At 40.1% G+C, this 72,089-nt stretch overlaps 3 protein-coding genes and 1 long non-coding RNA gene across 4 annotated transcripts; 3 read left to right on the top strand and 1 right to left on the bottom strand.

The window, feature by feature from the left end:
- Positions 1-302: 302 nt before the first annotated feature.
- On the bottom strand, positions 303-13,952 carry LOC145877097 (uncharacterized). Its single transcript, XM_082972394.1, has 2 exons — positions 13,817-13,952; positions 303-3,044 (listed from the first exon to the last, which is right to left on the bottom strand). The coding sequence occupies exons 1-2, from the start codon at positions 13,950-13,952 to the stop codon at positions 2,053-2,055; spliced, it is 1,128 nt and encodes a 375-aa protein (XP_082828520.1). The 3' UTR covers positions 303-2,052.
- Positions 13,953-18,894: 4,942 nt separating this feature from the next.
- Positions 18,895-22,268, top strand: LOC145877083 (uncharacterized; the record flags this gene model as incomplete). Its single annotated transcript, XM_082972379.1, has 1 exon — positions 18,895-22,268. A coding segment is annotated over one exon (975 nt), but the record flags the coding sequence as incomplete, so codon positions are not given.
- Positions 22,269-52,926: 30,658 nt separating this feature from the next.
- On the top strand, positions 52,927-58,670 carry LOC145877082 (uncharacterized). Its single transcript, XM_082972378.1, has 2 exons — positions 52,927-53,519; positions 57,718-58,670. Exons 1-2 carry the CDS (start codon positions 53,159-53,161, stop codon positions 58,296-58,298), a joined length of 942 nt encoding a protein of 313 aa, XP_082828504.1. The 5' UTR covers positions 52,927-53,158; the 3' UTR covers positions 58,299-58,670.
- A 3,591-nt stretch (positions 58,671-62,261) lies between these two features.
- LOC145877102 (uncharacterized) lies at positions 62,262-65,552 on the top strand. Its single transcript, XR_014391572.1, has 3 exons — positions 62,262-62,983; positions 63,436-64,720; positions 65,208-65,552. It is a non-coding gene; the product is annotated as an uncharacterized LOC145877102 (long non-coding RNA).
- The last annotated feature ends 6,537 nt before the right edge of the window (positions 65,553-72,089 follow it).

Consider the following 72,089-nt stretch of genomic DNA (forward strand, 5'->3'; position numbering starts at 1 on the left):
GTCTTCCTAAAACCCACTAGCTTCTAGAACTCTCGTCTTCCTAAAACTCACTAGCTTCTAGAACTCTCGTCTTCCTTGGAACGAGCCCAAACAAAACTCATCTCCAATACGGAAAAACGTGCAGTCAAAATAAATTGGGATCCATGGCAACGCAATGGCTAAACACAAAACATTTTTGACTGCCCACCCTTGAGACAATCAGCAACCAAGTTGTCCTCACCACTGACATGTCTGATTTCAAGAGGAAACTCCTGCAATATCCATAGTAACTTTCCACACCTCACTGCGGAGCTTCTCTCTCTTTTCAGGGTTCACTAGATAGGCATGTTGTTGGATCGGGGCCCAGTCCCCAATGTCATGCTCTAGTACATTTGGGTTGGCACATCTGAGAATGATCCCTGATATTATAAAATTACATTATAAAATTATCCCTGATATTACGTCAATATAATTGTACCCAAAAATTGTCAGTTGGTTGCATAAATCATTGATTACTAAATGTTACATTAATTGTAAATATGAAATATCAAACCAAATGTACACCCCTTTGTTAATATGTATTGGCAATAATTAACTTAATGGTGAGGCATGGAATAATAAAACACGTATCTTTTGTCAGGCTGAATGTTTGAAATATGAGGTGATTTGAGTCATGCTTCTTCAGTAGTGGAATAAAGACAATTAGAATTTGAATGTTGTCAATAAATGCTGGAGTGATGTAGGATTGTTAATACAATTGATTATAGACCAATTTATTATACTGAGTCAATGTGTATAGGCTGCAAGGACGTTGAATTTAAGTTGTTTTCAAGTCAATGAAAAAAACTACATCTTCTCAACTTTCACTTTCAACTAAAACTGAATGTGTATTGGATGTTGGGCATAGTCTTATTTTCAACATCTTTTCAATTACATTTTGCTGGGTGGGATATTTTCCATGCATGGAAAGGGGTTGGAGGCAAAGGACAAATAAATAAGTGCTACCAAACATAACAAGCATTTCACAAACACTACAGTGTATAAATAAGACGCATTAAATAAAACCACAATGAGGACAAGTTTTCATTAATCATTGGGTACATCGTACGAAAAGCATCAGAATTATCTTAAATAGGGAAATATTTCAAGTTCAGAATCACAACATAAAATACATAGGCATTTCATCATTAAGTCCTTTAGGAAATAATGTCTGGTGGGCGTGTCCAAATCAAAAACCAAAATGCAGAAACAGTTTGGGATGAATTGAAAATCTAAACATAACATGTGCATAACATACACAAACATCTGCCACAATAATCATATTACTTGTATTTTTATTAAACAAGCTTCTTATAAACTGCACAAGCACCAGAAACACTGTTGTTATGACAAGTAGCAATAAATCACTGATATCGATTAGGGGGGAAATCAGGTTGTACGTGCTGTTGAAACTAACACAACTAAAAAAACACATGGAAATGGGAGATATATTTTACCTCACTGGTTAGAGGACAACCTGCAGAAGACAGTCAGCTACATTTTGGAGTGATGCATTTAAATTTAGGGGTCGCTAAACAAAGGAACACAACACTTATTCATCGATATCATGCTAAAATCATTTGTGTGACAGGAGGGAGATGAAGTTGCACGTCCTGTTAAAACTAACAGCTCAAAAACCACACAGAATCTGGGAATAATGTGTACATCCCTGGTTAGAGGACAACTGGTAGAAAACAGCTGGCTACATTTTGAAGTGTTGCATTTTGATTCCAGTGGGTCACCAACATGGTAAGTGTAACACAACTCTTTTTTTGTTAGTCACTTTTTGTTATATCACGTAAATAGTACTCTTCCATTTCAGAGCCTGGATTTTCCCTCTGAGGCTAATATCCATATCATGTTGAAATCAATAGAACAGGGGACAAACGTTTAGGGTTCTACATTGTGACATCATTAAAATACTCCTTCTACAATGTTAAAACATTCTACATTGTGACATTAATTCATTGATATCATGAAACAACTCCTTCATGTATGTACTTTCTGATATTTGATCAGAGATCTTTTATCAGATTATCTCTGGTCACAGCTATGAGGTTTCTCTCCTGTATGTGTTCTCTGGTGTTGAGTCAGAGAGCCAGAATCAGCAAAACTCTTCCCACATTGATCACAGCTATAAGATTTCTCTCCTGTGTGTATTCTCTGGTGCACTGTCAGCTGGCCAGATCTACCAAAACTCTTCCCACATTGATCACAGCTATAGGATTTCTCTCCTGTGTGTATTCTCTGGTGCACTGTCAGATTGCTAGATTGACCAAAACTCTTCCCACATTGATCACAGCTATAAGGTTTCTCTCCTGTGTGTCTTCTCTGGTGTAATATCAGACCCCCAGACTCAGTAAAACTCTTCCCACACTGATCACAGCTATATGATTTCTCTCCTGTGTGTGTTCTCTGGTGTGATGTCAGATTGCTAGATTTACCAAAACTCTTCCCACATTGATCACAGCTATATGGTTTCTCTCCTGTGTGTGTTCTCTGGTGCACTGTCAGATTGCTAGATTGACCAAAACTCTTCCCACATTGATCACAGCTATAAGGTTTCTCTCCTGTGTGTCTTCTCTGGTGTAATATCAGACCCCCAGACTCAGTAAAACTCTTCCCACATTGATCACAGCTATATGGTTTCTCTCCTGTGTGTGTTCTCTGGTGCACTGTCAGATTGCTAGATTGACCAAAACTCTTCCCACATTGATCACAGCTATAAGGTTTCTCTCCTGTGTGTCTTCTCTGGTGTAATATCAGACCCCCAGACTCAGTAAAACTCTTCCCACATTGATCACAGCTATATGGTTTCTCTCCTGTGTGTGTTCTCTGATGAATTTTAATGCCTGTTGATGAGGTGAATCTCTTCCCACAGTCAGAGCAGCAGTGAGTTCTCTTCCCTGTGGATCTCTGCGGGTGTTTCTTGAGGTGTTCTGATCTGGAGAGACTCTTCTCTGCCTTGTCAGCATCATGATGTTGTTGAGGCTCCTCAGAGGACCCACGATAGTCACGTCTCTCTCCTGTGTGAACAACAAAGTCAGACAGATGATTAAAGGCCCACAACAGCAGAAATCCACTGTAAAAGGTGATGCCAACAGCGTAGCCATGATGTTATACAACAATTGACATCTGTAATGAATGTAAAAATGATTTGACAATTGTCTTAAAATGAGCAAGAATAGTCATATTTTGTCTTGTTTTCACATAAGTAGTAACATCGATGATTGTAGGCTAGAAATAAGTTATTCATGTTGTTGAACCTCTAAGCAGTGTGCCAGACGACTTTTGGTCTCCAATATTCTGCCCCTTTCTGTGTTTGGACTATAAGGGCGACACAATTTGGTTGCAGAAACTCCTCCCTGCTAATGAGGAAACCGCTAGTTATGGATGTAGTATATCTGGTAATGAGGAAACCACTAGTTATGGATGTAGTATATCTGGTAATGAGGAAACCACTAGTTATGGATGTAGTATATCTGGTAATGAGGAAACCACTAGTTATGGATGTAGTATATCTGGTAATGAGGAAACCACTAGTTATGGATGTAGTATATCTGGTAATGAGGAAACCACTAGTTATGGATGTAGTATATCTGGTAATGAAGAAACCACTAGTTATGGATGTAGTATATCTGGTCATGAGGAAACCACTAGTTATGGATGTAGTATATCTGGTAATGAGGAAACCACTAGTTATGGATGTAGTATATCTGGTAATGAGGAACCCACTAGTTATGGATGTAGTATATCTGGTAATGAGGAAACCACTAGTTATGGATGTAGTATATCTGGTAATGAGGAAACCACTAGTTATGGATGTAGTATATCTGGTAATGAGGAAACCACTAGTTATGGATGTAGTATATCTGGTAATGAGGAAACCACTAGTTATGGATGTAGTATATCTGGTAATGAGGAAACCACTAGTTATGGATGTAGTATATCTGGTAATGAGGAAACCACTAGTTATGGATGTAGTATATCTGGTAATGAAGAAACCACTAGTTATGGATGTAGTATATCTGGTCATGAGGAAACCACTAGTTATGGATGTAGTATATCTGGTAATGAGGAAACCACTAGTTATGGATGTAGTATATCTGGTAATGAGGAAACCACTAGTTATGGATGTAGTATATCTGGTAATGAGGAAACCACTAGTTATGGATGTAGTATATCTGGTAATGAGGAAACCACTAGTTATGGATGTAGTTGTCACGTCCTGACCCTTGTAAGATGTCATTTTCTATAGTAGTGTGGGCAGAGCGTGACAGGGGGTGTTTTTGGGTGGTTTTCTATGTCTATGTTTAAGTTCTAGTTTTTCTATTTCTATGTTGTTGTTTTTGGGGTTGATCTCCAATTGGAGGCAGCTGGTCCTCGTCCTTGTATTCTGAATATTACAGCACACTATCAGGACAAGATCAGGAGTGCTACTCAAGGAAACTCACATTAAGCTCTGTGTCTATTCACTAATTCACCACCGTGGGGGAAAACACAGGGGAGTTCTCATAGGTTGACAGCAAAAATAGCCTCCATTTGCAGGTTGCTTATAAGTGCATTTCACATTACTTTTGGATTATAATTGTAAGGCTCGCTTGAATCTCCTGCTTAATATGTTTGTGTTATTGTCGCAAATCAACTACTTTATACTTAAAAAACACTTCAACCAGTAAAATGCTCTTTGGCTAGCTTTTCCATCAGCCTGACAATGAGGGTTTGTACACCAAGTGTTTAACAAATTGGCTCATAACTTCACCTAACAATAACATAGACCTACTGTAGGACCCATAACTTCACCTAACAATAACATAGACCTACTGTAGGACCCATAACTTCACCTAACAACAACATAGACCTACTGTAGGACCCATAACTTCACCTAACAATAACATAGACCTACTGTAGGACCCATAACTTCACCTAACAACATAGACCTACTGTAGGACCCATAACTTCACCTAACAATAACATAGACCTACTGTAGGACCCATAACTTCACCTAACAACAACACAGACCTACTGTAGGACCCATAACTTCACCTAACAATAACATAGACCTACTGTAGGACCCATAACTTAACCTAACAATAACATAGACCTACTGTAGGACCCATAGCTTCCCCTAACAACAACACAGACCTACTGTAGAACCCATAACTTCACCTAACAACAACACAGACCTACTGTAGGACCCATAACTTCACCTAACAACAACACAGACCTACTGTAGGACCCATAACTTCACCTAACAACAACATAGACCTACTGTAGGACCCATAACTTCACCTAACAATAACATAGACCTACTGTAGGACCCATAACTTCACCTAACAATAACATAGACCTACTGTAGGACCCATAACTTCACCTCACAATAACATAGACCTACTGTAGGACCCATAACTTCACCTAACAATAACATAGACCTACTGTAGGACCCATAACTTCACCTAACAATAACATAGACCTACTGTAGGACCCATAACTTCACCTCACAATAACATAGACCTACTGTAGGACCCATAACTTCACCTAACAATAACATAGACCTACTGTAGGACCCATAGCTTCCCCTAACAACAACATAGACCTACTGTAGGACCCATAACTTCACCTAACAACAACATAGACCTACTGTAGGACCCAAAACTTCACCTAACAATAACATAGACCTACTGTAGGACCCATAACTTCACCTCACAATAACATAGACCTACTGTAGGACCCATAACTTCACCTAACAATAACGTAGACCTACTGTAGGACCCATAACTTCACCTAACAATAACATAGACCTAGGACTATAAATCATTTAATATTTCAGGTGAAACATGGAAACTAAAATGTCTGTCATGACATTTCATAACCTGATCACCAGATAATTTTGTGAATAATCCCACTAGGCTACTCTGTAATGTGTTGTCATTCTAAATGTCCTGAATATAGGAAAATAGCTCTGTGTGTTGTACAATAGCCTATCCATCAAGGAACAGTTCTCTACACTTTATGAGCGAAGTATCTCTGTGTCCAGACAGACTAACGAGACCCTACAGTACATCAACCAGACAATAGCACATTATAAACATGAATTTGTTAGGGATGTTGGATCCAATGTGCAGCACAGCATAACTGTCTTTACCAGAGTAATGAATGAAGAAGCACTTTGGTTGTTGTTGCATGTCGTGATGTTTGTCATGTGACTGTCATTCAGAAAATGATTTCCTGGATCAGCTGATGATAGTTGAACATGTGACTGTAACTAAACAGCTACAGTATTAAGTATTATGTGTAATTATTGAAGAACCGCATTAATGACAGTATCCATTTGGGTGTTGTCAATAAAGTTAAGGTGACTCTCGGTTTTTACCATTGGATTTAGCAAACTCTGAAATTATTTAGTATTTCTGTGCCCATGCAAACTGTTTCCCCAGCGTAACATAAGGAGACACTAAATGTTACATAGGTAGAGAGCATTTCAGAGATCTGAATACAAAAAACTGTCCTAACAGGACAATAACCTAAACCACAAGGCCAAATCTACACTGGAGGAGCTTACCAAGATGACATTGAATGTTCCTGAGTGGCCTAGTTACAGTTTGGACTTAAATCGTCTTGAAAGTCTATGGCAAGACTTGAAAATGGCTTTCTAGCAATGATCAACAACATACTCGACAGAACAGGAAGGATTTTAAAAAGAATAATGAATATTCACATGAAGATCAGCCTCCTATTGGATGACATCACGACTTCCCATCAAGCCAACTCCTTGGAGGCCTTACTATGACATCACTCACTCCTTCTAGTTTGCAGTTGTTAAAAAAACACTATTTTGCCCAAAACATTTATTTGTTTCCCTTTAGTGTGTTTATACTTTACTGTATTTATATCACTTTTCAACAGGAAAAGTGAACAATTCATACAGTACAAAAACATATTTGAGTGTAGAATGCCCTTTTAAAAATCACACATTAGTTCAACATCTGCAGAGTTTGTGTCCCTGTTTTATTAGATAGTACTCACTGTATTTACTGGTGTTAATCAGATCAAGGTCCCTGTTTTATTAGATAGTACTCACTGTATTTACTGGTGTTAATCAGATCAATGTCCCTGTTTTATAAGATAGTACTCACTGTATTTACTGGTGTTAATCAGATCAAGGTCCCTGTTTTATTAGATAGTACTCACTGTATTTACTGGTGTTAACCAGATCAATGTCCCTGTTTTATTAGATAGTACTCACTGTATTTACTGGTGTTAACCAGATCAATGTCCCTGTTTTATAAGATAGTACTCACTGTATTTACTGGTGTTAATCAGATCAATGTCCCTGTTTTATAAGATAGTACTCACTGTATTTACTGGTGTTAATCAGATCAATGTCCCTGTTTTATTAGATAGTACTCACTGTATTTACTGGTGTTAATCAGATCAATGTCCCTGTTTTATAAGATAGTACTCACTGTATTTACTGGTGTTAATCAGATCAATGTCCCTGTTTTATTAGATAGTACTCACTGTATTTACTGGTGTTAATCAGTTCTCCAGTCTTCTCTTCTTCGTCCTCCTCTAATGTGACAGTAATCTCCCCCTCTTCATCCTTTATTCCAAAAACGTCTTCATCTTTCACTTCATCCTCCACTCCAAAAACTGCATCTTCCTCCTCTTTCACTCTGAACGCGTCTTCCTCTTCTTTAACTGTAACGTCTTTCTCTTCTTCTTTCACTGTAACAGCCTCACCTTCTACTTGTCTTTGTAATGTGACATCCTCCTCTTCCTTCTCCTCTTTCACGACAACGTTCTGCCACACTCCCTCTTTCTCCGTCCAGCAGACCTCTTCTTTAGCAGGAGGAGAGTAGCTTAGTGAGCGCATGGTCGGAGATGTTAGCTAGCTAGGCTAATGCTAATTTAACCAGCCAGATAGTTGACTTACAACGTAAATATGAAATTAAATGGGGTAGCTAGTTGTTTCCATATAAGTATGTTTAAATCATAGTGGCAATTAAACCACGAAATTGTGTAAAGAACTTGAATGTTCAGACTTTGTCGGCTAGCGAGCTACCGAGGTGGCTGCAGTTGTTGAAGAAGCGTTCCGTCCACTAGATTATACGTCACACTAGAAACATCGCCTGAAAGACACATATCGCCATCTGCTGTCTGGAGGGAGGAAACGCAGTTGAGGAGGGAAAACTTTTTTTATTCTTCATTGAATTATAATACACTGCTCAAAAAAATAAAGGGAACACTTAAACAACACAATGCAAGTCAATCACACTTCTGTGAAATCAAACTGTCCACTTAGGAAGCAACACTGATTGATAATAAATTTCACATGCTGTTGTGCAAATGGAATAGACAACAGGTGGAAATTATAGGCAATTAGCAAGACACCCCCAATAAAGAAGTGGTTCTGCAGGTGGGAACAACAGACCACTTCTCAGTTCCTATGCTTCCTGGCTGATGTTTTGGTCACTTCTGAATGCTGGCGGTGCTTTCACTCTAGTGGTAGCATGAGACGGAGTCTACAACCCACACAAGTGGCTCAGGTAGTGCAGCTCATCCAGGATGGCACCTCAATGCGAGCTGTGGCAAGAAGGTTTGCTGTTTCTGTCAGCGTAGTGTCCAGAGCATGGAGACGCTACCAGGAGACAGGCCAGTACATCAGGAGACGTGGAGGAGGCCGTAGGAGGGCAACAACCCAACCATTTGCCAGAGAACACCAAGATTGGCAAATTCGCCACTGGTGCCTTGTGCTCTTCACAGATGAAAGCAGGTTCACACTGAGCACGTGACAGACGTGACAGAGTCTGGAGACGCCGTGGAGAACGTTCTGCTGCCTGCAACATCCTCCAGCATGACCGGTTTGGCGGTGGGTCAGTCATGGTGTGGGGTGGTATTTCTTTGGGGGGCCGCACAGCCCTCCATGTGCTCGCCAGAGGTAGCCTGACTGCCATTAGGTACCGAGATGAGATCCTCAGACCCCTTGTGAGACCATATGCTGGTGCGGTTGGCCCTGGGTTCCTCCTAATGCAAGACAATGCTAGACCTCATGTGGCTGGAGTGTGTCAGCAGTTCCTGCAAGAGGAAGGCATTGATGCTATGGACTGGCCCGCCCGTTCCCCAGACCTGAATCCAATTGAGCACATCTGGGACATCATGTATCGCTCCATCCACCAACGCCACATTGCACCACAGACTGTCCAGGAGTTGGCGGATGCTTTAGTCCAGGTCTGGGAGGAGATCCCTCAGGAGACCATCCGCCACCTCATCAAGAGCATGCCCAGGCGTTGTAGGGAGGTCATACAGGCACGTGGAGGCCACACACACTACTGAGCCTCATTTTGACTTGTTTTAAGGACATTACATCAAAGTTGGATCAGCCTGTAGTGTGGTTTTCCACTTTAATTTTGAGTGTGACTCCAAATCCAGACCTCCATGTGTTGATAAATTGGATTTCCATTGATTATTTTTGTGTGATTTTGTTGTCAGCACATTCAACTATGTAAAGAAAAAAGTATTTAATAAGATTATTTCTTTCATTCAGATCTAGGATGTGTTGTTTAAGTGTTCCCTTTATTTTTTTGAGCAGTATATATCAAATTAACCTGAAATATTACTCAACATCCCCCGCTGGTGGTGAAGAAGTATAATCCACCTAAACTAACAGTACGGGGCTGATAAACTGGCTGGTGTTCATGAGTTTATAAAACACATACTTTATACATGTCATAAATTACCTGCATTGATGAGACACACAGTGTGGATGAATGATCAGTAGGCGACAGGATATAAATAGTACTCCTAAAGAAGATGCAGTGTGGATGAATGATCAGGATATAAATAGCACTCCTATAGAAGATGCAGTGTGGATGAATGATCAGGATATAAATAGCACTCCTATAGAAGATGCAGTGTGGATGAATGATCAGGATATAAATAGCACTCCTATAGAAGATGCAGTGTGGATGAATGATCAGGATATAAATAGTACTCCTAAAGAAGATGCAGTGTGGATGAATGATCAGGATATAAATAGCACTCCTAAAGAAGATGCAGTGAGGATGAATGATCAGGATATAAATAGCACTCCTAAAGAAGATGCGGTGTGGATGAATGATCAGGATATAAATAGCACTCCTAAAGAAGATGCAGTGTGGATGAATGATCAGGATATAAATAGCACTCCTAAAGAAGATGCAGTGAGGATGAATGATCAGTAGTGACAGGATATAAATAGCACTCCTATAGAAGATGCAGTGTGGATGAATGATCAGGATATAAATAGCACTCCTATAGAAGATGCAGTGTGGATGAATGATCAGGATATAAATAGCACTCCTAAAGAAGATGCAGTGTGGATGAATGATCAGGATATAAATAGCACTCCTAAAGAAGATGCAGTGTGGATGAATGATCAGAATATAAATAGCACTCCTAAAGAAGATGCAGTGTGGATGAATGATCAGTAGTCGACAGGATATAAATAGCTCTCCTAAAGAAGATGCCGTGTGGATGAATGATCAGGATATAAATAGCACTCCTAAAGAAGATGCAGTGTGGATGAATGATCAGGATATAAATAGCACTCCTAAGATGAGGCATTTTCCAGTTTGCTACCAACTTGAAAGAGGGAACTTTAGCATAAAACCCACATGGAAAACTGAGATTCATCAAATTACATATAAAGAGAGGCCAACAGAAGTTACTAAAACATAAATTGCTAATTTATGATGTAAAAGTTGGATTTTATGATGTAATGTCAACTTCATACATTTCTATCCCAGGACCACTCAATTTCCAATTTCTCCAAAAAATCTGCTGTGGGTTACCCAGAATCACATTGGGTTACCCAGAATCACATCCTTTATCACTGACTGTAATGTAAACACACGAGCAGCGATCTAAGGTACTGCATCTCAGTGCTAGAGGTGTCACTACAGACCCTGGTTCAAAACTAGGCTGTATCATAACAGGCCGGATTGGGAGTCCCATAGGGCAGCGCACAGTGGCCCAGCATCGCCTGGGTTAGGGTTTGGCCGTCATTGTAAATAAGAATGTGTCCTTAGCTGGCTTGCCTGTTTAAATTAAGGTTAAATAAAAAAAAAAAAATGTAACTTCATTACACCGTTACACTGGCATACAAACTCGGTAGTATAGAGTTGATAATACATATGACGTTGGGAAATAGTGAATTGTGGGTAGTTTAGAAGATTTACCAAAATAAGTTAATACATTTGTAATAATGCAAAAACATAACTGTTTGTACTTATAGGTAACCATATCGTGACTACAACTAGCTTACTAAGTCTTTAACCATACTGTGTTGTTACGCTGGTGAGTAAAAACTCATGCTTCCTACACTTTAACTTGTCTGACATCAGTCAGGAGGTTAAAGCTTGGTCGCAAATGGGTCTTCCAAATGGACAATGACCCCAAGCATACTTCCAAAGTTGTGGCAAAATGGCTTAAGGACAACAAAGTCAAAGTCTTGGAGTGGCCATCACAAAGCCCTGACCTCAATCCCATAGAAAATGTGTGGGCAGAACTGAAAAGCGTGTGTTAGCAAGGAGGCCTGCAAAACTGTCTCCGTTACACCAGCTCTGTCAGGAGGAATGGGCCAAAATTCACCCAACTTATTGTGGGAAGCTTGTGGAAGGCTACCAGAAACGTTTGACCCAAGTTAAACAATTTAAAGGCAATGTTACCAAATACTAATTGAGTGTATGTAAACTTCTGACCCACTGGGAATGTGATGAAAGAAATAAAAGCTGAAATAAATCATTCTCTCTACTATTATTCTGACATTTCACATTCTTAAAATAAAGTGGTGATCCTAACTGACCTAAGACATGGAATTTTTACTAGGATTAAATGTCAGGAATTGTGAAAAACTGAGTTTAAATGTATTTGGCTAAAGTGTATGTAAACTTCCGACTTCAACTGTAGCTACCTAACGTTAGTTGGCTACTTATACATCAAACTTACCAGTATATTAACTATATTCTAACTAACTACCCAACGTTTATTGACTTGATTATTCACATCATTCTTAGCCAAGGGGTCGTGTGCTTTCTCAGTGGACATTGTTAATTCGGGTGCGTTCCTAAATTCGCTCTGGCTCTCTACTCCGATTTCAGAGCACTCTCGTCTGAGTGTACCGGAGCTTAGAATAACTGAACAATTTACTAGCGCTCAACACCCGTTGAATATGTCCAGGTGTCAGTAAACGTTAAAAAAAGCTCAAATTAAATTGTTGCGAGCAGCACAGTTAGTCACCAACGCTCTGGATAACATGAAAACAGCCTAACCAGCTCTGCTAGGGCAAGTAAAATGGTAAGAGTGAGGTTTTTTCTCATTTGTGTCTAGCAAGCTATCCAACGGTAGCCAGTTCGCTTAGTCTTTGCTTTACTGTCTTTGTGAGGTCAGAACGCTTAGATCGACCCTACTCCTCAGCCATATAGTATTGGTTTACAAACAGTGGCCTTATACGAGCTCATGTTTTGGTTTCTGATGGGGTAATACAGTTGAATCATTTGAGGCATTTATAAGTTATATTCTTCAAGAATCAATGGCTAGATGGTAAATGGGTCTTTCTGTAACTGCCAGTGAAGATTTCCTGTGGGGGTCAAATTGTTAGAGCTGTTGATAAGTCATTGTATAATATTCTGGCAATTATTTTCATGCCATTACATTGAAGGCGAAACATTTGTCTTTTCTTAGCAAGGTGTTGCTAAAATAATGTTAGCCGCTAATGCTAATCGCTAGCTAGCTTGCTAAATGTATTAAGAGTCAAACGTAGCTGGCTAATACTGCCTGGTGCTGGTGTAGGCATAGATAAGATACCGCTGCACAAACATGCTTATCAGAGAGGAATAAGAAGTTTGAATATGTTGGCTAGCTAGCCAGCTACATGAAGTAAGAAAACATGTAATGTAACATCTAATTAGGGTCATCTGGAAACACTGACCAACACTTTGGTTCTTACCATGTCTTCTTCTTCGCTGAGGTTTATTGTCAGTCTACACTCATCAGGTGTATTTCTGCCACCTACTGTATGGGGTTGTATCATTCTAATTAAAATGATAGAATACAAAATAAACAGTTTGACTAGTGCAATTTCTCACTTGCGCTATAAACACAACTCAGTCCACCTTCTACACTATTGGTGTGTTGGGATCCTTCTCCTGCATGGCTTCACTGCAGACTGTGGGACATCCACTACCTTCTCTCTACTCACTCCTTCAGCTATTTTCACTGCCTGCACATAGGACACCTGCTGGATGGGCCTGATCCTAGCTACTGTGACATCCTTCATCCGTACAGGGCACTCCAGGATCTTGGGAACGTGATTCCCATCACAATTACAACAACATGCTTCATCTGACTCTTCAACTACGACATATTTATTCCTTGGACAAACACTTGACGCGTGTCCAAACTTTTACAATTGTAACACCGCAGCGGCTTCTGTACATAGGGTCTCACCGCATATCTCACATACCCAGGTTTTACATAAGATGGGAGAATCAGTTCACCAAACGACAGTAAAACCTTCCTGCTATCATTCATTTTATTGACGTGCGTATACCTGGAATGTTTTCCCTAAACCACCCAGCCTCTATGTCCAACGCAACACCAGAGATGACACTTTTAACCGGTGCCCTACTCTGAAAGTCATAGCCTTCCACATCGTACGTCCACATCTTGTTGAGTCACAGAGCTTCTCCTTTTGTGCTGTTGACACACGAAATGAGCATCATACCGCTCCTGGTCACTCGAACCGATTCCACTTTACCCAATTCATCCTTCACCATCTTTGAGACCTCTAACGGGTCACCCAAAAAAACATCCTTGCTGATGATTCCCACTCCAACCATAAACTGCTGTTCATTACCAACTTTAGCCCCTTTCACTCCACTGTTCTTCACCATCGTCCACTCAGTCTCACCAACTGTACAGAGTCACTGTTCTTCACCATTGTCCACTCAGTCTCAACAACTGTACAGAGTCACTGTTCTTCACCATCGTCCACTCAGTCTCACCAACTGTACAGAGTCACTGTTCTTCACCATCGTCCACTCAGTCTCACCAACTGTACAGAGTCACTGTTCTTCACCATCGTCCACGCAGTCTCACCAACTGTACAGAGTCACTGTTCTTCACCATCATCCACTCAGTCTCACCAACTGTACAGAGTCACTGTTCTTCACCATCGTCCACTCAGTCTCAACAACTGTACAGAGTCACTGTTCTTCACCATCGTCCTCAGTCTGCACAACTGTACAGAGTCACTGTTCTTCACCATCATCCACTCAGTCTCACCAACTGTACTCACACCAAGAGAATCCCACAATGCTTCCTCCATTTCTCCTCCAGTGATCCCCTGGACTCCCTGCTCTTTGCTGTGAAAGATAAGAGTTTGTGTTCTCGAAGTAGCATCTATATTGTTCTCATTCCAGTACAGTTGCTGCTTCACCAACTTTTTGAATAAAAAAATAGTGAAAATGTTGTCCATATCGCCCAGCCCTACCTAGCCTAGCTAGACTAAAGAGCCTCCTGACTAACGTTGGCTAGCATGCATAACTTCTGGTGAATGAAGCTTACTTGTGTTCCCCCGGGCTTTTAAAAGAGATTTTGTGACAATTAGCTTAGGAACTGTGTGTCACAGCATCACAATGTGAAATGCGATTGGTCGACAGTCTCTTGGACGGGCATTACATGTTTTGACATTTTCTGGAAAAGTTTTTCTTTGGAAACTTTTGTTTACTAGCCTGCCTATTGAATTTGGAATGCGCTGTAGTGCTCATCTCTGAAACTCACTTAGATAATTCCTTTGATACAGCAGTAGCAATACAGGAATATAACAACTACAGAAAAGACAGGAATGCCTATGGGGGAGGTGTTGCTGTATACAGTGCATTCGGAAAGTATTCAGACCCCTCTGTCAGGTTGGATGGGGAACGTCACTGCACAGCTATTTTCAGGTTTCTCCAGAGATGTTAGATCAGGTTCCAGTCCGGGCTCTGGCTGGGCCACTCAAGGACATAGAGACTTATCCCGAAGCCACTCCTGCGTTGTCTTTGCTGTGTGCTTAAGGTCATTGTCCTGTTGGACGGTGAACCTTCACCCCAGTCTGAGGTCCTGAGCACTCTGGAGCAGGTCTTTCATCAAGGATCTCTCTGCACTTTGCTCTGTTAATATTTCCCTGGATCCTGACTAGTCTCCCAGTCCCTGCTGCTGAAAAACATCCTCACAGCATGATGCTGCCACCACCATGCTTCACTGTAGGGATGGTGCCAGGTTTCCTCCAGGTGTGATGCTTGGCATTCAGGCCAAAGAGTTCAATCTTTGTTTCATCAAGACAGAGAATCTTGTTTCTCATGGTCTTAGAGTCTTAAGGTGCCTTTTGTCAAACTCCAAGCAGGCTATCATGTGCCTTTTACTGAGGAGTGGCTTCTGTCTGGCCACTACCATAAAGGTCTGATTGGTGGAGTGCTGCAGAGATGGTTGTCCTTCTGGAAGGTTCTCCCATCTCCTCAGAGGAACAAAGCCTCCTTCACTCATGCCGCCAAACATACCCTCCTAAAACTGACAATCCTACTGATCCTCGACTTCGGCGATGTCATTTACAAAATAGCTTCCAACACTACTCAGCAAACTGGATGCAGTCTATCACAGTGCCATCCGTTTTGTCACCAAAGCCCCATATACCACCCACCACTGCGACCTGTATGCTCTCGTCGGCTGACCCTCGCTACATATTCGTCGCGAGACCCATTTGCTCCAGGTCATCTATATGTCTTTGCTAGTAAACCTCCACCTTATCTCAGCTCACTGGTCACCATAGCAACACCCACCCATAGCACGCACTCCAGGAGGTATATCTCACTGGTCGTCCCCAAAGCCAACACATACATTGGCCGCCTTTCCTTCCAGTTCTCTGCTGCCAGTGACTGGAACGAATTGCAAAAATTGCTGAAGCTGGAGACTTATATTTCCCTCACTAACTTTAAACATCAGCTATCTGAGCAGCTTACCGATCACTGCAGCTGTACACAGCCCATCTGTAAATAGCCCATCCAACTACCTACCATATCCCCATATTGTTTTTATTTATATTTTTGCTCTTTTGCACACCAGTATTTCTACTTGAACATCTATCACTCCAGTGTTAAATTGTAATTACTTCACTACTATGGCCTATTTATTGCCTTACCTCCGTACTCCATTTGCACACACTGTATATAGATTTTTCTATTGTGTTATTGACTGCTTTTGTTTATCCCATGTGTTGTTGTGTTTTTGTCGCACTGCCTTGCTTTATCTTGGCCAGGTCGCAGTTGTAAATGAGAACTTGTTCTCAACTAGCCTACCTGGTTAAATAAAGGTGAAATAAAAAAATTAACCAAAGTGCTTCTTCATTCATTACTCTGGTAAAGACAGTTATGCCATGCTCCATGTTGGATCCAACATCCCTAACAAATTGATGTTTATAATGTGTTATTGTCTGGTTGATTTACAGTAGGGTCTCGTTAGTCTGTTTGGAGACAGAGATACTTTGCTCATAATGTGTAGAGAACTGTTCCTTGATGGATAGGCTATTGTACAACACACAGAGCTATTTTCCTTTATTCAGGACATTTAGAATGACAACAGATTACAGAGTAGCCTAGTGGGATTATTCACAAAATTATCTGGTGATCAGGTTATGAAATGTCATTACAAAGACATTTTAGTTTCCATGTTTCACCTGAAATATTAAATGATTTATAGTCCTAGGTCTATATTGTTAGGGGAAGTTATGGGTCCTACAGTAGGTCTATGTTATTGTTATGGGTCCTACAGTAGGTCTATGTTGTTATTAGGTGAAGTTATGGGTCCTACAGTAGGTCTATGTTATTGTTAGGTGAAGTTATGGGTCCTACAGTAGGACTATGTTGTTGTTAGGTGAAGTTATGGGTCCTACAGTAGGTCTATGTTGTTGTTAGGTGAAGTTATGGGTCCTACAGTAGGTCTATGTTGTTGTTAGGTGAAGTTATGGGTCCTACAGTAGGTCTATGTTATTGTTATGGGTCCTACAGTAGGTCTATGTTGTTGTTATGGGTCCTACAGTAGGTCTATGTTGTTGTTATGGGTCCTACAGTAGGTCTATGTTATTGTTATGGGTCCTACAGTAGGTCTATGTTATTGTTATGGGTCCTACAGTAGGTCTATGTTATTGTTATGGGTCCTAGAGGACACTATGTATGTCATGCAACAACATCCAAAGTGCTTCTTCGTTCATTACATAGGTATGATTGTTGTTAGGTGAAGTTATGGGCCAATTTGGCAAACAGTGTACAAACCCTCATTGTCAGGCTGATGGAAAAGCCAAAGAGCATTTTACTGGTTGAAGTGTTTTCTAAGTACAAAGTGGTTGATTTGCGATGACGACACAAACATTATATTAAGCAGGAAATTCAAACAAGCCTTACAATTATAATCCAAGGTAGTGTGAAATGAACTCATAATCTAATATCTTCCTGGAAATGGAGGTTACTCCCCTGAGTTTTCCCCCATTCACATTCAGAATACATTGTGAAAAACTAAAATCTTTTCTCACCATTTTTGCTCCAGGCAGATATACTACATCCATAATTAGTAGTTTCCTCATTACCAGATATACTACATCCATAACTAGTGGTTTCCTCATTATCAGATATACTACATCCATAACTAGTGGTTTCCTCATTACCAACCAGATATACTACATCCATAACTAGTGGTTTCCTCATTACCAGATATACTACATCCATAACTAGTGGTTTCCTCATTAGCAGCTATACTACATCCATAACTAGTGGTTTCCTCATTACCAGATATACTACATCCATAACTAGTGGTTTCCTCATTACCAGATATAGTACATCCATAACTAGTGGTTTCCTCATTACCAGATATACTACATCCATAACTAGTGGTTTCCTCATTAGCAGATATACTACATCCATAACTAGTGGTTTCCTCATTAGCAGATATACTACATCCATAACTAGTGGTTTCCTCATTACCAGATATACTACATCCATAACTAGTGGTTTCCTCATTACCAGATATACTACGTCCATAACTAGCGGTTTCCTCATTACCAGATATACTACATCCATAACTAGCGGTTTCCTCATTACCAGATATACTACGTCCATAACTAGCGGTTTCCTCATTACCAGATATACTACATCCATAACTAGCGGTTTCCTCATTACCAGATATACTACATCCATAACTAGTGGTTTCCTCATTACCAGATATACTACATCCATAACTAGTGGTTTCCTCATTACCAGATATACTACATCCATAACTAATGGTTTCTTCATTACCAGATATACTACATCCATAACTAGTGGTTTCCTCATTACTAGATATACTACATCCATAACTAGTGGGTTCCTCATTACCAGATATACTACATCCATAACAAGTGGTTTCCTCATTACCAGATATACTACATCCGTAACTAGTGGTTTCCTCATTACCAGATATACTACATCCATAACTAGTGGTTTCCTCATTACCAGATATAGTACATCCATAACTAGTGGTTTCCTCATTACCAGATATACTACATCCATAACTAGCCATTTCCTCATTAGCAGGGATGAGTTTCTGCAACCAAATTGTGTGCTTTGCCCTCGTGCCGCAATTCTAGCAAACACAGAAAGGGGCCTATATTGGAGACCAAAGTCGTCTGGCACATTGCTTAGGGTTTCAACAACTTTAATAATTTCTTTCTAGCCTACAATCATTGGTTTTACTACTAATGTGAAAACAAGACTAAATATGACTATTCTTGCTCTTTTTAAGACAATTGTTAAATCATTTTAACATTGATTACAGACGTCAGTTGTTGTACATCACCTTATACAGTGGATTACGCTGTTTTGGGCCTTTAATCATCTGTCTAACTTTGTTGTTCACACAGGAGAGAGACGTGACTATTGTGGATCCTCTGGGGAGCCTCAACAACCTCATGATGCTGACGAGGCAGAGAAGAGTCTCTCCAGATCAGAACACCTCAATAAACACCAGCAGAGACCCACAGGGAAGAGAACTCACTGCTGCTCTGACTGTGGGAAGAGATTCACCTCATCAGGCATTAAAATTCATCAGAGAATACACACAGGAGAGAAATCTTATAGCTGTGGTCAATGTGGGAAGAGTTTTGTTCAATCTGGAGAACTGACTGTACACCAGAGAACACACACTGGAGAGAAACCTTTTAGCTGTGATCAATGTGGGAAGAGTTTTACTACATCTGATCATCTGACAGTACACCAGAGAATACACACAGGAGAGAAACCTTATAGCTGTGATCAATGTGGGAAGAGTTTCACTACATCAAGCATTCTGACTGTACACCAGAGAAGACACACAGGAGAGAAACCTTATAGCTGTGGTCAATGTGGGAAGAGTTTTGGTCAATCTGGAGAACTGACTTTACACCAGAGAATACACACAGGAGAGAAACCTTTTAGCTGTGATCAATGTGGGAAGAGTTTTACTACATCTGATAATCTGACAGTACACCAGAGAATACACACAGTAGAGAAATGTTATAGCTGTGGTAAATGTTGGAAGAGTTTTGGTCAATCTGGACATCTGACAGTGCACCAGAGAACACACACAGGAGAGAAACCTTATAGCTGTGGTAAATGTGGGAAGAGTTTTGGTCAATCTGGACATCTGACTCAACACAAGAGAACACACACAGGAGAGAAACCTTATAGCTGTGGTCAATGTGACAAGAGATACTCTGATAAAAGATCTCTGATCAAACATCAGAAAATACATGGAGTTGTTTCATGATATCAATGAAATAATGTCACAATGTAGAATGTTTTAACATTGTAGTAGGAGTATTTTAATGATGTCACAATGTAGAATGTTTAAACATTGTAGTAGGAGTATTTTAATGATGTCACAATGTAGAATGTTTTAACATTGTAGAAGGAGTATTTTAATGATGTCACAATGTAGAATGTTTTAACATTGTAGAAGGAGTATTTTAATGATGTCACAATGTAGAATGTTTTAACATTGTAGAAGGAGTATTTTAATGATGTCACAATGTAGAACCCTAAACGTTTGTCCCCTGTTCTATTGATTTCAGCATGATATGGATATTAGCCTCAGGGGGAAAATCCAGGCTCTGAAATGGAAGAGTTACTATTTATGTGATTTAACAAAAAGTGACTAACAAAAAAAGAGCTGTGTTACACTTACCACATTGGTGACCCACTGGAATCAAAATGCAACACTTCAAAATGTAGCTAGCTGTTTTCTACAAATTGTCTTCTAACCACTGATGTACACATTATTCCCAGATTCCGTGTGGTTTTTGAGGTGTTAGTTTTAACAGAATGTGCAACCTCCTCTCTCCCTCCTCTCACACAAATGATTTTAGCATGATACCGATGAGTTATGAAAAATAAGTGTTGTGTTCCTTTGTTCAGCGACCCCTAAATTTAAATTAATCACTCCAAAATGTAGCTGACTGTCTTCTGCAGGTTGTCCTTTAACCAGTGAGGTAAAAGATATTTCCCATTTCCATGTGTTTGTATTTTGTTGTCAAGTTTCAACAGCACGTACAACCTGATTTCCCCCCTAATCAATATCAGTAGTTTATTGCTACTTGTCAAAACAATAGTGTTTTTGGTGCTTGTGTCCATGGCGAGGACAACTTGGTTTCTGATTGTCTCAAGGTGGGCAGTCAAAGAAAATTGTGTTTTGCATTTAGCAAGTGAGTTGCTATGGATCTTATTTTGACTGCATGTTTTTCCGATTTGGAGATGAGTTTTGTTTGGGCTCCAAGTGGACGAGAGTTCTAGAAGCTAGTGAGTTTTAGAAAGACTAGAGTTCTAGAAGCTAGTGAGTTTTAGGACGACAGTCAGAAGCTAATTTTATACATTTATATTTTTTTCTATTTTTTAATTGTTGACAGCCAGTAGACCCCATGTTTATATTGGTGAAGGTGGAGCATTGTAGTTGATTATAATGTGAAATGGAAGTTGTTTTCTGTTGGTGGTAAGCATTCTATTAAGGTGTTAGTCTTTGGTTTTTCCATTTATGTTTTAAGGTTGGACTTTAGCCCGTCTAGCTCGTTAGCACGTCTAGCTCGTTAGCACGTAGGACGCACTGATTGGTGTCACCTCGTTAGTCAGTATGTGTTACACCTGTGCTGGCTTGTCCATCTCGTTAGTGGGAAGGTGTTTCACCTGAGCTGGTCCAGGTTCTATTTAAGAGTGTCTGGCCCAGTGCTCCAGTTGTCTTGATACATGTGGAGAGTCAACACCTTTAGTTGCTCCACCTTTTTGGTTTACTTCCTGTCTTTAAGTTTGGTGTGGGATTTTCTTTTGTTTTCCTCTTCTTGGGCAGATTTAGTGGGTCTCATGGTGGGTGTCTTTTAGGTCCCAGTTGTTGTTACTAGTCAACTTCCAGTGGACACTGTGAGCAAAACTGCAAGATTATGTTATAATACTTTTATTGCATCAAATGGTTGTTTTATGCAACAGAATAGAGGGTTCTTATTGTGTCTGTGTGTTCTACTGAGGATGGGTCTCTGGGAGAAAACACTGACAGGAGATTTACAATGTCTTTTGGGTGATAAAACCTAAAGAGACTGCATTCCAGAACATGAGTTAATGTTTCTGTTCTATATGGTACCAGGGAGAGATGACCCCAGGGCCAGACCCTGGTCTCTACACAAAGAGTACTGTTTTTACAGCAGATACTGTCTGCTGAGAATTATAAGTATCTTTCATACAAATCTTAACCTTGTGACCCGTTCTATACATCTGTTGTTGGTCATGTAGGTTGAAAGGGGTGTGTCTTGGCTGTAAAAGACCTTTGTACTTTTGTCTCGGGGCTCTCAACGAATCTGGGGGTGATTCATCTCTCAATGAATCATCTGGGGGTGATTCATCTCTCAACGAATCATCTGGGGGTGATTCATCTCTCAACGAATCATCTGGGGGTGATTCATCTCTCAACGAATCATCTGGGGGTGATTCATCTCTCAACGAATCATCTGGGGGTGATTCATCTCTCAACGAATCATCTGCGGGTGATTTATCTCTCAATGAATCATCTGGGGGTGATTGTTCGACCAGCCATCATTATCATAGGGCACCCAATTGATTGACTTTATATGTGTGTTGTATTGACCTGCTCCCTTATAAGTGAATAAAGATTTAGTTTAAGAATAACTCTGACTTGTGTGATAAGTTTGTCTCAATTGATATTAAAGAAATTAACCACCACATTTGGCGACGGGGATGTGAATCTTCACTTGGTGACCGCTCCTGCCGACCTGGGTAAATGGTGCGCCAGGGATCCCTCAAACTTGGGATCTCAGGGAAACCACACTGCGGGAACGGAGCAGATGAACCCACCTTTGATCTGAGAGGCAGCGAGCCGAGTGGATACCATCAGTATAGTATATATAGTGGATACCATCAGTATAGTGTATATAGTGGATACCATCAGTATAGTGTATATAGTGGATACCATCAGTATAGTGTATATAGTGGATACCATCAGTATAGTATATATAGTGGATACCATCAGTATAGTATATATAGTGGATACCATCAGTATAGTATATATAGTGGATACCATCAGTATAGTATATATAGTGGATACCACATCTCCAACGTAGTTTAAAAAGGAAGAGGTGAGCGAAAGACGCAAAGTGGAGTTTTTAGAAAATCCTTGTAGGCTCTGAGTGTGTATTCCTGTGTGGAGGTGTAAACAGGGCCCAGTCAGTAGAATCTGAGGCTGAGTCAGCTATCTGTGCAAACTGGATGAAAACTAGAATCTGTGTTTACTAGTTAAGACCATTTATGATATAGTATAAGATAGTAAGGTGCACCTGTAATTGTTTTAAACCTGGACCCCATTTTAGAAGTATTGAAAGATGTAAATGTATTTGATTCATTATCCTAGGAACTAACTATGAGATACAAATTAGAAAATATTCCTGCAGGTTAAAATATTGTTGAAAAACAACTCATTGATTAGGTATGTTTGTGAATAGCAATGTGTGACTGTGATATGAGAGTTGTGTGACTGTGATATGAGAGTTGTGTGACTGTGATATGAGAGTTGTGTGACTGAGTCTTAATCTGATGTTTGGATAATAACATAGAGATCTATAGTTCCTCCTAGAGATCTATAGTTCCTCCTAGAGATCTATAGTTCCTCCTAGAGGTCTATAGTTCCTCCTAGAGATCTATAGTTCCTCCTAGAGGTCTATAGTTCCTCCTAGAGATCTATAGTTCCTCCTAGAGATCTATAGTTCCTCACAGTGATCTATAGTTCCTCCTAGAGATCTATAGTTCCTCCTAGAGATCTATAGTTCCTCCTAGAGATCTATAGTTCCTCCTAGAGATCTATAGTTCCTCCTAGAGATCTATAGTTCCTCCTAGAGATCTATAGTTCCTCACAGTGATCTATAGTTCCTCCTAGAGATCTATAGTTCCTCCTAGAGATCTATAGTTCCTCCTAGAGATCTATAGTTCCTCCTAGAGATCTATTGTTCCTCACAGAGATCTATAGTTCCTCCTAGAGATCTATAGTTCCTCTCAGAGATCTGGACTGCCAAAATAGCAGGATGATGTCCTCACCCCTGCCTCGCCTCTCCACCTCTGCTAGTCCTTATTCTCTTGTTGTCTATATCCATTCCATGGACTTGATTCATTTCTGAGAAGATAATTTGCACACATTTGTATGCTAATAGATTTCAGTTTGTATTGACTGCTATGTAGGTTAAATGTACACTTCAAATGCAGCTGTCCTACAACATATCTGTACCTTCTTGATCCCAATTGCATTGTGTCCATCTTCTGTCCTATAAGAATTTCAAAGGAAGAGAAAATGTGTCAAAGAATAGTCTTACAAGCATTAATGTATATATATATATCTATATATATATACTTTGTAATTTGTAAGTCGCTCTGGATAAGATCGTCTGCTAAATTACGTAATTGTAAATGTACTACATCAATATTTAAAGATAAATGGCATCGACATACAATTGAATGTAAAATAGAAGAACATATTGGAGAAAGCACTAGCCAATACAGTACTGCCATACAGTAACAGTACTGTCATACAGGCATAATATCACATTTCAAGATATCTTTGTACACAAATTGTTCAATATTTTATCAGGCTGACTTGAAAGATTATACGCAACATTTTGCTGCGTGGCAATACTGTGTTTGGATTCTGAAGGGCATTCATACAAAAGAGGTAGTCTAGACACTGTATTAATACCATTATGCATTTGAATCCCATCTACAGCTACCATCTAAGATATTAATTTCCCTCCACAAGGGGGCGGACATGTAACGTTTCCAAAATGGGATAGTATTGTACATGTAACGTTTCCAAAATGGGATAGTATTGTCCATGTAACGTTTCCAAAATGGTATAGTATTGTACATGTAACGTTTCCAAAATGGGATAGTATTGTACATGTAACGTTTCCAAAATGGGATAGTATTGTACATGTAACGTTTCCAAAATGGGATAGTATTGTACATGTAACGTTTCCAAAATGGGATAGTGTTGTACATGTAACGTTTCCAAAATGGGATAGTATTGTACATGTAATGTTTCCAAAATGGGATAGTATTGTACATGTAACGTTTCCAAAATGGGATAGTATTGTACATGTAATGTTTCCAAAATGGGATAGTATTGTACATGTAACGTTTCCAAAATGGGATAGTATTGTCCATGTAACGTTTCCAAAATGGGATAGTATTGTACATGTAATGTTTCCAAAATGGGATAGTATTGTACATGTAACGTTTCCAAAATGGGATAGTATTATCCATGTAACGTTTCCAAAATGGGATAGTATTGTACATGTAACGTTATGCCCCCTTGTGAGTTAATAGTATTGCATGCTGTAGCAGGCTATATAAAGAGGAAGACCTCCATTGACGATTCAGTTCGTTGTAACATCTCGTCTGGACAGGTCACCGTCCTTAGTTAGTTAGTTAGTTAGTTAATGAACTAGCTAACGTTAGTAGAAGCTGCTGCAGCTCCAATACAGTATGAGTTGAGACGGTGAACTGATGTTGAATTACACCTCTGTTGCTAGGCAGAACTTTAGTCACATGAGTTCTTCCTCACTTGACCTGACCTGACCTCAGCCTAAATTCCTCACTCCTCCCCACCTCACGGCTGTCCTGTTGACTTGTTCCAGACTGTGGTCCTTCTCCTCCCCACCTCACGGCTGTCCTGTTGACTTGTTCCAGACTGTGGCCCTTCTCCTCCCCACCTCACGGCTGTCCTGTTGACTTGTTCCAGACTGTGGTCCTTCTCCTCCCCACCTCACGGCTGTCCTGTTGACTTGTTCCAGACTGTGGTCCTTCTCCTCCCCACCTCACGGCTGTCCTGTTGACTTGTTCCAGACTGTGGCCCTTCTCCTCCCCACCTCACGGCTGTCCTGTTGACTTGTTCCAGACTGTGGCCCTTCTCCTCCCCACCTCACGGCTGTCCTGTTGACTTGTTCCAGACTGTGGTCCTTCTCCTCCCCACCTCACGGCTGTCCTGTTGACTTGTTCCAGACTGTGGCCCTTCTCCTCCCCACCTCACGGCTGTCCTGTTGACTTGTTCCAGACTGTGGTCCTTCTCCTCCCCACCTCACGGCTGTCCTGTTGACTTGTTCCAGACTGTGGTCCTTCTCCTCCCCACCTCACGGCTGTCCTGTTGACTTGTTCCAGACTGTGGCCCTTCTCCTTCCATAGGATCCCTGACGTCTAACAATAACACATTCTGACAGAATGTAAACGTTCTACATCCCCTTCTCTCAAACAGTGACATGAATAAGGATATTTCATATTTTCAAGTTCAGAACCCATCACCTGCTATGTAAAAGAGAGAAGAATGCACAATGGTCAATGCTATCTGGGATCCTTGGGACATCCCTACCCTAAACCCTAACCTTAACCCCTACCTTAACCATTTTAAATGTCAACTTCAACGGGCTAGGGACGTCCCAAGGATGCATCTCTACCTGAAAATACATGATCTAAGTGATTGATAGTTGGTATTCAGCAGTCATAAAGCCTTATTTACTTTAATGAACTACTAAAAATTGTGATTTTGTCAGACAGCAGCTCTACACTTTATTGACTGACTGATCCTTCCATCCCTCCTCAGCCTTCCTCTCCTCTGAAGACCCAGTGAGGGTGAAGCTCAGTCAGAGAGCTGTTGAGGGACTGGTTAGGAAGAACACTTCTACAGCCAGAGAGGTGAGAGGTCACACATGGTTTAGATGGTAAATATTTATGTCCCCTTAGTGGTTCATCATGTCAGCTAAAGGGAATATGTTCCATCATCTATGTTTATTAACATTAGTGCAAATTGTCCACTGATATTGGTGTAATTTCTCAACCTTTTGGCTGTATGAAAGTTAATTTCCCCTCAGACACACACATTTGTTCTTTGTTATTATGAAGGTCATTTGTGTCAAATATACTTTTCCCCTCATTCACCCCATCTTTTTACATTGCTTATGCATATTCAGTGGCCTGACTATGTCCAGACTTTGTCAAAGGCCCATCCTGATAGATCTGAACCTAATGCAGCTTGGAGTGATCGGATGACAGAAGTCACATTTAGGTGCCAGGTGTAACTGAGGCCATAGATGCTCCATATCCATTACATTGAGTGTTTTATATAATATGACTAAATGTGTTTCTGTGTTGCAGGGACAGTCAATAAATGGAACAGCAAGGCCACAGAACATGACATAAGCAGAGCTGTGGGAGACCACCTCAAGCCCCTGGTAGAGCCGGGGGGTGGTGTTTACCACTCCACCACGCCTTCAGCAGGCTGGAAAAGTGGGATTGATAGTTTTTCATACTAAGGTGGACCAAGAGTTTGTTGATTGGTCAGTCATTGGGTTAATTTGTTTTACAATATGTTCAAATCAAAACAAGCTTTATTTATACAGCACATGTCAGACATGGATGCAACACAATGGCTTCACAGGAAAAAACTATGAAAATAATCAGAAATATTTAGTACACAAATATGAGGATAAAAAACAATAATAACAACTGAAAGACTAATGAGCATTGTAAGGAAATGCCATTGATTAAAATATCAACAATATGATGCAATATCCAACCCAAAATATAACTTGTTTTTTTAGGAGGGGCTCTGAAAGACACTATGGGGGTGTCCACTGGAAGTTGACTAGTAACAACAACTGGGACCTAAAAGACACCCACCATGAGACCCACTAAATCTGCCCAAGAAGAGGAAAACAAAAGAAAATCCCACACCAAACTTAAAGACAGGAAGCAAACCAAAAAGGTGGAGCAACTAAAGGTGTTGACTCTCCACATGTATCAAGACAACTGGAGCACTGGGCCAGACACTCTTAAATAGAACCTGGACCAGCTCAGGTGAAACACCTTCCCACTAACGAGATGGACAAGCCAGCACAGGTGTAACACATACTGACTAACGAGGTGACACCAATCAGTGCACCCAAGACACATTTCAGTTGAATGCATTCAGTTGTACAACTGACTTGGTATCCCCCTTTCCCACGTGCTAAAGTCCAACCTCAAAACATAAATGGAAAAACCAAAGCCTGTAACACCTTCCCCCTTAAGACAACAAATATATCCTATATTTTGTTGGACAAGTTTGCTCACCATCAACAGAAAACAACTTCCATTTCACATTATAATCAACTACAATGATTCACCTTCTACAATATAATCATGGTGTCTACTGGCTGTCAACAATTAAAAACAAGAAAAAACACGTATTTCTAAATAATAATATACAATAGGATTATTTGTTTCTCCTTTTTCTGTCTATAGAATCCTAAAACTCACTAGCTTCTAGAACTCTCGTCTTCCTAAAACTCACTAGCTTCTAGAACTCTCGTCTTCCTAAAACTCACTAGCTTCTAGAACTCTCGTCTTCCTAAAACTCACTAGCTTCTAGAACTCTCGTCTTCCTAAAACTCACTAGCTTCTAGAACTCTCGTCTTCCTAAAACTCACTAGCTTCTAGAACTCTCGTCCCCTTGGAACGAGCCCAAACAAAAATCATCTCAAATACGGAAAAACATGCCGTATAACAAAACTCAAATCAAATTGTACTGCGCCGAATACAACAGACCTAACAGTGAAATGCTGACTTACGAGCCCCTAACCAACAGTGCAGTTTCAAAAAACATACAGAAAAGAATAAGAGATAAAACTCATCTCCAACACGGAAAAACGTGTCAAAATAATATGTGATCCATGGTAACACACTGGTTAAACGCAAAACACAAATCTTTTTAACTGCCAACCCCAGAGACAATCAGCAACCAAGTTGTCCTTACCACGGACATGTCTGATTTCAAGAGGAAACTCCTTAATATCCATAGTAACTTTCCACCTCACTGCGGAGCTTCTCTCTCTTTTCAGGGTTCACTAGATAGGCATGTTGTTGGAACGGGGCCCAGTCCCCAATGTCATGCTCTAGTACATTTGGGTTAGCACATCTGAGAATGATCCCTGATATTATAAAATTACATTATAAAATTATCCCTGATATTACGTCAATATAATTGTACCCAAAAATTGTCAGTTGGTTGCATAAATCATTGATTACTAAATGTTACATTAATTGTAAATATGAAATATCAAACCAAATGTACACCCCTTTGTTAATATGTATCTGGCAATAATTAACTTAATGGTGAGGCATGGAATAATAAAACACGTATCTTTTGTCAGGCTGAATGTTTGAAATATGAGGTGATTTGAGTCATGCTTCTTCAGTAGTGGAATAAAGACAATTAGAATTTGAATGTTGTCAATAAATGCTGGAGTGATGTAGGATTGTTAATACAATTGATTATAGACCAATTTATTATACTGAGTCAATGTGTATAGGCTGCAAGGACGTTGAATTTAAGTTGTTTTCAAGTCAATGAAAAAAACTACATCTTCTCAACTTTCACTTTCAACTAAAACTGAATGTGTATTGGATGTTGGGCATAGTCTTATTTTCAACATCTTTTCAATTACATTTTGCTAGGTGGGATATTTTCCATGCATGGAAAGGGGTTGGAGGCAAAGGACAAATAAATAAGTGCTACCAAACATAACAAGCATTTCACAAACACTACAGTGTATAAATAAGACGCATTAAATAAAACCACAATGAGGACAAGTTTTCATTAATCATTGGGTATTATCTGTGTGAGATTGAGGGCATCTAGCTTGGATTGTAGGATGGCCAGGGGTGTTAAGGATATGCCAGTTTAGGTCACCTAACAGAACGAATGCTGAAGATAGATGGGGGGCAATCAATTCACATATGGTGTCCAGGGTACAGCTGGGTACAGCTGGGAGCTAATTTTTTTAATTAGAAGCTCGAACTGTTTGGGCATAGACCTGGAAAGTATGATAGAACTCTGCAGGCCATCTCTGCAGTAGATTGCAACTCCTCCCCCTTTGGCAGTTCTATCTTGACGGGAAATGTTGTAGCTGGGGATGGAAATTTCAGAATTTTTGGTGGCCTTCCAAAGCCAGGATTCAGACACGGCAAAGACATCAAGGTTGGTGGAGTGTGCTAAAGCAGTGAGTAAAACAAACTTAGGGAGGAGGCTTCTGATGTTAACATGCATGAAAACAAGGCTTCTACGGTTACAGAAGTCAACAAATGAGAGCGCCTGGGGACACACAGGGCCTGGGTTAACCTCTACATCACCCGAGGAACAGAGGAGTAGGATGAGGGTACGGCTAAAGGCTATCTGAACTGGTCGTCTAATGCGTTGTGAACAGAGAATAAAAGGAGATGTCCTAGGAGTGTCATCTGATGAAGATTGTCAAAGGTTAGTGCTTAATTTTAGCTGTATATCTGGTTTTGTGATGGCTATCCGTGCTTGGAAAATGGCTTTTTTTGTTGCTAAGGTGCTATCCTACAATAATCTAATGTTTTGCTTTCACCGTAAAGCCTTTTTGAAATCGGACAATGTGGATGGATTAACGAGTAGAGTATCTTTAAAATGCCGTATAATACTTGAATTTAAATTTTGAGAATTTTTGGGGGGGAATTTCGCGCCGTGCTATCTCACTGGTTGTTGTCCAACCAATCCCGTTAACCTCTCTAGGGTATGTGGGACGAAATCGTCCCACCTACTCAACAGCCAGTGGAATCCCGTGGCGCGTTATTCAAATACCTTAGAAATGCTATTACTTCAATTTCTCAAACATATGACTATTTTACACCAATTTAAAGACAAGACTCTCGTTAATCTAACCACACTGTCCGATTTCAAAAAGGCTTTACAAAGAAAGCAAAACATTAGATTATGTCAGCAGAGTACCCAGCCAGAAATAATTAGACACCCATTTTTCAAGCTAGCATATAATGTCACATGAACCCAAACCACAGCTAAATGCAGCACTAACCTTTGATGATCTTCATCAGGTGACACTCCTAGGACATTATGTTATACAATACATGCATGTTTTGTTCAATCAAGTTCATATTTATATCAAAAACCAGCTTTTTATATTAGCACGTGACGTTCAGAACTAGCATACCCACCGCAAACTTCCGGTGAATTTACTAAATTACTCACGATAAACGTTCACAAAAAACATAATAATTATTTTAAGAATTATAGATACAAAACTCCTTTATGCAATCGCTATGTCCGATTTTAAAATAGCTTTTCGGCAAAAGCACATTTTGCAATATTCTGAGTAGATAGCTCGCCGTCACGGGCTAGCTATTTTGACACCCACCAAGTTTGGCCCTCACCAAACTCAGATTTACTATTAGAAAAATGTGATTACCTTTGCTGTTCTTCGTCAGAATGCACTCCCAGGACTTCTACTTCAATAACAAACGTTGGTTTGGTTCAAAATAATCCATAGTTATATCCAAATAGCGGCGTTTTGTTCGTGCGTTCAAGACACTATCCAAGGGTGACGAAGGGTTACACGCCCGACGCGTTTCGTGACAAAAAAATTGTAAATATTCCATTACCGTACTTCGAAGCATGTCAACCGCTGTTTAAAATCAATTTTTATGCTATTTTTCTCGTAAAAAAGCAATAATATTCCGACCGGGAGTCGTTGTTTTCGTTCAAAGACGAAATAATAAAAACATGGGGTCGCCTCGTGCACGCGCCTCCAGTCTCTGTTCTCTGATCGACCACTATCAAAATGCGCTAATGTTTTTCAGCCAGGGCCTGCAAAGCCACCATTCAGCTTTTTGCCGCCTTCTGAGTGCCTATGGGAGCCGTAGGAAGTGTCACGTAACAGCAGAGATCCCCTGTTTTGGATAGAGATGATCAAGAAGGCCAAGAAATGATCAGACAGGGTACTTCCTGTACAGAATCTTCTCAGGTTTTGGCCTGCCAAATGAGTTCTGTTATACTCACAGACACCATTCAAACAGTTTTAGAAACTTTAGGGTGTTTTCTATCCAAATCAAACAATTATATGCATATTCTAGTTACTAGGCAGGAGTAGTAACCAGATTAAATCGGGTACGTTTTTTATCCGGCCGTGCAAATACTGCCCCCTATCCCCAACAGGTTAATTAAGCACCAGCTATTAGAGCAGCTCACAGATCACTGCACCTGTACATAGCCCATCTATAATTTAGCCCAAACAACTACCGCTTCCCCTACTGTATTAATTTATTTATTTTGCTCCTTTGCACCCCATTATTTCTATTTCTACTTTGCACTTTCTTCCACTACAAATCTACCATTCCAGTGTTTTACTTGCTATATTGTATTTACTTCACCACCATGGCATTTTTTGCCTTTACCTCCCTTATCTCACCTCATTTGCTCACATTGTATATAGACTTATTTTTCTACTGTATGTTTGTTTTACTCCATGTGTAACTCTGTGTTGTTGTATGTTGTCGAACTGCTTTGCTTTATCTTGGCCAGGTCGCAATTGTAAATGAGAACTTGTTCTCAACTTGTCTACCTGGTTAAATAAATGACTTGTTCTCAACTAGCCTACCTGGTTAATTAAAGGACTTGTTTTCAACTAGCCTACCTGGCTAATTAAAGGACTTGTTCTCAACTAGCCAACCTGGTTAATTAAAGGACTTGTTCTCAACTAGCCTACCTGGTTTAATAAAGGACTTGTTCTCAACTAGCCTACCTGGTTAAATAAAGGTGAAATAAATATGTCTCATCAGAGTAGGAGCTCTGACCTAGGAACAGATCCCACCTGTCCATCTAAAACTGATCTGAGACCAGCCGTCCTACTGAGACGGTTGATAAGAGTAGGAGCTCTGACCTAGGAACAGATCCCACCTGTCCATCTAAAACTGATCTGAGACCAGCCTTCCTACTGAGACGCTTGATAAATACAGCCTTCGGATGGGATTCCTTCTTCTACAAGTCAAGTGTTCTACAACGATAGATTTATGTCTGGATGAATGGCCGTGTTTGAGAGCATCAAAACTGATGTATCATGGGTAAATTGCGATTGACTGATGTACAAATAATATCGAGCAGTTATACACACGATGCAAGGTGATCAGTCAGTTGACTCAACTTTAAAAAATAAAAAAGTCGGCCGCCATGTCGAACGAACCCAACGTTAATCAACACAGTATGGACCCAACAGACCCATCAGAACAGGGTTTCCTGACCCTCTACTCAGGGACCAGAACCCAACGTTAATCAACACAGTATGGACCCAACAGACCCATCAGAACAGGGTTTCCTGACCCTCTACTCAGGGACCAGAACCCAACGTTAATCAACACAGTATGGACCCAACAGACCCATCAGAACAGGGTTTCCTGACCCTCTACTCAGGGACCAGAACCCAACGTTAATCAACACAGTATGGACCCAACAGACCCATCAGAACAGGGTTTCCTGACCCTCTACTCAGGGACCAGAACCCAACGTTAATCAACACAGTATGGACCCAACAGACCCATCAGAACAGGGTTTCCTGACCCTCTACTCAGGGACCAGAACCCAACGTTAATCAACACAGTATGGACCCAACAGACCCATCAGAACAGGGTTTCCTGACCCTCTACTCAGGGACCAGAACCAAATGTTAATCAACACAGTATGGACCCAACAGACTGGTTAAATAAAGGTGAAATAAAAAATAAATAAAATAAAAGATCAATGTCCCTGTTTTATAAGATAGTACTCACTGTATTTACTTGTGTTAATCAGATCAATGTCCCTGTTTTATAAGATAGTACTCACTGTATTTACTGGTGTTAATCAGATCAATGTCCCTGTTTTATTAGATAGTACTCACTGTATTTACTGGTGTTAATCAGATCAATGTCCCTGTTTTATTAGATAGTACTCACTGTTTTTACTGGTGTTAATCAGATCAATGTCCCTGTTTTATTAGATAGTACTCACTGTATTTACTAGTGTTAATCAGATCAATGTCCCTGTTTTATTAGATAGTACTCACTGTATTTACTGGTGTTAATCAGATCAATGTCCCTGTTTTATTAGATAGTACTCACTGTATTTACTGGTGTTAATCAGATCAATGTCCCTGTTTTATAAGATAGTACTCAATGTATTTACTGGTGTTAATCAGATCAATGTCCCTGTTTTATTAGATAGTACTCACTGTATTTACTGGTGTTAATCAGATCAATGTCCCTGTTTTATTAGATAGTACTCACTGTATTTACTGGTGTTAATCAGATCAATGTCCCTGTTTTATAAGATAGTACTCACTGTATTCACGGGTGTTAATCAGATCAATGTCCCTGTTTTATAAGATAGTACTCACTGTATTTACTGGTGTTAATCAGTTCTCCAGTCTTCTCTTCATCATTGACAGTAATTGACCCCTCTTCATCCTCCACTCCAAAAACTGCATCTTCCTCCTCTTCTTTTACTGTAACATCCTCCTCCTCTTTCACTCTGAAGGCGTCTTCCTCTTCTTTCTCTGTAACGTCTTTCTCTTCTTCTTTCACTGTAACAGCCTCACCCTCTACTTGTTGTTGTATTGTAACAGCCTCCTCTTCCTCCTCTTTCAACAGAGCTTCTTTCTCCGTCCAGCAGACCTCTTCTTTAACAGGAGGAGAGTAGCTTAGTGAACTCATGGTCGGAGATAATAGCTAGTTAGCATTAGCATAGTGCTAATTTAACCAGCCAGATAGTTGACTTACAACGTAAATATTACATTTAATGGGGTAGCTAGTTGTTTCCACATAAGCATGTTTAAATCACAGTGGCAATTAAACCACGAAATTGTCCAAAGAACTTTAATGTTCCGACTTTGTCGGCTAGCAAGCTACCGAGGTGGCTGCAGTTGTTGAAGAAGCGTTCCGTCCACTAGATTATACGTCACACTAGAAACATCGCCTGAAAGACACATATCGCCATCTGCTGTCTGGAGGGAGGAAACGCAGTTGAGGAGGGAAAACTATTTTTTATTCTTCATTGAATTATAATATTATAAAGCAGTTTAGGGAAACGTTTTTTTCTCTCCATTAAATATGAATATTATATCAACACGTACAAAGAGCAACAAGTGTTGTTTGATTAGTTCAGATTTTTTTATGAGAATTTAAAACAAACTCTACATCTACTCCACTGTCACGGGCTGGCTCGAAAAAACAACAGGAGAGGTAGAGTCAGGCGCAGGAGACAGAGAGTTCTTGACCACACTTCTTTATTTAAGAAAACTGGATGTGGTCGCCAAAAATATAGGGGCGCAGCCCTTAAATTATTCTGCGGTGGTGTACACAATAAAACAAACCACAGGCAGAGGAAAAAACCAGTGCACGTTCCTATTGCACGAAAACCGGACAAGAAACACAATCACGCACAAACACAGACATCCTACGCTAAACTAAATAACCCCCCCCCCCCCCTACTAATGACTAACCCAAAACAGGTGCGTGCCTACCTAGACCTAACCAACAGAAAGTGAAACAAAAAGGGATCGATGGCAGCTAGTAGGCCGGCGACGACGACCGCCGAGCTCCGCCCGGCCGAGGAGGGGCGCCACCATCCGTCACTGTCGTGACATCCACATCTGTATTTCTGATTCAGTCAAATAACTAGATATCAAAATAAGCACCTAGTTATTTATACCCTTGATAAAGATGAGCTAAAATTACTGTATAAAATAAATAAACTTTACCCACTACCAGGATATTTTAGCCCAAAACCTGGTTACCTCTCTGCTAGGAGGCTGAGACTTGGCCATGAGAGGATCTTCCAGCAAGACACATCAACATCCACGAAGAAATTGGGCACAAACTCAACAATTTTCTATGGCCATCTCAGTCTTCGGACTTGAACTCCATTGAAAACCTGTGGTTTGAATTGAACAGGGCAGTCCACAAGCGCAGACAAAGTCAATCAAGGTTCTGGAGAGATTCTGTTTGGAGGAATGGTCTAAGATCCCACCCAATGTGTTCTATAATCTCATAAAACATTTCAGTGTCGTTATCCTCCCAAAGGGAGAGTGCCGGAGAATTGAAAACATGGGTGGCAATAATTCAGACGCCTACCTTTTGAGATTTACATGTTAAACTAAATCTCTTTCTCTGAGCAATTGTATTAGTATAAAATAATATAATCTCCCTTTTTTTTGTTGGTGTAACAATACATCATGTAGATGTATATAATGAACAGACTAGGTCTATACCGCTCCTACATGGTGTAACAAAATTTTGGGGTCACTTAGAAATGTCCTTGTTTTTGAAAGCAAATCACATTTTTTGTCCATTAAAATAACATCAAATTGATCAGAAACAGTGTCGACATTGTTAATGTTGTAAATGACTATTGTAGCTGGAAACGGCTGATCTTTAATGGAATATCTACATAGGCGAACAGAGGCCCATTATCAGCAACCATCACTCCTGTGTTCCAATGGCACGTTGTGTCAGCTAATCCAAGTTTATCATTTTAAAAGGCTAATTGATCATTAGAAAACCCTTTTGGAATGATGTTAGCACAGCTGAAAACTGTTGTGCTGATTTAACAAAGCTTTTGTAAACAGTGTTGTTGCATAACAATCAGGCAGTAGAACAACAATAATCATCACCCTCTTGACCAATCTTCCCTCCCCTTAACATTGGGTTGATTCAGACCCTGCCAGTGTACCAGGTGGACATTGGGTTGATTCAGACCCTGCCAGTGTACCAGGTGGACATTGGGTTGATTCAGACCCTGTCAGTGTACCAGGTGGACATTGGGTTGATTCAGACCCTGTCAGTGTACCAGGTGGACATTGGGTTGATTCAGACCCTGTCAGTGTACCAGGTGGACATTGGGTTGATTCAGACCCTGTCAGTGTACCAGGTGGACATTGGGTTGATTCAGACCCTGTCAGTGTACCAGGTGGACATTGGGTTGATTCAGACCCTGTCAGTGTACCAGGTGGACATTGGGTTGATTCAGACCCTGTCAGTGTACCAGGTGGACATTGGGTTTGATTCAGACCCTGTCAGTGTACCAGGTGGACATTGGGTTTGATTCAGACCCTGCCAGTGTACCAGGTAGACATTGGGTTGATTCAGACCCTGTCAGTGTACCAGGTGGACATTGGGTTTGATTCAGACCCTGTCAGTGTACCAGGTGGACATTAGGTTGATTCAGACCCTGTCAGTGTACCAGGTGGACATTGGGTTTGATTCAGACCCTGCCAGTGTACCAGGTGGACATTGGGTTTGATTCAGACCCTGTCAGTGTACCAGGTGGACATTGGGATTGATTCAGACCCTGTCAGTGTACCAGGTGGACATTGGGTTTGATTCAGACCCTGTCTGTGTACCAGGTGGACATTGGGTTGATTCAGACCCTGCCAGTGTACCAGGTGGACATTGGGTTGATTCAGACCCTGCCAGTGTACCAGGTGGACATTGGGTTTGATTCAGACCCTGTCAGTGTACCAGGTGGACATTGGGTTGATTCAGACCCTGCCAGTGTACCAGGTGGACATTGGGTTGATTCAGACCCTGTCAGTGTACCAGGTGGACATTGGGTTGATTCAGACCCTGCCAGTGTACCAGGTGGACATTGGGTTGATTCAGACCCTGCCAGTGTACCAGGTGGACATTGGGTTTGATTCAGACCCTGTCAGTGTACCAGGTGGACATTGGGTTTGATTCAGACCCTGCCAGTGTACCAGGTGGACATTGGGTTTGATTCAGACCCTGTCAGTGTACCAGGTGGACATTGGGATTGATTCAGACCCTGTCAGTGTACCAGGTGGACATTGGGTTTGATTCAGGCCCTGCCAGTGTACCAGGTGGACATTGGGTTTGATTCAGACCCTGCCAGTGTACCAGGTGGACATTGGGTTGATTCAGACCCTGTCAGTGTACCAGGTGGACATTGGGTTGATTCAGACCCTGTCAGTGTACCAGGTGGACATTGGGTTTGATTCAGACCCTGCCAGTGTACCAGGTGGACATTGGGTTTGATTCAGACCCTGTCAGTGTACCAGGTGGACATTGGGTTTGATTCAGGCCCTGCCAGTGTACCAGGTGGACATTGGGTTTGATTCAGACCCTGTCAGTGTACCAGGTGGACATTGGGTTTGATTCAGACCCTGTCAGTGTACCAGGTGGACATTGGGTTTGATTCAGACCCTGCCAGCATGGCCAGAAATGTATTCCAAGGTCAGTAACTTATAACCACAGAACCACCACAGACCTTTCATGCATGACTAAAAACACCTAAGTATTAGATTTACTGCCATGGTCTAGTATGTCACTGCATCAGACACCATTCACAATGCTGGCTGAGGTACGAGTAAAACATGACATATTATTTCTTAACCATTCACAATGCTGGCTGAGGTACGAGTAAAACATGACATATTATTTCCTAACCATTCACAATGCTGGCTGAGGTACTAGTAAAACATGACATATTATTTCCTAACCATTCACAATGCTGGCTGAGGTACTAGTAAAACATGACCTATTATTTCCTAACCATTCACAATGCTGGCTGAGGTACGAGTAAAACATTAAATATTATTTCCTAATTGTAAAAAATTCCCCACTCCTTAAAAAAAATATTACAAATCATTTCAGACTCAAATATGTCATTTTAAATAGCTCAATTCAATTCAGCTGGGCCTTTTTAACACAGTCAGTTGTTCCTGCTGTAGATGTTATGCCTTTGTACAGATCTAGGATCAGTTCTCCTCCACAATGCATATACAGTATCGGTCAATTGTTTGGACACACCTCCAAATGCAATGTTTTTTCTTTATTTTAACTATTGTCTACATTGTAGAATAATAGTGGAGACATCAAAACTATGAAACAACTCACATGGAATCATGTAGTAACCAAAAAAAGTGTTAAACAAATCAAAATATATTCTATATTTTATAGTCTCCAAGTTTATCATTTTAAAAGGCTAATTGATCATTAGAAAACCCTTTTGCAATTATGTTAGCACAGCTGAAAACTGTTGTGCTGATTAAAGAAGCAATAAAACTGTCCTTATTTAAGCTAGTTGAGTATCTGGAGCATCAGCATTTGTGAGTTCGATTACAGGCTCAAAATGGCCAGAAACAAATCATTTTCTTCTGAAAATTGTTAGTCTATTCTATTTCTGAGAAATGAAGGCTATTCCATGCGAAAAATTGCAAAGAAACTGAAGATCTCGTACAAAGCTATGTACTACTCCCTTCACAGAACAGCGCAAACTGGCTCTAACCAGAATGGAAGGAGGCCCCAGTGCACAACTGAGCAAGAGGACAAGTACATTAGTGTCTAATTTGAGAAACAGACGCCTCACAAGTTTTCAACTGGAAGCTTTATCAAATAGTACCCGCAAAACACCAGTCTAAATGTCAACAGTGAAGAGGCGACTCCGGGATGTTGGCTTTCTAGGCAGAGTTGCAAAGAAAAATCCATATCTCAGACCGTTTTAAAAAAAGCTCAAGATTAAGATGGGCAAACTAACACAGACATTGGGCAGAGGAAGATTGGAAAAAAGTGTTATATACAGACGAATCTAAGTTTGATGTGTTCGGATCACAAACAACAACATTCGTGAGTTCCAGAAAAAATGAAAAGATGCTGGAGGAGTGCTTGACTCCTTCTGTCAAGCATGGTGGAGGCAATGTGATGTTCTGGGGTGCTTTGGTGGTGGTAAAGTGGGAGATTTGTACAGGGTAAAAGGGATCTTGAAGAAGGAAGGCTATCACTCCATTTTGCAACGCCATGCCATACCCTGTGGACGGTGCTTAATTGGAGCCAACTTCCTCCTACACCAGGACAATGACCCAAAGCACAGCTCCATTTAGGGAAGAAGCATTCAGCTGGTATTCTGTCTATAATGGAGTGGTCAGCACAGTCACCGGATCTCAACCCTATTGAGCTGTTGTGGGGGCAGCTTGACCGTATGATACGTAAGAAGTGCCCATCAATCCAATCCAATTTGTGGGAGGTGCTTCAGGAAACATGGGGTGAAATCTCTTCAGATTACCTCAACAAATTGACAACTAGAATGCCAAAGATCTGCAAGGCTGTAATTGCTGCAAATGGAGGATTCAAAGTCTGAAGGACACAATTATTATTCCAATTAAAAATCATTATTTAAAACCTTGTCAAAGTCTTGACTATATTTACTATTCATTATGCAACTCATTTCATGAATGTTTTCATGGAAAACAAGGACATTTCTAATTGACTCCAAACTTTTGAACGGCAATGTAGGTTCAACAGGTTTGAGCACCGAATCGCATGCGCAGTGTGGCCTTTTTGTCATCTACTAAACCACTTGCCGTGTTCGAGAGCATCAAATCCATGCTGCATTGTGGGTAAATGGTGACTGGCTGACTGATTTATAAATAATAATGAGTAGTTATTTATGATGTAAGGTGATTTGTAGATCAGTCAGTTGGCAGTCGCCTGCAGTGTCGAACAAGCCCAATACCAAACCAATCAGGTGGTTGTTTGATGAAATGAAGCTTCAGACGCCATTGATGACGTGCTGCTGATAAAGTGATACAGGCATCGGTACACTGCTTTGAAGTTTACTGCTTAGCGATTTGGACGCAGGCCTCGTAGCTCCGGTATCAAACATAACATCCCTAATGAAAAGTTGACAAAACAAAAAGTAGCAAGCAGGTTGATTTCCTCTGTCGATTTGAGCCCACAGCAAGAAGGCACCAGAGCCTACCGTGCTAACGGGTTCCCTCTAGATAACCCAATCACACAGTACATGGAAAGGTGTGGTTAACGTTTGCAAGCTTGAGCTAGATATCAACCTAGTGTGACCTTCCTGTTCCCGTCTCTCAAGTCAGTGAGTCAACACAGGAAGGAGCAATGGATGGATAGTTCATTTATTTCCAAAGCTGCAATGATGGGACACACACAGTATGGATGAATGATCAGTAGTGACGGGATATAAATAGCACTCCCACAGCAATTCTCCATAAATCTGCCCTATAATATACTAACAAAAAACTATCAAGATGTCTGTCAAAGTTATTATGATCATATAGTGGATTTAACAGTTCCTAATAATTCCTAATTTACTATAATAAAATAAATACATTGTTTCCATGTGTAATCTCATATTCACAACATCAGAATAAACTGTCATCCATTTTAGTATCAAAATATATCAAATTAACCTGAAATATTACTCAACGTCCCCCTCTGGTGGTGAAGAAGTATAATCCACCTAAACTAACAGAACCGGGCTGATAAACTGGCTGGTGTTCATGAGTTTATAAAACACATACTTTATACATGTCATAAATTACCTGCATTGATGAGACACACAGTGTGGATGAATGATCAGTAATGACAGGATATAAATAGCACTCCTATAGAAGATGCAGTGAGGATGAATGATCAGGATATAAATAGCACTCCTAAAGAAGATGCAGTGTGGATGAATGATCAGAATATAAATAGCACTCCTATAGAAGATGCAGTGTGGATGAATGATCAGGATATAAATAGCACTCCTAAAGAAGATGCAGTGTGGATGAATGATCAGAATATAAATAGCACTCCTAAAGAAGATGCAGTGTGGATGAATGATCAGTAGTGACAGGATATAAATAGCACTCCTAAAGAAGTTGCAGTGTGGATGAATGATCAGGATATAAATAGCACTCCTAAAGAAGATGCAGTGTGGATGAATGATCAGAATATAAATAGCACTCCTAAAGAAGATGCAGTGTGGATGAATGATCAGGATATAAATAGCACTCCTAAAGAAGATGCAGTGTGGATGAATGATCAGGATATAAATAGCACTCCTAAAGAAGATGCAGTGTGGATGAATGATCAGGATATAAATAGCACTCCTATAGATGATGCAGTGTGGATGAATGATAAGAATATAAATAGCACTCCTAAAGAAGATGCAGTGTGGATGAATGATCAGTAGTGACAGGATATAAATAGCTCTCCTAAAGAAGATGCAGTGTGGATGAATGATCAGGATATAAATAGCACTCCTAAAGAAGATGCAGTGTGGATGAATGATCAGAATATAAATAGCACTCCTAAAGAAGATGCAGTGTGGATGAATGATCAGTAGTGACAGGATATAAATAGCACTCCTAAAGAAGTTGCAGTGTGGATGAATGATCAGGATATAAATAGCACTCCTAAAGAAGATGCAGTGTGGATGAATGATCAGAATATAAATAGCACTCCTAAAGAAGATGCAGTGTGGATGAATGATCAGGATATAAATATCACTCCTAAAGAAGATGCAGTGTGGATGAATGATCAGTAGTCAACAGGATATAAATAGCACTCCTAAAGAAGATGCAGTGTGGATGAATGATCAGGATATAAATAGCACTCCTAAAGATGATGCAGTGTGGATGAATGATCAGTAGTGACAGGATATAAATAGCACTCCTAAAGAAGTTGCAGTGTGGATGAATGATCAGGATATAAATAGCACTCCTAAAGAAGATGCAGTGTGGATGAATGATCAGGATATAAATATCACTCCTAAAGATGATGCCGTGTGGATGAATGATCAGGATATAAATAGCACTCCTAAAGAAGATGCAGTGTGGATGAATGATCAGTAGTGACAGGATATAAATACCACTCCTAAAGGAGATGCAGTGTGGATGAATGATCAGGATATAAATAGCACTCCTAAAGGAGATGCAGTGTGGATGAATGATCAGTAGTGACAGGATATAAATAGCACTCCTATAGAAGATGCAGTGAGGATGAATGATCAGGATATAAATAGCACTCCTAAAGGAGATGCAGTGTGGATGAATGATCAGTAGTGACAGGATAAAAATAGCACTCCTATAGAAGATGCAGTGTGGATGAATGATCAGGATATAAATAGCACTCCTAAAGAAGATGCAGTGTGGATGAATGATCAGGATATAAATAGCACTCCTAAAGAAGATGCAGTGTGGATGAATGATCAGGATATAAATAGCACTCCTATAGAAGATGCAGTGTGGATGAATGATCAGGATATAAATAGCACTCCTAAAGAAGATGCAGTGTGGATGAATGATCAGGATATAAATAGCACTCCTAAAGAAGATGCAGTGGGGATGAATGATCAGGATATAAATAGCACTCATAAAGAAGATGCAGTGTGGATGAATGATCAGGATATAAATAGCACTCCTAAAGAAGATGCAGTGTGGATGAATGATCAGGATATAAATAGCACTCCTATAGATGATGCAGTGTGGATGAATGATCAGAATATAAATAGCACTCCTAAAGAAGATGCAGTGTGGATGAATGATCAGTAGTGACAGGATATAAATAGCTCTCCTAAAGAAGATGCAGTGTGGATGAATGATCAGGATATAAATAGCACTCCTAAAGAAGATGCAGTGTGGATGAATGATCAGAATATAAATAGCACTCCTAAAGAAGATGCAGTGTGGATGAATGATCAGTAGTGACAGGATATAAATAGCACTCCTAAAGAAGTTGCAGTGTGGATGAATGATCAGGATATAAATAGCACTCCTAAAGAAGATGCAGTGTGGATGAATGATCAGAATATAAATAGCACTCCTAAAGAAGATGCAGTGTGGATGAATGATCAGGATATAAATATCACTCCTAAAGAAGATGCAGTGTGGATGAATGATCAGTAGTCAACAGGATATAAATAGCACTCCTAAAGAAGATGCAGTGTGGATGAATGATCAGGATATAAATAGCACTCCTAAAGATGATGCAGTGTGGATGAATGATCAGTAGTGACAGGATATAAATAGCACTCCTAAAGAAGTTGCAGTGTGGATGAATGATCAGGATATAAATAGCACTCCTAAAGAAGATGCAGTGTGGATGAATGATCAGGATATAAATATCACTCCTAAAGATGATGCAGTGTGGATGAATGATCAGGATATAAATAGCACTCCTAAAGAAGATGCAGTGTGGATGAATGATCAGTAGTGACAGGATATAAATACCACTCCTAAAGGAGATGCAGTGTGGATGAATGATCAGGATATAAATAGCACTCCTAAAGGAGATGCAGTGTGGATGAATGATCAGTAGTGACAGGATATAAATAGCACTCCTATAGAAGATGCAGTGAGGATGAATGATCAGGATATAAATAGCACTCCTAAAGGAGATGCAGTGTGGATGAATGATCAGTAGTGACAGGATAAAAATAGCACTCCTATAGAAGATGCAGTGTGGATGAATGATCAGGATATAAATAGCACTCCTAAAGAAGATGCAGTGTGGATGAATGATCAGGATATAAATAGCACTCCTAAAGAAGATGCAGTGTGGATGAATGATCAGGATATAAATAGCACTCCTATAGAAGATGCAGTGTGGATGAATGATCAGGATATAAATAGCACTCCTAAAGAAGATGCAGTGTGGATGAATGATCAGGATATAAATAGCACTCCTAAAGAAGATGCAGTGGGGATGAATGATCAGGATATAAATAGCACTCATAAAGAAGATGCAGTGTGGATGAATGATCAGTAGTGACAGGATATAAATAGCAGCCCTAAAGGAGATGCAGTGTGGATGAATGATCAGGATATAAATAGCACTCATAAAGAAGATGCAGTGTGGATGAATGATCAGTAGTGACAGGATATAAATAGCACTCCTATAGAAGATGCAGTGTGGATGAATGATCAGGATATAAATAGCACTCCTATAGAAGATGCAGTGTGGATGAATGATCAGTAATGACAGGATATAAATAGCACTCCTATAGAAGATGCAGTGAGGATGAATGATCAGGATATAAATAGCACTCCTAAAGAAGATGCAGTGTGGATGAATGATCAGAATATAAATAGCACTCCTATAGAAGATGCAGTGTGGATGAATGATCAGGATATAAATAGCACTCCTAAAGAAGATGCAGTGTGGATGAATGATCAGAATATAAATAGCACTCCTAAAGAAGATGCAGTGTGGATGAATGATCAGGATATAAATAGCACTCCTAAAGATGATGCAGTGTGGATGAATGATCAGTAGTGACAGGATATAAATAGCACTCCTAAAGAAGTTGCAGTGTGGATGAATGATCAGGATATAAATAGCACTCCTAAAGAAGATGCAGTGTGGATGAATGATCAGAATATAAATAGCACTCCTAAAGAAGATGCAGTGTGGATGAATGATCAGGATATAAATAGCACTCCTAAAGAAGATGCAGTGTGGATGAATGATCAGGATATAAATAGCACTCCTAAAGAAGATGCAGTGTGGATGAATGATCAGGATATAAATATCACTCCTAAAGAAGATGCAGTGTGGATGAATGATCAGGATATAAATAGCACTCCTAAAGAAGATGCAGTGTGGATGAATGATCAGGATATAAATATCACTCCTAAAGATGATGCAGTGTGGATGAATGATCAGGATATAAATAGCACTCCTAAAGAAGATGCAGTGTGGATGAATGATCAGTAGTGACAGGATATAAATACCACTCCTAAAGGAGATGCAGTGTGGATGAATGATCAGGATATAAATAGCACTCCTAAAGGAGATGCAGTGTGGATGAATGATCAGTAGTGACAGGATATAAATAGCACTCCTATAGAAGATGCAGTGAGGATGAATGATCAGGATATAAATAGCACTCCTAAAGGAGATGCAGTGTGGATGAATGATCAGTAGTGACAGGATAAAAATAGCACTCCTATAGAAGATGCAGTGTGGATGAATGATCAGGATATAAATAGCACTCCTAAAGAAGATGCAGTGTGGATGAATGATCAGGATATAAATAGCACTCCTAAAGAAGATGCAGTGTGGATGAATGATCAGGATATAAATAGCACTCCTATAGAAGATGCAGTGTGGATGAATGATCAGGATATAAATAGCACTCCTAAAGAAGATGCAGTGTGGATGAATGATCAGGATATAAATAGCACTCCTAAAGAAGATGCAGTGGGGATGAATGATCAGGATATAAATAGCACTCATAAAGAAGATGCAGTGTGGATGAATGATCAGTAGTGACAGGATATAAATAGCAGCCCTAAAGGAGATGCAGTGTGGATGAATGATCAGGATATAAATAGCACTCATAAAGAAGATGCAGTGTGGATGAATGATCAGTAGTGACAGGATATAAATAGCACTCCTATAGAAGATGCAGTGTGGATGAATGATCAGGATATAAATAGCACTCCTATAGAAGATGCAGTGTGGATGAATGATCAGTAATGACAGGATATAAATAGCACTCCTATAGAAGATGCAGTGAGGATGAATGATCAGGATATAAATAGCACTCCTAAAGAAGATGCAGTGTGGATGAATGATCAGAATATAAATAGCACTCCTATAGAAGATGCAGTGTGGATGAATGATCAGGATATAAATAGCACTCCTAAAGAAGATGCAGTGTGGATGAATGATCAGAATATAAATAGCACTCCTAAAGAAGATGCAGTGTGGATGAATGATCAGTAGTGACAGGATATAAATAGCACTCCTAAAGAAGTTGCAGTGTGGATGAATGATCAGGATATAAATAGCACTCCTAAAGAAGATGCAGTGTGGATGAATGATCAGAATATAAATAGCACTCCTAAAGAAGATGCAGTGTGGATGAATGATCAGGATATAAATAGCAATCCTAAAGAAGATGCAGTGTGGATGAATGATCAGGATATAAATAGCACTCCTAAAGAAGATGCAGTGTGGATGAATGATCAGGATATAAATAGCACTCCTATAGATGATGCAGTGTGGATGAATGATCAGAATATAAATAGCACTCCTAAAGAAGATGCAGTGTGGATGAATGATCAGTAGTGACAGGATATAAATAGCTCTCCTAAAGAAGATGCAGTGTGGATGAATGATCAGGATATAAATAGCACTCCTAAAGAAGATGCAGTGTGGATGAATGATCAGAATATAAATAGCACTCCTAAAGAAGATGCAGTGTGGATGAATGATCAGTAGTGACAGGATATAAATAGCACTCCTAAAGAAGTTGCAGTGTGGATGAATGATCAGGATATAAATAGCACTCCTAAAGAAGATGCAGTGTGGATGAATGATCAGAATATAAATAGCACTCCTAAAGAAGATGCAGTGTGGATGAATGATCAGGATATAAATAGCACTCCTAAAGAAGATGCAGTGTGGATGAATGATCAGGATATAAATAGCACTCCTAAAGAAGATGCAGTGTGGATGAATGATCAGGATATAAATATCACTCCTAAAGAAGATGCAGTGTGGATGAATGATCAGTAGTCAACAGGATATAAATAGCACTCCTAAAGAAGATGCAGTGTGGATGAATGATCAGGATATAAATAGCACTCCTAAAGATGATGCAGTGTGGATGAATGATCAGTAGTGACAGGATATAAATAGCACTCCTAAAGAAGTTGCAGTGTGGATGAATGATCAGGATATAAATAGCACTCCTAAAGAAGATGCAGTGTGGATGAATGATCAGAATATAAATAGCACTCCTAAAGAAGATGCAGTGTGGATGAATGATCAGGATATAAATAGCACTCCTAAAGAAGATGCAGTGTGGATGAATGATCAGGATATAAATAGCACTCCTAAAGAAGATGCAGTGTGGATGAATGATCAGGATATAAATATCACTCCTAAAGAAGATGCAGTGTGGATGAATGATCAGGATATAAATAGCACTCCTAAAGAAGATGCAGTGTGGATGAATGATCAGGATATAAATATCACTCCTAAAGATGATGCAGTGTGGATGAATGATCAGGATATAAATAGCACTCCTAAAGAAGATGCAGTGTGGATGAATGATCAGTAGTGACAGGATATAAATACCACTCCTAAAGGAGATGCAGTGTGGATGAATGATCAGGATATAAATAGCACTCCTAAAGGAGATGCAGTGTGGATGAATGATCAGTAGTGACAGGATATAAATAGCACTCCTATAGAAGATGCAGTGAGGATGAATGATCAGGATATAAATAGCACTCCTAAAGGAGATGCAGTGTGGATGAATGATCAGTAGTGACAGGATAAAAATAGCACTCCTATAGAAGATGCAGTGTGGATGAATGATCAGGATATAAATAGCACTCCTAAAGAAGATGCAGTGTGGATGAATGATCAGGATATAAATAGCACTCCTAAAGAAGATGCAGTGTGGATGAATGATCAGGATATAAATAGCACTCCTATAGAAGATGCAGTGTGGATGAATGATCAGGATATAAATAGCACTCCTAAAGAAGATGCAGTGTGGATGAATGATCAGGATATAAATAGCACTCCTAAAGAAGATGCAGTGGGGATGAATGATCAGGATATAAATAGCACTCATAAAGAAGATGCAGTGTGGATGAATGATCAGTAGTGACAGGATATAAATAGCAGCCCTAAAGGAGATGCAGTGTGGATGAATGATCAGGATATAAATAGCACTCATAAAGAAGATGCAGTGTGGATGAATGATCAGTAGTGACAGGATATAAATAGCACTCCTATAGAAGATGCAGTGTGGATGAATGATCAGGATATAAATAGCACTCCTATAGAAGATGCAGTGTGGATGAATGATCAGTAATGACAGGATATAAATAGCACTCCTATAGAAGATGCAGTGAGGATGAATGATCAGGATATAAATAGCACTCCTAAAGAAGATAGCACTCCTAAAGAAGATGCAGTGTGGATGAATGATCAGGATATAAATAGCACTCCTATAGAAGATGCAGTGTGGATGAATGATCAGGATATAAATAGCACTCCTAAAGAAGATGCAGTGTGGATGAATGATCAGGATATAAATAGCACTCCTAAAGAAGATGCAGTGGGGATGAATGATCAGGATATAAATAGCACTCATAAAGAAGATGCAGTGTGGATGAATGATCAGTAGTGACAGGATATAAATAGCAGCCCTAAAGGAGATGCAGTGTGGATGAATGATCAGGATATAAATAGCACTCATAAAGAAGATGCAGTGTGGATGAATGATCAGTAGTGACAGGATATAAATAGCACTCCTATAGAAGATGCAGTGTGGATGAATGATCAGGATATAAATAGCACTCCTATAGAAGATGCAGTGTGGATGAATGATCAGTAATGACAGGATATAAATAGCACTCCTATAGAAGATGCAGTGAGGATGAATGATCAGGATATAAATAGCACTCCTAAAGAAGATGCAGTGTGGATGAATGATCAGAATATAAATAGCACTCCTATAGAAGATGCAGTGTGGATGAATGATCAGGATATAAATAGCACTCCTAAAGAAGATGCAGTGTGGATGAATGATCAGAATATAAATAGCACTCCTAAAGAAGATGCAGTGTGGATGAATGATCAGTAGTGACAGGATATAAATAGCACTCCTAAAGAAGTTGCAGTGTGGATGAATGATCAGGATATAAATAGCACTCCTAAAGAAGATGCAGTGTGGATGAATGATCAGAATATAAATAGCACTCCTAAAGAAGATGCAGTGTGGATGAATGATCAGGATATAAATAGCACTCCTAAAGAAGATGCAGTGTGGATGAATGATCAGGATATAAATAGCACTCCTAAAGATGATGCAGTGTGGATGAATGATCAGTAGTGACAGGATATAAATAGCACTCCTAAAGAAGTTGCAGTGTGGATGAATGATCAGGATATAAATAGCACTCCTAAAGAAGATGCAGTGTGGATGAATGATCAGTAGTGACAGGATATAAATAGCTCTCCTAAAGAAGATGCAGTGTGGATGAATGATCAGGATATAAATAGCACTCCTAAAGAAGATGCAGTGTGGATGAATGATCAGAATATAAATAGCACTCCTAAAGAAGATGCAGTGTGGATGAATGATCAGTAGTGACAGGATATAAATAGCACTCCTAAAGAAGTTGCAGTGTGGATGAATGATCAGGATATAAATAGCACTCCTAAAGAAGATGCAGTGTGGATGAATGATCAGAATATAAATAGCACTCCTAAAGAAGATGCAGTGTGGATGAATGATCAGGATATAAATAGCACTCCTAAAGAAGATGCAGTGTGGATGAATGATCAGGATATAAATAGCACTCCTAAAGAAGATGCAGTGTGGATGAATGATCAGGATATAAATATCACTCCTAAAGAAGATGCAGTGTGGATGAATGATCAGTAGTCAACAGGATATAAATAGCACTCCTAAAGATGATGCAGTGTGGATGAATGATCAGGATATAAATAGCACTCCTAAAGATGATGCAGTGTGGATGAATGATCAGTAGTGACAGGATATAAATAGCACTCCTAAAGAAGTTGCAGTGTGGATGAATGATCAGGATATAAATAGCACTCCTAAAGAAGATGCAGTGTGGATGAATGATCAGAATATAAATAGCACTCCTAAAGAAGATGCAGTGTGGATGAATGATCAGGATATAAATAGCACTCCTAAAGAAGATGCAGTGTGGATGAATGATCAGGATATAAATAGCACTCCTAAAGAAGATGCAGTGTGGATGAATGATCAGGATATAAATATCACTCCTAAAGATGATGCAGTGTGGATGAATGATCAGGATATAAATAGCACTCCTAAAGAAGATGCAGTGTGGATGAATGATCAGTAGTGACAGGATATAAATACCACTCCTAAAGGAGATGCAGTGTGGATGAATGATCAGGATATAAATAGCACTCCTAAAGGAGATGCAGTGTGGATGAATGATCAGTAGTGACAGGATATAAATAGCACTCCTATAGAAGATGCAGTGAGGATGAATGATCAGGATATAAATAGCACTCCTAAAGGAGATGCAGTGTGGATGAATGATCAGTAGTGACAGGATAAAAATAGCACTCCTATAGAAGATGCAGTGTGGATGAATGATCAGGATATAAATAGCACTCCTAAAGAAGATGCAGTGTGGATGAATGATCAGGATATAAATAGCACTCCTAAAGAAGATGCAGTGTGGATGAATGATCAGGATATAAATAGCACTCCTATAGAAGATGCAGTGTGGATGAATGATCAGGATATAAATAGCACTCCTAAAGAAGATGCAGTGTGGATGAATGATCAGGATATAAATAGCACTCCTAAAGAAGATGCAGTGGGGATGAATGATCAGGATATAAATAGCACTCATAAAGAAGATGCAGTGTGGATGAATGATCAGTAGTGACAGGATATAAATAGCAGCCCTAAAGGAGATGCAGTGTGGATGAATGATCAGGATATAAATAGCACTCATAAAGAAGATGCAGTGTGGATGAATGATCAGTAGTGACAGGATATAAATAGCACTCCTATAGAAGATGCAGTGTGGATGAATGATCAGGATATAAATAGCACTCCTATAGAAGATGCAGTGTGGATGAATGATCAGGATATAAATAGCACTCCTATAGAAGATGCAGTGTGGATGAATGATCAGGATATAAATAGCACTCCTAAAGAAGATGCAGTGTGGATGAATGATCAGGATATAAATAGCACTCCTATAGAAGATGCAGTGTGGATGAATGATCAGGATATAAATAGCACTCCTAAAGAAGATGCAGTGTGGATGAATGATCAGGATATAAATAGCACTCCTAAAGAAGATGCAGTGGGGATGAATGATCAGGATATAAATAGCACTCATAAAGAAGATGCAGTGTGGATGAATGATCAGTAGTGACAGGATATAAATAGCAGCCCTAAAGGAGATGCAGTGTGGATGAATGATCAGGATATAAATAGCACTCATAAAGAAGATGCAGTGTGGATGAATGATCAGTAGTGACAGGATATAAATAGCACTCCTATAGAAGATGCAGTGTGGATGAATGATCAGGATATAAATAGCACTCCTATAGAAGATGCAGTGTGGATGAATGATCAGGATATAAATAGCACTCCTATAGAAGATGCAGTGTGGATGAATGATCAGGATATAAATAGCACTCCTATAGAAGATGCAGTGTGGATGAATGATCAGTAGTCAACAGGATATAAATAGCACTCCTAAAGAAGATGCAGTGTGGATGAATGATCAGTAGTGACAGGATATAAATAGCACTCCTAAAGAAGATGCAGTGTGGATGAATGATCAGGATATAAATAGCACTCCTAAAGAAGATGCAGTGTGGATGAATGATCAGGATATAAATAGCACTCCTAAAGAAGATGCAGTGTGGATGAATGATCAGGATATAAATAGCACTCCTAAAGAAGATGCAGTGTGGATGAATGATCAGTAATGGCAGGTTATAAATAGCACTCCTAAAGAAGATGCAGTGTGGATGAATGATCAGGATATAAATAGCACTCCTAAAGAAGATGCAGTGTGGATGAATGATCAGTAGTCGACAGGATATAAATAGCACTCCTAAAGATGATGCAGTGTGGATGAATGATCAGGATATAAATAGCACTCCTAAAGAAGATGCAGTGTGGATGAATGATCAGGATATAAATAGCACTCCTAAAGAAGATGCAGTGTGGATGAATGTTCAGGATATAAATAGCACTCCTATAGAAGATGCATTTTCCAGTTTGCTACCAACTTGAAAGAGGGAACTTTAGCATAAAACCCACATGGAAAACTGAGATTCGGCAAATAACATATAAAGAGGGGCCAAACCAACAACAGAAGTTACTAAAACATAAATTGCTAATTTATGATGTAAAAGGTGGATGGTTTATGATCTAATGTCAACTTCATACATTTCTATCCCAGGACCACTCAATTTCTAAATTCTCCATAAATCTGCTTTGTATTACCCAGAATCCCATACCTTTATCACTGACTGTAATGTAAAGACACGAGCAGCAGTCTAAGGTCCTGCATCTCAGTGCTAGAGGCGTCACCACAGACCCTGGTTCAAAACTAGGCTGTATCATAACAGGCCGGGATAGGGAGTCCCATAGGGCACCGCACAGTGGCCCAGCATCGTCTGGGTTAGGGTTTGGCAGGGGTAGGTCGGTCATTGTAAATAATAATTTGTTCTTAGCTGGCTTGCCTGGTTAAATAATGGTTAAATACATTTTTTAAATGTAACTTCATTACACCGTTACACTGGCATACAAACTCGGTAGCATAGAGTTGATAATACATATGACGTTGGGAAATAGTGCATTGTGGGTAGTTTAGAAGATTTCCCGAAATAAGTTCATACATTTGTAATAATGCAAAAACATAGCTGTTTGTACTTATAGGTAACCATATCGTGACTACAACTAGCTTAGTAAGTCTTTAACCACACTGTGTTGTTACGCTGGTGAGTAAAAACTCATGCTTCCTACACTTTAACTTTTTGTCTGACAATAAAATAAACATTTTACTCAACTGCGTTACCCACTCCAGTCAGCAGATGGCGGTGTGGGAATTTAAGGTAATGCTGTTGGTGTGACGTATAATCTAGTGGACGGAACGCTTCTTTCAACAGTAGCAACAGTTATTCAGCGACCTCTGTAGCTTGCTAGACAAAATAGCCGAACCAATAAAGCTCTTTGGGCGCTTTAGTGTATATTAGCAACTGTGTTTTAAAGCCACTTTTGTCGTCTAGTTAGTTATCCGATTTAATTTCATATTTACGGTGTTGTTGTTATTAGTCAGCTAGCGGGCTGGTTAAGTTAGCATTAGCTTAGCTAGCTAACATCTCCGACCATGCGCTCACAAAGCTACTCTCCTCCTGTTAAAGAAGATGTCTGCTGGACGGAGAAAGAAGCTCTCGTCAAAGAGGAGGAGGAAGAGGAGGCTGTTTCAATACAAAAACAAGTAGAGGGTGAGGCTGTTACCGTGAAAGAAGAAGAGAAAGAAGGGGAAGACGTGTTCAGAGTGAAGGAGGAGGAGGATGTTACAGTAAAAGAAGAGGAGGATGCAGTTTTTGGAGTGAAAGAGGAGGAGGAGATGACTGTCACATCGAAGAAGGAAGAAGAGGAAGAAACTGGATATCTGGTCCCGGTTTCCCAAAGGCATGTTAAGGCATCCAATGGTTCTAACGATGAACGGGCCCTGATTAACACTAGTAAGTACTGTTTTAAAAACAGAGGCACAAACTCTACACGTGTTAAACTGAGGTGTTAAAGGGGAAATCTGTAATTGCTACATCCATTTTTTTTTCTTTAAAATTATTTAATTATAGCCATTGGTTCTTGAAGAATATAACACATGCCTCATGAGCTTAGTTCAACTGTTGTACCCCATCAGAACCCCAAATAAGCTTTTTTTACTCCAATGTTTAGAAACAATGTAAACCAACACTGTATAGCCTCAACATGGTTAAAACTATAATGTTGATATCATGGATGGTCAGTCCTTGCATCCATCGGTCTGTCTATGAATTTGAGAGTAGTTACATTTCTCCAACCCCATAATCATCTTATTACCAAAACAGTGGTGGAAGTACAGCTTTGTTATTGTTTGGACTGCAGATTGGTTGATTGATTGTGTGGCTTTTTTAAAGGGGCAACCTAGTTTTAAAACAGAAACAAAATGGCTGCCCAGAGACTTGAGCTGTGTTCGAATACTCATACTAACCATACTATATATTATGCTTATTTGTCATAGTATGGATATAGTTAGTATGCCAAAAGTTCCCGGGTGTGGTACTACAGTCGCCAAAATACGAAGTATATATGCAGAGGACACTATTTCTGTGCTTTTAGGGCCCATAATGCAATTCTTCAGGAAATGGGCGGGGCTTCAACTATTTTACCAGATTTGAAAAAAATTGTGGAAAATATGCAGCCGAAGTCCGACGAGAGAGTGGATACAAATGAACTGCTTTAACTAATTATGACAAATGTTAAGAGAATGTTGAGCAATGTAACGATATGTTGGCTACGTTATCCTTACAAACCGCATAGCATATCTTTACAGCAGTATGTACCAGTATGTTAGCTAGCTACGCTGTCCTTATGAACCACACAGCATATCTTTACAGCAGTATGTACCAGTATGTTAGCAAGCTACGCTGTCCTTATGAACCACATAGCATATCTTTACAGCAGTATGTACCAGTATGTTAGCTAGCTACGCTGTCCTTATGAACCACATAGCATATCTTTACAGCAGTATGTACCAGTATGTCAGCTACAGTTGAAGTCAGAAGTTTACATACACTTAGGTTGGAGTCATCAAAACTTGTTTTTCAACCACTCCACAAATTGTTTGATAACAAACTATAGTTTTGACAAGTCGGTTAGGACATCTACTTTGTGCATGACACAAGTAGTTTTTCCAACAATTGTTTACAGATTATTTCACTTATAATTCACTGTATCACAATTCCAGTGGGTCAGAAGTTTACATACACTAAGTTGACTGTGCCTTTAATGTTGGGGATAGGGGACAGTATTGAGAATTTAAAAAAAAATATGTGCCCATTTTTAACTGCCTCCTACACCAACTCAGAAGCTAGGATATGCATATTATTGTTCAGGTTTGGATAGAAAACACTCTGAATTTTCTAAAACTGTTTGAATGGTGTCTGTAAGTATAACAGAACTCATATGGCAGTCAAAACCCTGAGACAAATTCTGACAGGAAGTGGATACCTGATGTGTTGAATTACTTTTAAGCCTATGCCATTGAAACATACAGGGGCTTATTAATCATTGAGCACTTCCTATGGCTTCCACTAGATGTCACCAGTCTTTACAAAGTGGTTTGAGTCTTCTACTATGAAAACTGACCGAACAAGAGACTTGGAACGTTGGTCATAAGCGGATGGCCGATACTACTCTGGCGCGCGAGTGCATGTTGGGTACCCTCGTTCCAATACGTTTTAAAAGAGAATGCAATCGTCCGCCTTGAATATTATTGAAGTTCTGATTGAAAAAGGCCCTAACATTTTATGCTATACAACGTTTGACATGTTTGAACGAACGTACATAATTTTTTTCTCCCTTTTTGGTGAAGACATGTCCGGCGGGCGACGTTCATGTTTTTGAGTAGCCTACACGACGCGCTAACAACACGGAGCTTTTTGGGCATAAATTATGAGCTTTTTCGAACAAAACTACATTTGTTATGGACCTGGGATACCGCACCTGCTCGCCCGTCCAGCATCACTACTCTGGACGGTTCTGACTTAGAATATGTGGACAACTACAAATACCTAGGTGTCTGGCTAGACTGTAAACTCTCCTTCCAGACTAATATTAAGCATTTCCAATCCAAAATTAAATCTAGCATCGGCTTCCTATTTCGCAACAAAGCCTCCTTCACTCACGCTGCCAAACATACCCTCGTAAAACTGGCTATCCTACCGATCCTTGACTTCGGCGATGTCATTTTCAAAATAGCCTCCAACACTCTACTCATCAAACTGGATGCAGTCTTATCACAGTGCCATCCGTTTTGTCACCAAAGTCCCATATACCACCCACCACTGCACCCTGTATGCTCTCGTCGGCTGGCCCTCGCTACATATTCGTCGCCAAACCCATTGGCTCCAGGTCATCTACAAGTCTTTGCTAGGCCGCCTTAACTCAGCTCACTGGTCACCATAGCAACACCCACCCATAGCACGCGCTCCAGGAGGTATATCTCACTGGTCATCCCCAAAGCCAACACCTACTTTGGCCGCATTTCCTTCCAGTTCTCTGCTGCCAGTGACTGGAACGAATTGCAAAAATCGCTTAACTTGGAGACTTATATCTCCCTCACTAACTCCAAGCATCAGCTATCTGAGCAGCTTACCGATCGCTGCAGCTGTACACAGCCCATCTGTAAATAGTCCATCCAACTGCCTACCTCATCCCCATGTTTTTATTTACGTTTTTTTGCTCTTTTGCACACCAGTATTTCTACTTGAACATCTATCACTCCAGTGTTAAATTGTAATTACTTCACTACTATGGTCTATTTATTGCCTTGCCTCCGTACTCCATTTGCACACACTGTATATAGATTTTTCTATTGTGTTATTGACTGTTCGTTTGTTTATCCCACGTGTAACTGTTGTTTGTGTCGCACTGCTTTGCTTTATCTTGGCCAGGTCACAGTTGTAAATGAGAACTTGTTCTCAACTAGCCTACCTGGTTAAATAAAGGTGAAATACATTTTTTTATTTTTTTATCTTAGCTTTATTGACAACACTCAAATGGATACTGTCATTAACGCAGTTCTTCAATAATTACACATAATACTTAATACTGTAGCTGTTTAGTTACAGTCACATGATCAACTATCAGAAGATCCAGGAAATACTTTTCTGAATGACAGTCAAATTACAAACATCACGACATGCAACAACAACCAAAGTGCTTCTTCATTCATTACTCTGGTAAAGACAGTTATGCCGTGCTCCACGTTGGATCCAACATCCCTAACAAATTGATGTTTATAATGTGTTATTGTCTGCTTGATTTACAGTAGGGTCTCGTTAGTCCGTTTGGAAACGGAGATACTTAGCTCATAATGTGTAGAGAACTGTTCCTTGATGGATAGGCTATTGTTCAACACACAGAGCTATTTTCCTATATTTGTTGTTAGGTGTAGTTATGGGTCCTACAGTAGGTCTATGTTATTGTTATGTGAAGTTATGGGTCCTACAGTAGGTCTATGTTATTGTTAGGTGAAGTTATGGGTCCTACAGTAGGTCTATGTTATTGTTAGGTGAAGTTATGGTTCCTACAGTAGGTCTATGTTATTGTTAGGCGAAGTTATGGGTCCTACAGTAGGTCTATGTTATTGTTAGGTGAAGTTATGGGTCCAACAGTAGGTCTATATTTGTTGTTAGGTGAAGTTATGGGCCAATTTGGCAAACAGTGTACAAACCCTCATTGTCAGGCTGATGGAAAAGCCAAAGAGCATTTTACTGGTTGAAGTGTTTTTTAAGTACAAAGCGGTTGATTTGCGACGACGACACAAACATATTAAGCAGGAGATTCAAGCGAGCCTGACAATTATAATCCAAAGTAGTGTGAAATGAACTCATTAGCAACCTGGTAATGGAGGTTACTCCCCTGAGCAAAAATCTTTTCTCACCAGCAAACATAGAAAAGGGCCTCCAATCTTAGATGTTACTACTAATGTGAAAACAAGACAAAATATGACTATTGTTGCTCATTTTAAGACAAATGTCAAGTAATCATTACATTCATTACAGATGTCAATTGTTGTACAACATCATGGCTACGCTGTTGGCATGACCTTTTACAGTGGATTTCTGCTGTTGTGGGCCTTTAACCATCTGTATGACTTTGTCATTCACACAGGAGAGAGACGTGACTATAGTGGATCCTCTGGGGAGCCTCAACAACCTCATGATGCTGATGAGGCAGAGAAGAGTCTCTCCAGATCAGAACTCCTCAAGAAACACCAGCAGAGACCCACAGGGAAGATAACTCACTGCTGCTCTGACTGTGGGAAGAGATTCACCTCATCAGGCATTAAAATTCATCGGAGAAGCCACACAGTAGAGAAAGCTTATTGCTGTACTCAATGTGGGAAGAGTTTTGATACATCTAGCCATCTTATTGTACACCAAAGAACACACACAGGAGAGAAACCATATAGCTGTGATGAATGTGGGAAGAGTTTTACTCAGCTAGGCAACCTGATAACACACCAGAGAACACACACAGGAGAGAAACCATATAGCTGTGATCAATGTGGGAAGAGTTTTACTCATCGAAGCAGCCTGATATCACACCAGAGAATACACACAGGAGAGAAACTTTCTAGCTGTGATGAATGTGGGAAGAGTTTTACTTGCTTGCGCAATCTGACTCTTCACCAGAGAACACACACAGGAGAGAAATCCTATAGCTGTACTCGATGTGGGAAGTTTTTTTAAAAATCTAACCATCTGACGATACACCAAAGAAGACACACAGGAGAGAAACCTTATAGCTGTGATCAATGTGGGAAGCGTTTTGGTCAATCTGGCCAGCTGACATCACACCAGAGAACACACACAGGAGAAAAACCTTATAGCTGTGGTCAATGTGACAAGAGATACTCCGATAAAAGACATCTGATCAAACATCAGAAAATACATGAAGGAGTTGTTTCATGATATCAATGATATAATGTCACAATGTAGAATGTTTAAACATTGTAGTAGGAGTATTTTAATGATGTCACAATGTAGAACCCTAAACGTTTGTCCCCTGTTCTATTGATTTCAACATGATATGGATATTAGCCTCAGGGGGAAAATCCAGGCTCTGAAATGGAAGAGTTACTATTTATGTGATTTAACAAAAAGTGACTAACACAAAAAGAGTTGTGTTACACTTACCACGTTGGTGACGCACTTCAATCAAAATGTATCTGGCTGTTTTCTACAAATTGTCCTCTAACCAGGGATGTACACATTATTCCCAGATTCTGTGTGGTTTTTGAGCTGTTAGTTTTAACAGGACGTGCAACCTCATCTCCCTCCTCTCGCACAAATGATTTCAACATGATATCGATGAGTTATGACAAATAAGTGTTGTGTTCCTTTGTTTAGCGACCCCTAAATTTAAATGCATCACTCCAAAATGTAGCTGACTGTCTTCTGCAGGTTGTCCTCTAACCAGTGAGGTAAAATATATCTCCATTTCCATGTGTTTTTTGTTTTGTTGTGTTAGTTTCAAGAGCAGATTCAACCTGATTTCCCCCCAAATGGATATAAGATTTGTGTTTTGCATTTAGGCAGTGCATTGCCATGGATCAGAATTTATTTTGACTGCACGTTTTTCCGTATTGGAGATGAGTTTTGTTTGGGCTCGTTCCAAGGGGACGAGAGTTCTAGAAGCTAGTGAGTTTTAGGAAGAGGAGAGTTCTAGAAGCTAGTGAGTTTTAGGAAGACGAGAGTTCTAGAAGCTAGTGAGTTTTAGGAAGACGAGAGTTCTAGAAGCTAGTGAGTTTTAGGAAGAGGAGAGTTCTAGAATCTAGTGAGTTTTAGGAAGAGGAGAGTTCTAGAAGCTAGTGGGATTTAGGAAGACGAGAGTTCTAGAAGCTAGTGAGTTTTAGGAAGACGAGAGTTCTAGAAGCTAGTGAGTTTTAGGAAGACGAGAGTTCTAGAAGCTAGTGGGATTTAGGATTCTATAGAAAGAAAAAGGAGAAACAAATAATACTATTGTATATTATTATTTAGAAATAAGGTTTTTTTTCTTGTTTTTAATTGTTGACATCCAGTAGACACCATGTTTATATTGGTGAAGGTGAAGCATTGTAGTTGATTATAATGTGAAATGGAAGTTGTTTTCTGTTGGTGGTGAGCAAACTTTTCCAACAAAAATATAGGATATATTTGTTGTCTTAAGGGGGAAGGTGTTACAGGCTTTGGTTTTTCCATTTATGTTTTGAGGTTGGACTTTAGCACGTCTAGCTCGTTAGCCCGTCTAGCTCGTTAGCCCGTCTAGCTCGTTAGCCCGTCTAGCTCGTCAGCTCGTCTAGCTCGTTAGCACGTCTAGCTCGTTAGCACGTCTAGCTCGTTAGCACGTCTAGCTCGTTAGGACGTCTAGCTCGTTAGCACGTAGGACGCACTGATTGGTGTCACCTCGTTAGTCAGTATGTGTTACACCTGTGCTGGCTTGTCCATCTCGTTAGTGGGAAGGTGTTTCACCTGAGCTGGTCCAGGTTCTATTTAAGAGTGTCTGGCCCAGTGCTCCAGTTGTCTTGATACATGTGGAGAGTCAACACCTTTAGTTGCTCCACCTTTTTGGTTTACTTCCTGTCTTTAAGTTTGGTGTGGGTTTTTCTTTTGTTTTCCTCTTCTTGGGCAGATTTAGTGGGTCTCATGGTGGGTGTCTTTTAGGTCCCAGTTGTTGTTACTAGTCAACTTCCAGTGGACACCCCCATAGTGTCTTTCAGAGCCCCTCCTAAAAAACAAGTTATATTTGGGGTTGGATGTTGCATCCAATTAATATTTTAATCAATGGATTTTCCTTAGAATGCTAATCTGTCTTTCAGTTGTTAATCTTATGTTTGTTGTGGTAAATATTTCTGTTTATTTTCATTGTTTTATTTTTTTTCCTGTGAAGCATCCATGTCTGAAATGTGCTGTATAAATAAAGCTTGATTTGATTTGAACATATTGCAAAACTAATGAACCCAATGACTGACCAATCAACAAACTATTGGTCCACCTTAGTATGAAAAACTGTATCAATCCCACGTTTCCAGCCTGCTGAAGGCGTGGTGGAGTGGTAAACACCACCCCCGGCTCTACCAGGGGCTTGAGGTGGTCTCCCACAGCTCTGCTTATGTCATGTTCTGTGGCCTTGCTGTTCCATTTCTGACTGCCCCTGCAACACAGAAACACATTTAGTCATATTATATAAAACACTCAAAGTAATGGATATGGAGCATCTATGGCCTCAGTTACACCTGGCACCTACATGTGACTTCTGTCATCTGATCACTCCAAGCTGCATTAGGTTCAGATCTACCAGGATGGGCCTTTGACAAAGTCAGGCCACTGAATATGCATCAGCAATGTAAAGAGATGGGGTGAATGAGTGGGGAAAGGTACATTCTACACAAATGACCTTCATAATATCAAAGAACAAATGTGTGTCTGAGGGGAAATTAACTTCATACAGCCAAAAGGGGTGAGAAATTACACCAATATCAGTGAACAATTTGCACTAATGTAAATAAACATGGATGATGGAACATATTCCCTTTTGCTGACGTGATGAACCGCTAAGGGGACATAAATATTTACCATCTAAACCATGTCTGACCTCTCACCTCTCTGGCTGTAGAAGTGGTCTTCCTAACCAGTCCCTCAACAGCTCTCTGACTGAGCTCCACCCTCACTGGGTCTTCAGAGGAGAGGAAGGCTGAGGAGGGATGGAAGGATGAATGGATCAGTCAGTCAATAAAGTGTAGAGCTGCTGTCTAACAAATTCACTATTTTAGTAGTTCATTAAAGTAAATAAGGCTTTATGACTGCTGAATACCAACTATCAATCACTTAGATCATGTATTTTCAGGTAGAGATACATCCTTGGGACGTCCCTAGCCCGTTGAAGTTGACTTTTAAAATGGTTAAGGTAGAGGTTAAGGTTAGGGTTTAGGGTAGGGATGTCCCAAGGATCCCAGATAGCATTGACCATCGTGCATTCTTCTGTCTCTTTTACATAGCAGGTGTAAAATAAACACAGACAAGACAAGTAGGCACGCAGTGCATTATGGTCATTGTAGTTTAAAAATAGCATCTAATTATGTAGGGTGACCATACGTCCTCTTTTTCCCGGACATGTCCTCTTTTTGGACCTAAAAAAATGCGTCCGGCCGGGATTTCTAAATCGCCTAAAATGTCCGGGATTCGGCTTTTGCTTCCTACAGTCGCCATTCATTGTGTGCGTTTTGGGGGTTTTGCATTGCTTTGACCGCTTTCAAGCGCTCGTACTACGACCGAAACAATTGTTAACGCTGTGATAGCACCACATTCTGTCGACATAGCTCAGAAAGCACTAGAAGACATACCTTACTGTCTTGTTTCTACTGATGGGAGCAATCACGGTGCTGTGAAAATATTCCCTCTGCTTATTCAGTATTTTGATTGGAAGAATGGTGGCGTGCAAAGTAAATTAGTCGAAGTTAAAAACACTCCAAATGAGACAGCTGATACGATCGCGCAATACATCAAAGAAACACTGGAAAATAATGGGATTTTTTCCAAATATATTGCATTTACAGTAGGGTGACCATACGTCCTCTTTTTCCCGGACATGTCCTCTTTTTGGAAAACTAAAATTTGGTCACCCTAAATTATGCCAATCTGTATGTGGGGTTGTTAGAGAAGAATGTGATTGTCAGCCCTAACAATCCATTCTAGCACCTCACCAGGCTCTGAAAAAGACTTCATTGATGACGAGTTCCTTCTATTCCAGGGGACAGCAGAGAAACTTCATCGATTCCACTCCTTCATCAATACAAGCAGTAAACATCTGAAATTCACCCTCACCTTTCATGTGCATGAAACAAGTTGTCTGGACATTTTGACTAAGAGGGAGGGGGGTGGTTTTAGCACAGACCTATACAGGAAGCCGATGGACAGGAATTCCCTGTTACGCGGAGACAACTTCCACCCTACACCCCTAATAAAACAATTGTAATACTTGAGTAAAGAAAACATTTAAAATGTAAATTTGTAATTTTAATTTTGTAAATTTAAAACAAAAACAACTGTTTGTACTTATAGGGAACCAGATCATGACTACAGCTCAGTTACTAAGTCTTTAACCACACTGTGTTGTTACACTGGTGAGTAAAAACTCATGCTTCCTACATTTTAACTTTTTGTCTGAAGATAAAATGTACATTTTACTGAACTGCGTCCAGTCAGCAGATGGACTAGATGCCTCTTAGGCCGCCCATTGTGACTCCATCAAGAATTCAGCAGAACAAGTTTGTATGAAGGTCTGGCTATTAAATGGGTACATAGTTCAATAGTAATATCCTCTAAAACGCTCTGGTGACAAACTTTACTGCCCTGTTTCCAGTTGTCCACATGGCTGGAAGAACCTATTCAAGTAAGTAAGTAAATAGATTTAGAAAATGTAAAAAAAAAACGCTGTATTATTAGCTAACTAGCTACAGTGCAGGCTAACTCAAATGAGCTGCTAAATGAGCTAGCTATCTAGCCAACTACACATTCTGTATAGATAGATAGCTAGATAGAATTAAATATCACATTCTGTATAGATAGAATTAAATATCACCAGCTACCTAACTTCATTTTAGCTAGCTATCTTGATGTATTTATCACTGTAAAAAACAAACTCCACATGCATTTGTAGGTAGCTAGCTAACAGCCATGGAGGAGGGTGAAAGGATAGCAGCCCCAACTGTCAGTGAGAGAGGAGGCTATTCTGGATAGGGCAGGTACTTTTGTGTAGTTCCTGTCCCTAGAAGTGAGGACGGAGATAATAGTAACATAATATTCAGTGTGGTGTAATCTGACTATAATGAAGTCTGTTTCTTGTGAGGTTTTCTGTCCTCAGATAAAGAGCTCTATGAAAGCCAGTCTACATATGAAGAGGTCCCAATGAAGAGCAGTGGTTCTCAGTCCTGGGGACTCAGAGGGGCACATTGTTGTTTTTGCCTTCACACTGCACAGCTGATTCAAATGATTCAAACTCATTATCAAGCTTCAAGTGGTATTTATGTATTCATTTGTGATGCCATCCTTGATATGATCCTGTTATTGTCACATGCTACACATGTACATATGTGTGCCCATGCATCTATCAATCCAATGTTATCATGATTTGTTATCAGGGATATTATACTTTAGTAATCCACAATGACCTGGTGATGTAACAGTCTAATAATTACATTGTCTTCCATATTCCTACAGATACCTTGTAACTGGAGATTCCTTCAAAATGATTGCCTACAGTTAACGTGTAGGGCACTGCAAGGTTGGGTGACCAAGGACCAGGAGGGGATCTGCAGCTTGCCGCCGTGTGCCAGAGGAGGAGTCTGCTGCTCTGCAGGATGTTTCAAGGATGGGGTCCAACAACGCAGCAAGAGAGGCAATCCGTGTGCAGGAGATCTTCACCTCCTACTTCTTCAAAGAGGGTGCTGTTCCCTGGCAACACCATAGACGTCACTATGCACAACCAAAAGCTCTTTTAAGAGCCATTCACATTGCAATAAGAGTATTCTTCTATTTACTGAGCTATGTCAACTGCAGTTATTCAATTCACAGTTTCTCTCCCTTTGATTTCTACTTCTCAGGTGAGGGTGCTGTTTAGGTAAGGGTGTGATGTCTGTGCAAAAACAAAACAGGCTATTTTAAATCACCCATATTGAAAAAATGTAGAACAATTAGACACCCTATAACCCACACCTACACACTCATGAATCAATCTGATTGATGGATTGTGTTGTGCAGTAAGCAGGTTCAGGTGTATAACTGTGGCTCCTTCCACCTTCAAAGAATAGGCAAGAGGGCCAACCATGGAGAATAGTAAGACACTTCATTATTTCTATAACTACGCTGTATTGTTTGTCCTTGTTGGTCCGTTCATGTTTTTCAGCATAAAGTACTCTGCAGCCACTTAGTGTGGTGTGGACACCAGGTGAGGCCACACAGAGATTCCTGTTGAACACTGTCGCTTTAACTACCTTATTTTCTCAATAACAGTCTCTCTCCTTCACTTCATCCCTCTCTCCTCTTCTCCCTAAATCCTCTAGGTTATATCAGCTGTGTCGGTGAACCCCTCCTGCATCTGAACTGGCTACATAGAGGGCACAGCATGATCAGAGGTGAGAGGTCACTTGGTCAGGTCAACAGGAAGTATTATTAAAGAGATGCTTTACATTGAAATACAGATAGAGATGCAGTAGTCCCAGAGTTAATGATCCCAGGTCAGTTTATATTATACAGGAAGTATTAATAAAGAGATGCTTTACATTGAAATACAGACAGAGATGCAGTAGTCCCAGAGTTAATGATCCAAGGTCAGTTTATATTATACAGGAAGTATTATTAAAGAGATGCTTTACATTGAAATACAGATAGAGATGCAGTAGTCCCAGAGTTAATGATCCCAGGTCAGTTTATATTATACAGGAAGTATTATTAAAGAGATGCTTTACATTGAAATACAGACAGAGATGCAGTAGTCCCAGAGTTAATGATCCAAGGTCAGTTTTACATTTCACCTCCTGATTGATGACTAACAATGTTAGAATAAAAAATAAAAACACAAGGTTTAAACATGCTCTCTCTCCATCTGTCTCTCGTCTGCAGATATGTTTTGATGTGAGAGGATGCCAACCCCCAGTCCCATCATCACCACCTCACCTGCTTTTAAGAACCTTTGGGTCGACGAGAGACACTATTATGTAATTGTGATGAACTGAGAGAATATTTATGTAGCACTGTGATTCATTAATCATGTGCTGCCTTCCCTGCTCCTATGTGCTTACCTCTTTCCCTTTCTGTCTTTTACACCTCTCTCACCACCTCCTCTTTCTTCCTCTGTTTTTATAATGCACAACAGATGTGCATTGAAGTACAGATTAAACTTGTATTTATAACACTTGGATAATGAGCTTTTCAATAAAGCATTTCACATTCTCTACTGGTTGAAAATGAAGTGTAATGTGATTAAATACTCCACCTATCCTGTGTTTATCAGATCAATGCAGATGAAGGGCATTAGATGTTGAGATGAACCAGTGTTAGAGTATTTACATGATGCATAGGAAGTGTAGTGTTCTGTTTTTTAACATGATATTTCTGTATATATGAATTAACTAGTTAAATCCTGTTTCTTGTCTATTAGTTACAATGTGTAACCATTGATGTCCCAGGACCAAGATTGGTAAACACTGTTGAAGTGTATAATTGTAATACATGCATGCAGACACAGCGTCATTCAAAGACTGGAATTTGATACTCCTGCTATTGGATATGACTGAAAAATAATCTCAAAGACATTCATACCTAAACTGCACCTTTATTTGCCAAGGTAGAGTACATGATCAGTGAATATGTTAAATGTACAGGCTACAATGTGGGGATCTCATGCATGGTAATAACTACATGTATATACGACTTGCATCCTTGGCACAACATGATATTATATTCTACTCAATCCATAGGCTTCATTAATGTCATTCAGGCTGTTTTGAAGTTGATACAACTGGCTATGATAGCTGAGGTTCATAGGTTCTGAACTAATATGTATACCAAACGTTTGGGTCCATACACAGATCGGCTAGATAGCTAGCTACACATCCATAGGCATACAGGTATTTTAATCATCCACTGCACAATAAGCTAGAACATAGCTAGCTACGTTATTTCATCTATCTGCATGGCAAATATCAGCAAGGCAAGCTAACACAATTGTACATTCAATTTTCAGTAAATTCTTCAGCTGGCTAGATTCTACACATTCACTGTTTCACAAAACAACAGCCTGGTTTGCTGGTTGTTTCAGGAGTCCCTAAAACAACCAGAATGACAATTACATACTCATGTCACAACACCCATAATGCTAGTCAGCTAGCTGGCTAATGTTAGCTAGTCAGCTAGCTGGTTATTGTTAGCTAGTCAGCTAGCTGGTTAATGTTAGCTAGTCAGCTAGCTGGCTAATGTTAGCTAGTCAGCTAGCTGGTTAATGTTAGCTAGTCAGCTAGCTGGTTAATGTTAGCTAGTCAGCTAGCTGTTTAATGTTAGCTAGTCCGTTAGCTGGCTAATGTTAGCTATTCAGCTAGCTGGCTAAATCGCGATTTTCGTAAATAAACTTTATGATAAGAAAAAGCATAATCGTTTGTCTCTACATTAACTAACATTTCTGTCAACTGTACATGTTTCTGCATGATTCGTTATGACGTTATAATCCCTTACATTTGCTTCCATCCTAGTATTTCTGTCCGCCATCTTTGATCCAGTTCAGTTCTGTGTAGGGTTACGCCTCTCTCCTAGTATTTCTGTCCTCCATCTTTGATCCAGTTCAGTTCTGTGTAGGGGTATCCCTCTCTCCTAGTATTTCTGTCCGCCATCTTTGATCCAGTTCAGTTCTGTGTAGGGGTACGCCTCTCTCCTAGTATTTCTGTCCGCCATCTTAGATCCAGTTCAGTTCTGTGTAGGGGTACCCCTCTCTCCTAGTATTTCTGTCCTCCATCTTTGATCCAGTTCAGTTCTGTGTAGGGGTATCCCTCTCTCCTAGTATTTCTGTCCGCCATCTTTGATCCAGTTCAGTTCTGTGTAGGGGTACGCCTCTCTCCTAGTATTTCTGTCCGCCATCTTAGATCCAGTTCAGTTCTGTGTAGGGGTACCCCTCTCTCCTAGTATTGCTGAAGAAAGTAATGAATATTTTATGACCAGCGATGTCCCTTATTCCTACCCTTTAACTTTTTGTCTGACAAAATATACATTTTACTCAACTGCGTTACCCACTCCAGTCAGCAGATGGCGGTCTGGGAATTTAACGCGATGCTGTTGGTGTGACGTATAATGTAGTGGACGGAACTCTTCTTTCAACAGCAGCAACAGTTAGTCAGACACCACGGTAGCTTGCTAGACAAAATAGCCGAACCAATAAAGCTCTTTAGACGCGTTAGTGTATATTAGCCACTGTGTTTTAAACCCACTACTGTCGTCTAGTTAGTTATCCGATTTAATTTCATATTTACGGTGTTGTTGTTATTATTCAGCTAGCGGGCTGGTTAAGTTAGCATTAGCCTAGCTAGCTAACATTCCCAACCATGCGGTCACTGATCTACTCTCCTGCTAAAGAAGAGAATATCACAGTAAAACAAGAAGTAGAGGGTGAGGCCGTTACTGTGAAAGAAGAAAAAGACGCGTTCAGAGTGAAAGAGGAGGAGGATGTTACAGTAAAAGAAGAGGAGGATGCAGTTTATGGAGTGAAAGATGAGGAGGAGATGACTGTTACATCGATAAAGGAGGAAACTGGACATCTGGGCCCGGTTTCCCAAACGCATCTTAAGGCGTCCAATGGTTCTAACGGTGAACTTAGCCATAAGATGGTTTTGAGAAACCGTTCCCTGATTAACACTAGTAAGTACTGTCTTAAATACAGAGGCACAAACTCTGCAGTTGTTGAACTGATGTGTGGTGTTAAAGCGGAAATATGCAATAGCTACATCCATATTGTGACTTTTAAATTATTAATTTATAGCCATTGATTGTTGAAGAATATAACACATGCCTCATGAGCTTAGTTCACCAGTTTACCCAATCAGATCCCCAAATAAGCTTTTTTTACTCCAATGTCTAGAAACAATGTAAATCAACACTGTATAGCCTCAACATGGTTAAAACTATCATGTTGATATCATGGATGGTCAGTCCTTGCATCCATAGGTCTGTCTATGAATTTGAAAGTAGTTACATTTCTCCAACCCCCTAATCATCTTATTACCAAAACTGGTGGAATGACAGCTTTGTTATTGTATGAACTGCAGATTGCTGGGTTGTGTGAGTTTTTTCAACAGTAACAAAATGGCTGCCCAGAGGCTTGGTTTGGTAAACAGCTGAGGGATGGGGGAAGGAGGAGTGTAACCACTCAAATTTATTCATCCAGGATGTCATAATGATAGTTTAACCAGGTTTCTAGGATATATAGTATATTCTAGAATTCATCCATGATGTCATAATGATAGTTTAACCAGGTTTCTAGGCTATATAGTATATTCTAGAATTCATCCATGATGTCATAATGATAGTTTAACCAGGTTTCTAGGCTATATAGTATATTCTAGAATTCATCCATGATGTCATAATGATAGTTTAACCAGGTTTCTAGGCTATATAGTATATTCTAGAATTCATCCATGGTGTCATAAAGATAGTTTAACCAGGTTTCTAGGCTATATAGTATATTCTAGAATTCATCCATGATGTCATAATGATAGTTTAACCAGGTTTCTAGGATATATAGTATATTCTAGAATTCATCCATGATGTCATAATGATAGTTTAACCAGGTTTCTAGGATGTATAGTATATTCTAGAATTCATCCAGGATGTCATAATGATAGTTTAACCAGGTTTCTAGGATATATAGTATATTCTAGAATTCATCCATTATGTCATAATGATAGTTTAACCAGGTTTCTAGGCTATATAGTATATTCTAGAATTCATCCATGATGTCATAATGATAGTTTAACCAGGTTTCTAGGCTATATAGTATATTCTAGAATTCATCCATGATGTCATAATGATAGTTTAACCAGGTTTCTAGGATATATAGTATATTCTATAACTGCCAGTGTAGATTTCCTGTGGAGGCAAATTATTAGAGCTGTTAAGTCATTGTATAATATTCAGCCAATTGTTTTTCATGCCATCACATTAAAGGCAAGACATACCTAGATTCAATTACATTCATGAATTGGTTTGAAACCTTTGTTTTAAACCCTTCTAAAAATTGGTGCCTTGCCGGATTTGTAAAAAATGGTTTGTCATGAAACTCTATTTTTTAAATGTATTTAAATGTAACCTTTATTTAACTAGGCAAGTCAGTTAAGAACAAATTCTTATTTACAATGACTGCCTACCCCGGACACCGCTGGGCCAATTGTGCGCCGCCCTATGGGACTCCAAATCACGGCCGGTAGTGATACAGCCTGGATTTGAACCAGGGTGTCTGTAGTGAAGCCTCAAGCACTGAGATGCAGTGTCCGCTGCGCCACTCGGGAGCCCCAAAATCATGTTCTAGTGCTGTCCCCAACTAAAATACATCTTGGTCAACCAAGAGTCATCTGTTCTTTCTACAAATCGCCCCATGTGTTTTTATAAAATCAACTGTATGTACTGAACTTGTCTGATGCTTTAAGCACGCTGTTTGATTAAATAATTTAAACACAAATGACTGGAGGGAGCCAGTCATCACTATAACCTGACTAGAGGGAGGGAGCCAGTCATCACTATAACCTGACTAGAGGGAGGGAGCCAGTCATCACTATAACCTGACTAGAGGGAGGGAGCCAGTCATCACTATAACCTGACTAGAGGGAGGGAGCCAGTCATCACTATAACCTGACTAGAGGGAGGGAGCCAGTCATCACTATAACCTGACTAGAGGGAGGGAGCCGAGTCATCACTATAACCTGACTGGAGGGAGGGAGCCAGTCATCACTATAACCTGACTAAGAGGGGGAGGGAGCCAGTCATCACTATAACCTGACTAGAGGGAGGGAGCCAGTCATCACTATAACCTGACTAGAGGGAGGGAGCCAGTCATCACTATAACCTGACTAGAGGGAGGGAGCCAGTCATCACTATAACCTGACTAGAGGGAGGGAGCCAGTCATCACTATAACCTGACTAGAGGGAGGGAGCCAGTCATCACTATAACCTGACTAGAGGGAGGGAGCCAGTCATCACTATAACCTGACTAGAGGGAGGGAGCCAGTCATCACTATAACCTGACTAGAGGGAGCCAGTCATCACTATTAACCTGACTGGAGGGAGCCAGTCATCACTATAACCTGACTAGAGGGAGGGAGCCAGTCATCACTATAACCTGACTAGAGGGAGGGAGCCAGGTCATCACTATAACCTGACTAGAGGGAGGGAGCCAGTCATCACTATAACCTGACTAGAGGGAGGGAGCCAGTCATCACTATAACCTGACTAGAGGGAGGGAGCCAGTCATCACTATAACCTGACTAGAGGGAGCCAGTCAATCACTATAACCTGACTAGAGGGAGGGAGCCAGTCATCACTATAACCTGACTAGAGGGAGGGAGCCAGGTCATCACTATAACCTGACTAGAGGGAGCCAGTCATCACTATAACCTGACTAGAGGGAGGGAGCCAGTCATCACTATAACCTGACCTGGAGGGAGGGAGCCAGTCATCACTATAACCTGACTGGAGGGAGGGAGCCAGTCATCACTATAACCTGACTAGAGGGAGGGAGCCAGTCATCACTATAACCTGACTAGAGGGAGGGAGCCAGTCATCACTATAACCTGACTGGAGGGAGGGAGCCAGTCATCACTATAACCTGACTAGAGGGAGCCAGTCATCACTATAACCTGACTAGAGGGGAGGGAGCCAGTCGTCACTATAACCTGACTAGAGGGAGCCCGACCAGTTCTGAAAGCCTTTTGCCGTACCCTCATCCTACTCCTCTGGTGATGTAGACGTTATCCCAGGCCCTGTGTGTCCCCAGGCGCTCTCATTTGTTGACTTCTGTAACCGTAAAAGCCTTGGTTTCATGCATGTTAACATCAGAAGCCTCCTCCCTAAGTTTGTTTTACTCACTGCTTTAGCACACTCCGCCAACCTTGATGTCCTTGCCGTGTCTGAATCCTGGCTTTGGGAAGGGTCACCAAAAATTCTGAAATTTCCATCCCCAACTACAACATTTTCCATCAAAATGAGAGGAGTTGCAATCTACTGCAGAGATGGCCTGCAAAGTTTCTATCATACTTTCCAGGTCTAAGCCCAAACAGTTCGAGCTTCTAATTAAAAAAAATTAATCTCTCCAGAAATAAGTCTCTCACTGTTGCCGCCCTGTTACAGACCCCCCCTCAGCTCCCAGCTGTGCCCTGGACACCATATGTGAATTGATTGGCCCCCATCTATCTTCAGAGTTTGTTTCTGTTAGGTGACCTAAACTGGGATATGCCTTAACCTCTCTAGGGGGTGTGGGATGCTACCGTCCCACAATGGCCAACATCCAGTGAAATTGCAGAGTACCAAATTCAAAAACAGAAATACTCATTATAAGAATTCATAAAACATTCAAGTGTTATACATCGGTTTTAAAGATTAACTTCTTGTTAATCAAACCACGGTGTCAGATTTCATAAAGGCTTTACCGTGAAAGCATACCATGCGATTATCTGAGAACAGCGCCCAGCAGACAAATCATTACAAACAGTTACCAGCCAAGTAGAGGAGTTACACAAGTCAGAAATAGCGATAAAATGAATCACTTACTTTTGATGATCTTCATTATCGTTGCAACTCACAAGACTCCCATTTACTCAATAAATGTTTGTTTTGTTCGATAAAGTCTCTCTTTATATCCAAAAACCTCCGTTTTGTTCATTGCGTTTTGTTCAGTAAATCCAACAGGCTCAAAGGCAATCACAACAGCCAGACGAAAAATCCGAAAAGTATCAGTAAAGTTCGTAGAAA

Source organism: Salmo salar, unplaced genomic scaffold (assembly GCF_965601325.2).
Source record: "Salmo salar unplaced genomic scaffold, fSalSal1 ptg000686l, whole genome shotgun sequence".
Classification (NCBI taxonomy): Eukaryota; Metazoa; Chordata; class Actinopteri; order Salmoniformes; family Salmonidae; genus Salmo; species Salmo salar.

What these genes read in the sequence shown, in the direction of transcription:
- LOC145877082 (XM_082972378.1), top strand. Translation starts at nt 53,159, where the DNA reads ATGCGCTCACAAAGCTACTCTCCTCCTGTTAAAGAAGATGTCTGCTGG. An exon ending in ACGGGCCCTGATTAACACTA is followed by an intron (nt 53,520 to 57,717) that starts GTAAGTACTGTT and finishes TCATTCACACAG; the next exon opens with GAGAGAGACGTGACTATAGT.
- LOC145877097 (XM_082972394.1), bottom strand. Translation starts at nt 13,952, where the DNA reads ATGGTGAAGAACAGTGGAGTGAAAGGGGCTAAAGTTGGTAATGAACAG. An exon ending in GATGGTGAAGGATGAATTGG is followed by an intron (nt 3,045 to 13,816) that starts GTAAAGTGGAAT and finishes TTGTTCACACAG; the next exon opens with GAGAGAGACGTGACTATCGT.